This window comes from Mobula birostris, chromosome 15 (assembly GCF_030028105.1).
Source record: "Mobula birostris isolate sMobBir1 chromosome 15, sMobBir1.hap1, whole genome shotgun sequence".
NCBI lineage: Eukaryota > Metazoa > Chordata > Chondrichthyes > Myliobatiformes > Myliobatidae > Mobula > Mobula birostris.
In genome coordinates this window covers 60677821-60749909 of record NC_092384.1, presented here as the reverse complement: position 1 = coordinate 60749909, position 72089 = coordinate 60677821, and the positions used below count along the sequence as shown (strand labels likewise).

General features: G+C 40.6%; 1 protein-coding gene across 2 annotated transcripts; it reads right to left on the bottom strand.

Annotated features, from left to right (window-relative positions):
• Nucleotides 1–14782: 14782 nt before the first annotated feature.
• On the bottom strand, nt 14783–50061 carry klhl36 (kelch-like family member 36). Of its 2 annotated transcripts, XM_072279888.1 has the most exons (5): nt 49961–50049; nt 42473–42552; nt 34522–35595; nt 23633–23790; nt 14783–18457 (listed from the first exon to the last, which is right to left on the bottom strand). In XM_072279888.1, exons 2-5 carry the CDS (start codon nt 42530–42532, stop codon nt 17911–17913), a joined length of 1839 nt encoding a protein of 612 aa, XP_072135989.1. In that variant the 5' UTR covers nt 42533–42552; nt 49961–50049; the 3' UTR covers nt 14783–17910. The 2 variants fall into 2 exon arrangements, with proteins under 2 accessions (XP_072135989.1, XP_072135990.1); XM_072279889.1 differs by lacking the exon at nt 42473–42552 and having other exon boundaries at nt 49961–50061.
• Between the last annotated feature and the right edge of the window lie 22028 nt (nt 50062–72089).

Genomic DNA, 72089 nt, shown 5'->3' with positions numbered 1-72089 from the left:
GCCTATACAGAAGCCGGAAGGCACACACTCTGCGATTCAGGAACAGCTTCTTCCCCTCTGCCATCTGATTTCTAAATGGACACTGAACCCATGAACACTACCTCACTACTTTTTAAAAATATATTTCCGTCGCTTGTGCTACTTACTTTAACTTAGCTGTTTAATATACATATATATTTAATGTAATTCAGATTGTTTGCTATATTTATCATGTATTGCATTGTACTACTGCTGCAAAGTTAACAAACTTCACTACATATGCCGGTGATATTAAACCTAATTCTGATTCAAGATGCTCCAAAGGTCTCTGGAGGTAAGTACATCCCTGAAGTGTTTTCAGTAGTGTAACAGGAAATATGAAGAAAATCCAAAATGAGCTGAAGATGCTGAAATAAAAAAATTTAAAACTGGCAGCATATGTGTAAATTAAAACCGAATTAGCATCTCAGTTCTGAGAACAATTGTCAGAAGTTATTAAAAGAAATCTGGTAATTAATGTACAAACAGAAAATTCCCTCAAATAGAAGAACTGGAGCTGTAGTGAGTTTTCACGTTGCTTTTAAACATAAAAAGTTGAAGAAAAGGTTTTCATTAACGGCCACACTGACCTAAGCTTAGTCAAAGGGTAATCTGTACTTCTGTTGTCTGTTTAAACACATCCATGCCTGCCATTCATTTCATAATCCTGCTCCAGCTCTCAGGATTTCCTACGCCATTCTCTTTATTTAAGCACTCTTCCTCAATAGAAAATTGGCCAGTCAGCTCCTTTTTTTAACTACACTCCTAAAATGTAGAATTTAAGTACCTAACACTGTAAGGGATGCAGACTCAGCTGACACTTTTAATTGCTAGTTCAAAACCTGTTTATTTAACTTTGCTTTCATTTTTGTCGTTTTATTTTTATGTTTGCACATTATCCCATTGTAAAGCACCCTTGGACTACATTATTTATATGAAAAGTGCTCTATAAATAAGTTACTGTTATTATTATTACCATACACTTCAAACTTTGCTCTCATTTAGTTACAAGCAAGAAAATGATCTGGTTCCATTCCGGACTGTGCTTTACCCTGTTATGTTCTCAGACTCCTGTTGCTTCACAGTGCCTGCCAACTTTGAGTACTTTTGTGGCAATGCATGTCTTATCATGGTACCAATCATTTTACTATTCTCAACTATGTGCATTAATTAACATAATTTTGTTAACTTGAACAATGACATTTCTAAAAAAAAGATTAGCTTTATTTGTCATGTACACATCAAAACATACAGAGAAATGTGTTGTTTGCCTCAACGTTTGTTGTCGCACTGCCAGCGCCAACATAGCATGCCCCCAACTTGCTAACCTGTGCACCTTTGGAATATGGGAGGAATCCCGATTACCCAGAGGAAATCCACATGGTCACAAGAAGAATGTGCTAACTCATTAAAGCGGTGGAAATTGAACCCTCGCTTGCTTGTGCTGTAAAGCATTAAGCTGGCCACCACACTACTGTGTAAACTCAGGGAGATATTCACAGAAATGTTTAATTTGTCATATATCACACAATCAAGAAGTTATATAGTTAATACTATAGCTAATATTTTACTCATAATAAAAAAAACTGCTGCCGATTATGGAAATTGGAAATAAAAACAGCAAGTGCTGTAAACATTCTACAGCTCAAGACAAAGAAACAGCATTAATGTTTCAGGTCAGACTCATTAACAGAAGTGGATAAAGAAAAATTGACACTGAACCATGGAAGCAAATGCAAGCCTAAACTTTACAGGCAGTAGCCCAGCATGCTACTCCACTAACTTCGAAGAAAGCTCCCCACAAAAGGTCGAGCAATATATGTAGCTGGAATTTCCTCTTTTCTAATGCCTTGTGCAAGATGCACTCAGTCACATTACTGAACTCCCATAGAAGTTCAATTATAGAACTCTCATGCCAGGAAGAAAATTGCAATTTTTGATGAGTTGTTAGAAGTGCTTAAAGGAGGAGAGTTACTTAGGCAAACAAAAGATGTGAGGTTTATGTAGGCAAGTGGTGTTGAGATAACAGATCCTTCACATTTTTTTTAAAAGACAGAGTCAACACTAAGGTGTGAATGGTTTCTTCTTGCTTGTATTTCTATTTTCTGTACACTCAGTGGCCACTTTATTATATACTTCCTGTGTTTAGTCATCTGTGGACCAGGCTGATTTGAACTGATCAGCAGTCAGCTTCTGAGACAATGATGAAAAGGACTTACACACATTCCCTTGTCCATTCATCCTTTCATACCGATCTCCATTCTGGCACTTAGCCCTCCCTTCAACTGGGACAAGTGCTACCCCTGCCCCACACCACCACTCGGGGCCTCAAACAGTTCTTCCAGGTGAAGCAACACTTCACCTGTTAGTCTGTCAGGGTCGTCGATTGTATGCGGTGCTTCCAGTGTGGCCTCCTTTGCATTGGTGAGAGAAACTCAATGCACACAGGGGAGCCACTTAGCTGAGCAATTTCGCTCTGTTTGTCACAAGGTAGGATCTCCCAGTGGTTGCCCATTTCAATTTGACTTCCATTCCCATTCTTTCATGTCCATCCATGGCCTCCTCCAATGCCATGATGAGACCAGACTCGGGTTCGGTGAGCAACCTGATGGTATAAACATCGATTTCTCTAACTTCTAGCAATTTCTCCCCCCTCCGTTCTTCTCTTTTATTTTCCCATTTCCCATTCTGACTACCCTCTCACCCCTTCTCTGCCCATACCTCCCTCTGATCCCTCTCCTCCTCCTCCTTCAGCCCTTTACCTCTTCCACATATTCCCTTAGATTAAATTCGATTTATTTATTAATGACATGTAAATTGAAACAGAGAAATACATTGTTTGTGTTAACAACCAACACAGTCTGAGGATTGTGCAACCAACAATATAGATGGACCTCTGAATTCCAAACCGTGGCCTCTGAACTCTGAAGTCACTGACCTCTGGGCCCCCATCCCTAGACTCAGCAACGGACCTTTGGCTTCCGACCACTGGATTCGCTGATTGACCTCAGGCTTCCCAACCCCAGTCTTGTTGTTCTCAACAGGGTCAAGGACAGCTGGTATTCCGTTATTATAAGATCGTTGATCAGACCACGTACAATAAAGATGAACTCTATATTTCCCATTAACCTTACACTTAGATAGATAGATAGATATACTTTATTGATCCTGAGGGAAATTGGGTTTCGTAGGCTTTAGTGCCTACCTGCGCTTTCTCTGTAGCAGAGCACAGTGGTTGGTGTAGATATTATTGGCAATTGACAATTGGCGTCTCTTAGGCTATGCCTCAGCTTGAGTGCTGGTCTCCATGTCTTTCAGCATCATTGATGAAAACTGTAAGTACTCAGAACAACCAAGCTGCTGGGTGTTGGTCAGTTTTAATACTCATAATTATGTAGGTCATTGCAAATTGTCCCGTGATTAGGCTCAGATTAAGTCAGGGGATTTCGGGGCGGTGTGATTTGAACGGCCAGGAGGGGCTATTCTGTGCAGTATCTCAATAAAATAAAAAAAATTTAAAAATAATGATCGTAAAGGCTTTGTCTCAGATGCACTGCAAAGCAAGAAGTTTGAGCTTATCTTTTCCAATTTCCCCAAGATATTTTGTCATTAAAGGAAGATATTTACTCAATTCAAGGAAAATATTAAGCCATTCCAGACACAAGTTTTACATGCCTTATTTCATCATTAACTGACAAAAAACTCACAGCTTTCTGTGTTCCCTTTTCAAAAACAGAAGCAGAAAAGGTTTTTTTAAGTATTGGTACTTGTGTTGTTTTATTATTGTCACATGCACCAAGATACTAAGATTGGTCCCGCAGTTCAGTCCCTTCTCACCTACTATACATCTGCAGCACCTCACGTGCTCTCAATCTCCTCAACATCTTTCAATTCCTTCGGCCTGATTGCCTCATTTTCACCATGCATGTCCAGTCCCTAGACACTTCTATCCCCCAGAAAGAAAGGCTTAAAGGTCTCTTCTGCTTTCTCAACAAAAGACCCAACCAGTTCCATCCACCACCATCCTCTTCTGTCTGGCAGAAATCGTTCTCACCCTCAATATTTTCTTCAGCTCCTCCCACTTTCTCCAAACTTAAGGGCAACCACATGGGCCCCAGCTATGCCTGCCTTCATATAATGCTTCCCAACTCTTCCTTTGCTACATTGACACTGGTTCATGTACCCATGCTGAGCTTGTCATTTTCTCTAACTTTTCCTCCAACTTCCAGCCTGCCTTTAAATTCACTTGGTCTATCTCTGACATATCTTTCCCCCTTCTTGATCTCTCTGTCGCTATATCTGGAGACAAATTGTCTGCGACATCTTTTATAAACCTAACAATTCCTATGGCTATCTTGACTATACCTCCTCCCACCCTGTTTCCTGTACAAATAGTATTATTCCCTTTTTTCATTTCCTTCATCTCTGACTCATCTGTTCCCAGGATGATGCTTCCCTTTCCAGGACATGAGTAATGTCCTCCTCCTTCAAAGAACAGAGTTTCCCTTCCTTTACCATTGATGCTGCCCTCACCCATACCTCTTCCATTCTCCAGACATCTGCACTCACCTATTTTCCTGCTGTATAAACAGGAATAGAGTTCCTCTTGTCCTCACATACCACACCACAAGCCTCTGCATCCTACAAATCATTCTCCGCAACTTGTGCCATCTTCAACAGGATCCTACAACTAAACTCATCTTTAACTCCTCCCCCACTCTCCTCTTTTCGTAAGGATTGCTCCCTCCATGACTCCCATGTCCATTTGACCCTCCCCACTAAACTCCCTCCTGGCACATATCCCTGCAAGAGACAGAAATGCTATACCTGCCCATTCACCAAACCCCCCCCCCCCTTACCTCCATTCGGGACCTCAAGCAGTCCTTCCAGGTGAGGCAACACCTGCAACTCTGTTGGGGTTGCCTATTGCATCTGGTGCTCGTGATGCAGCCTCCTTTACACTGCTGAGACACAACATAAACTAGGGCTTGCTTTGTCAAGCACGAGTGCTCCATCCACCAAAAGTGGAATTTTCCAGTGGCCAACCATTTTAATTCCTATCTCCATTCCCATTCGGACATGTCAGTCCACAGCCTGCTCTACGATGATGACGTCACTCTCAGGGTTGAAGAACAGCAGCTCATATTCTATCCCAGTAGCCTCCAACCTGGTGGCATGAACATCGACTTCTCCTTTCAGAAATTGTTTTCCTCCCCTTCCCTCTTCCTCTACTCCCCACACTGATCTCTTACCTCTCTCCTCACTTGCCTATCACCTCCCCCCGGTGCCCCCACTTCCTTTTCACCCACAGTCCACTTTCTTCACTTATCAGATTCTTTTTTCTCCAGCTCTTCACCTGGCTTCATCTATCACCTTCTAACTAATCTTCCTTCCTCCCCCCGCCCCACCTTTTTACTCTGGCGTCATCCCCATTCCTTCCCACTCCTGATGAAGGGCCTTGACCTGAAATGTCGACTGTTTATTCATTTTCATAAATGCTGCATAACTTGCTGACTGTCTCCAGTATTTTGTGTGTGTTGCTCAAGATACTGTCAAAAACCTGTCTTGCATTCTGTTCATACAGATGAAATCACTCCACAGGTAATTGAGGTAGAATAAGGTAAAATAGTAACAATGCAGAATAAATCATAAAAATTACTGAAAAAGTCCAATTCAGGTAAATGATGTTAGGAGAGAGGAGTCAAAGCCAATGTGCTCCACCGAGAGTGGTGTGGCACAGCAGCCAGACTGGAACCAGTGCTGCTCTTCACCCACAGTAGTCATTGGGCAGTTGTATTGAGGTCGACCGCAGACTTCTGTGGCATTCGTGGACTCAGGGCATCAAACTACGGTGTCACCTGTTTACAGCCGCCAGGAGAAGGTGTCAGAGTCGATGCCCTCCAGGAGGCATGGCGTCCAGGCTGGAGTCAGTGCTGCCCCCAGTGTTCACTCGGCAGAAGACACACTATTACAGACAACTGCAGATTTCTGCAGCGTTCATGAACTCCTGATCTGAACTTTTTTTTTTGCATAGATATATTTTACTGATATCTTACATGTGTTTGTTGTCTTGGAAGTGCCATGTGTGCTCTGTGTGACTGTTGTTAATGTGTTTTGTACCTTGGCCCCAGAATAATGCTGTCTCATTTGGCTGTATTCATATATGGTTGAATGATAATTAAGCTTCAGTTGAATTGGAATTGGAATCAGAATCATAATCATAAAACCATAAGACATGGGAGCAGAATTAGGTCATTCGGCCCATCAAGTCTAATGTGCCGTTCCATCATGGGTGATTTATTATCCCTCTCAACCTCATTCTCCTGCTTTCTCCCTGTAACCTTTGATAGCCTTACTAGTCAAGAACCTATCAACCTCTGCCTTAAATATAGCCAATGACAGCCGGTGGAACTTGCAGATGGTGTATGAGCTGTGCTTAGCCACACGGTTATGGAAGAAGAGAGAGTAGAGCAATAGGCTAAGCACACGTACTTGAGATGTTTTGGTGTTGATTGTAGGAGGTATTACTTCCAATCCACTCTGACTGTTGTCTCCTGATGAGGAATTCGAGGAAGTCAGGGAATCAGTGCAGGGGGAGGTACAGATGCCCAGATTTTAAAGCCTGTTGACTAGTACTGAGAGGATGATGGTGTTGAATGCTGAGCTGTAATCAACAAACAGCAGCCTGACGTGGGTTCTGCTGTTGTCCAGGTGGTCCAAGGCCAAGTGGAGAGCCAATGAGATTGCATCCACAGTAGACCTAATGTAGTGGTAGGAAAATTGCAGCGGATCCAGGTCCTTGCTTAGGCAGAGATTAATTCTAACCATGACCAACTCTCAAGGCATTTCGTCACAGTAGATGCATCAACTACTGGGTGATAGTCATTGAGGAAAGATCATAATTAGGTAGATTGCGTATTTATTTCCCTAAAGCTTATTTAAAATGGTTATCCAACACAGGATACAGATTATGATAATTTTAATGGCCATATTTTAAACGACAAATTAAGTAGACATGGAGGTAGTCATAATTACATTTATAGTAAATGTACCAATTATTTCATTAATAGAGTTGCATAAAAATCAAAGATGATCAGCAAAATTTGCACTTTGATTGTGCTTCTCATATCTTTAATACATTGTCCGGTCTTCATAGTCAATTAATTTTTTTCTTAAATGTAGCTACCGTATAGGCAGACACCAATGTGCGGAGATATACATATAAATATGGTCATCCTTAAGAGCACTTGCCAAGACATTCTTCATTCGTTAGCCCTTATTTAAATAATGCTGTACACCCTTGAATAGATTTGGTTTCTGTTTGATCACATTCATTTAGATGGCACCAGTGTGTTGTCCTCATTATCTGCCCAAGCAGACCTGCAGTTCACAATTTTGACAAAGGAAACATTGATGGTAACTCAGTTTGACAATTTTATTGGAAAAATACTTAATAGTCCAAATAAAAGTCCCACATTGCTGTTATTCAGGGCATCCTTCAAAGCACATAGAACAATGCTCCGATACACAGAAGCATCATTGGGTTTTAGATTGTTTCATCATAAAGAGCAGTAAATTTATAAGGTAGATCATGTAACACAAATGTGGCTTAACACGAGAACTCATGTGAACTGCAATAAAAGGGCACTCCAAAAGCAAAATGCTACAAAAGCTGGCAATTGGAATTAAAGCCAGAGGCAGGTTCTGTGGAGAGAAAAACTGAGTTAATATTTAAATACAAAGACAATCCTCTGCTCTGATGAAAAGATCTTCAGTCTGAAACATTGATAATAATGAATAAACTGTGGGAAACACCAATTCAGGGTTTTCGGGGATTTTCATCTTACTTTATCGATAGCCTATGTTGAAGAAATATTTTCCATATTATTTTTCAAAAATATCCACATGTATGGCTCATTTACCCAATTGCTTGGTCACTTTGAATTGAACTAGTCCCAAGATCGATCAAAGATTATCCCTTTATAGCTATACTGAACTTAAATGTTAATGCAATCATGAAAAGAAGGAAAAGATTCTGATACTGACAAAGCTCGAGGAATCATAAATAATTGGAATTACTGAATAATCAGAAGTTTCATGTGGCTAGATTACTCAGTTCCTCAAAATCAATTATCTAAGAATAAAAAGCTTTACTCTTTTTGCAGTTTTATTTACTTCAAATGGTTAGAGAGGCATAGGAAAAAGAACCCAGCTTGCTGGCATGCTGAAAGTGAAATAAATACAAAGATCCTCCAAATTAGTTTTTTCCCATCTTGTACGAAACTTGGTAAATAGGAGATTCTATGGGTTGTTTTGGCAGCAGTACGCATAACTTATCTGGAAGAAAGGAAGAAAGTTATCAGGTGGTGACTCCAGACATTATTTTGGTCAATGCCATAATTAACATATTAAATAGTATTTTGTTTATGAAATGAGCAAGGTACAATACATCCCAAAAAAAACTCCACATTAAAGGGTAAGAACCAGCTACTTCTGATATCCTGGAAGAACTAATCTTCACCTTTCATGAATTTAGCTCATCCAAGACTCCACTATTTGCACCATGTCCCATAGATTTATCACTCATCTTCTGTGATATAAAATAGTTCCAGTGGCAACTCCTTTAAATTAACATTTTTTAAATTTTATTACTTAATGTAGCTATGCCCTTAACTACTTTTGAAAACTTGTTCAGGCACATGATCCTGAAAATACACACTTCTAGTATGCCTCACTCATTTTGTCCCAATTGCTACAAACGTTTTGGTTACGTTTACCCTATCCCTTTCTCCTTTACCATCTAGATCTTCCTCAAAATTATCTTATTAACCTAGTTCTTAAATTCTTTGTACCTCATTGCCAGTTAGTGCCTTAATAAATTTTTGTGCTGGGAGATGTTCTCACCAGTTTTCTTCTGTGCATTCTTTCTAAATGCTGCTTAACAGTTATTTATTTCATTTGTAATTAAGTAGTAACATCAGTTCTCTCCAGTTTGGGAACATTTTACATTTAACTGACCTGGAAATCCCTTTGGCAACATGCTTAATATCTTCAATGAATCATACTGAACAGAAACATGCTTTTCAGCCCAACTTATCCATATCAATTAATTTGCCTACTTGAACTAGTCTATTTGTCTGTGTTTGCCCTATATCTCTCTAAACCAGCGGATCCCAACCTAGGGTCCACAGACCCCTCGGTTATTGGTCGGGGTCATTGGCATAAAAAAGTTGGGAACCCTTGCTCTAAACCTTTTCTGTCCAAATGTCTTTTAAATGTTATAATTATAGCCATTACAACCACTTCCTCTGATCAATCATTCCAAATACACACCACCCTTTGTTGCCCCTCAGGTCCCCTAATCTTTAGGTGAATGCCCATATATATTAATACCTTATCTACCTGTGCAACGCATGGTGGGATGAGTTAGAACTATGTAGATGCTGAAAGATGTTCAGTGTCCCTGAATGCAATTGTCATCACTATCCCACCCCTCCCAGCTTCTGTTCCAGAGATGCACACTTGGTCTTTTAGCTAATAAAGATGAAAAGTGTGAGAAAATAATGACAACTTCCCATCCCCTACAGTCAGGCAACAACTGTTTAAAGCAGATGCTCACATCAACATTTAATAGTTAATGTGATGAAATTGTACTGAATCTGGAGATCACACACGTCTTTGGCACTCAGTTAAATTTCATGAATTACCGGAGATTCAGTGGTAAATCTGAAGAGTTCTCAGATGTGTTTTTTTGCCAACAAGTAAATTTTTTGCTAGTTTAGTTTTACTTTTGACTCCAGCACACATTGTTCTGATTTTAAAAATCTTGTGTAATATTTATAAAATTATGAGTAACTGGAGCAACTCAGGCAGGCAGAAATTGATCAAGTTTGGCTATATTTGCTTTTTTAATTCCAAAGTAATGAAAATGTGCAGCGTCACAGCATTGAAACTAAATTTGATTTGGTTTTGGCATTTCATTTATACACATTTAAGTTACAGAAGCATCTTCTATTTTCAATTCTGATGAAGGGTCTCAGCCCGAAATGTGGACTGTTTACTTTTTTTCCCCATAGATGTTGCTTGACCTACTGAGTTCCTCCAGCATTTTGTGTGTGTTGCTTGGATTTCCAACATTTGCAGATTTTCTCATTTGTGATTGGACAACTACACTGCAAAGTCTCTTCCAGAGGTGCATACCCTTAAGGAGTTTAAATCTTCCCTTTGATGGGAGTTCAGTTAGTCTCACTGCTTTCCCCCTCCAACCATGTGCTCAGTCAGACCTGCTTCCACAGCCATATATCCTTCCTGGGAACATGTCACTACCACCATCTTGTACCACGTCTTCCAAATCGATTTCCAATCTTCTCAATTCGCACCCTCTGAAGACCTCAGGTATTGCTTCTCCCACCGTGTTCCAGTTCTGATGAAGGGACTTGGCTTGAAATGTCCACTGTTTACTCTTTTCCATAGATCCTGAATTCCTCCAGTATTTTGTGTGGGTTGCTTGTATTTCCAGCATCTGTGGATTTTCTCCTGTTTCTATTCATATTCTTTATTTTAGATAAATCCTTGTCCCAAACTCCCATATCATTGTTATTAAAAAAAAACAAATATTCTAGAAATGATTTTTTTTGTAATATATAAACTTGTGAAGAAACTCAGCAGGTTGACCAGAATTGGTGAGGGGAAGGAAATGTTGACACTTCAGGTAAAAGTCCTGTACCAGGACATTTCAAACCTTTTCCTCTTTGTATGCTGCTTAAACTGTTGACTTTCTCCAATAAATTGTGGCTCCAGGAGCCGGTATCAGCAGCCTCGTGTTTCTCCCATTTATTGTAGTTTTCCCTTTGCTGAACATTTTGCCAGCTTGTAGTACTTATGAATCAGCCCCAGTTTTGTATTCAACAAATGAACCAGAATATATACCCTCTTATTATTTCATAACAGGCTACAGGAATTTAACAATACTATGCTAGTGTTTCACTTTGCATCAAGTGGTTGATATTTTCTGACAAGTCATTTTTGAACCCAATGAAACTATGCTGTTGCTTATTAACCCCATTTCCCCCCCCCATCTATTCTCTCATATACCAATCAACTCCACCTTAATTTTCATCTACATCCAGCTACTCCAAGAGCATTTTTAGTAAACTATTGATTTATTCAACCAATACATTCATGGGATGTGTAGGAAATTGGAGTATCCAGGAAACAAGAGGAAAATGTTCATACTTTTCATAAACAGCACCAGAGGTCAGTGTTGATCCAGGTTGCTGGAATTGTGTGGCAATCTTTTTAGATACATAGGGATGGCTTTGAGGACAGAGAGAGGAGTTGGGGGTCAGGTCAGTGTTTAATGATAGGAATGTGCGGAGTTAGAAGTCGGGACAGAGTTTAACACGCTGCTCTGTGCTCCACATTTGAAGGACATTACTTTGTCCAGTCCATGTGGAAACTAATGTGGGTTAGTTGTTGCACACCAAAGAAACCACATGGGCAGCTTCCATTTCACATGAAGCATGAGTGTGTATAATGTTAATGCTGCATATACATCATAAAATTATTCCTCTTCTTTCAATAAAGATCTTCAAAGTTGTTTTAAAGGGAAGGCAGTTGCTGACAACAGCAGCATGATATCAAATTTATGGTAAAAATGAGAAGAATGCTTAATTGAAGCTTTTCTTCAGAACTCATTGGACACTGTTTAGCTGAGGCTGACAAAGGTCACCCAAATCGCAGCTGTTGAGCTACACAATGCAGATGACGATTGCATCTGTACATGTCAGGAGGGTGAACTCAAAATTGTCATTGACATTACAATGGGAAACTAGAGGATAGGCTTTGCACTCAGCAAGAGGGGAGGAGAAATATCAGTAGTGCTCACTTCGTTCACAACTGTCCACGAAGAACAGGTTTGTTGCTGCACAGCATATCCTCTACTTGAAGGGTGATACCGTGTCAATTTATAAATATGTTCAAACCAATTGTATTGCAGAATCTGAAAGACTGCTGTGGATTAGACTAAATTGCTATAATGCAGCAGCATAGTTCCTACCTCTTACATAAATGTTAAGAAGAATTTTGCTAATTTTTAAGGGACTGAAGTCAAATTTTCTAAGGCAGTAAGTGTCCACCACCATTGAAAGACAGCATTGCTTATCTCTGCATTAAACAATACCTTACTTTAGTTGGAAAATAAAGAGCCACCTCTCAAAAGATGGTAAAAAAGTGATTTGTTGGTGACTTAAGTTGGACTGCAAATCCATGGCTTTAGAGGAGTTTTAAGAGCTTAGAGAAAAGTTGTTACATTATTTGTTTAGGGTGGAGTGGTGTAGTTGAGAGTCAAGAACTAGCTAAGGATTTTTTTGCCCAGCAGGACCAAATTAACTGAATCTGAGGAAAGCACCCTTTGCAGCATGAGTGGGCCTTGTTGAGGAACATGCCAAAAATGAAATGAAATAGAGCTGCTTGACACTGGGCAAACAGGAATTGCCACACTTAATAGGCAAAGTGATGAATGGACAAATACTGAATAAATAATCTCTTCACTGTCTGAAGGGTACACAAATCAAATGCCAAGTAGTGGCTGATGAAAGACAGTACAAGATGGATGGAAATGCAGAGGGATAGCCCAATCTGCCAAAGGCATTTGAGTTTGTACTGTATCTACTGGCAATATCAACCTTGCTGAACAAGTTATGTCAGTAATTACAGCCTGGTCATCAAAATGGCATGACTCAGCATTTCAACAGTGATGTCTGTATTTTTTGGATGGGTAAATTTTGACCTTGTCTACAGAGTCTTCTATAATAAACCGTTGAAAGGCAAACAGACATGGCAAAATATCAATTAAAAATACTACCCAGAAAAAGCATTGCACTGCTGCCAACACAGCAACCGGATGGGTTTTCTAAGGTGTTTAATTGAAAGTATTGCTTCACTTCAAGTCTATTTATTGAAATTGTAATAATTATTAGGTTTTCATTGTTGTTTCATTTCTATGTCTTTCTACACTTCACTCAATACGTACAGATAATGGAATGGGGGAGGGGTTATTTGCTGTTGAAAGCCTCTGTGTCTATTATGATGGTCAACCTATCTTTGGTGGATATAAGTAACTCCAGATGCTATTTCAAAAGGCAGAGCACAGTGATTGTCTTGGCTACTGTTTATTCCTGAAGCTGCATCATTATACTGTAACAAGTACCTGGGCGTTGTTATCACGTTGCTGTATGAGGGAGTTTGATATTTCTAAACTGACTTGAGAACACATGACACACTTCAAAAATTGTCTGCAATCACTTTGGGACATCAAAAATTTCATTGGTTGTCAAGTATTCAAGGTTGCCTGGTGAAGCCAATACAAGTTCTTTCACAAATTACCAAAACATTACCATATTTTATTAAAAGCAAAAAATGATAACCTTTTGCCAATTTGTAAAAGGCTCATGACAGATCCCCTTTGTCTAAAATGCATATATTAAAGCAACACAGGAAAAAGTGATAAAACTTGCTGTGTCTTAACAGTATGCGAAAGATTACCGGAAAACACACCAGTTGTTACAAAAATGAATACAAAGTCACCATACTGCTAACATTTTCAGGTACCAGATGTACCATGTCATCAATCTGTAATATAGGACTGCTCAAACAATTTCCAAGCTCAGCATCTTAATACCTGCAACAAGTTACATTCTGAGTTACCAGTGATCAGGCTCCTTTCACTTTACTATTCCAGAGCTTACATTCTTTTGAATAATCATTTTTAGTAATTTGGACACAGTCATTAACATGCACCTATTAGCAACAAAAGTAGGATTGTTTTCTCTAAACTGTTGACTTGATTCATCGTTTTAGCCAAGTTAAATACAAACCTCTCAATTATATTTTTCAGCTATTGAAAATACTAAACTTAAATGGATAACTAGTGCAGAATTGAAGCAAGCTTACAAAAAGTTCAACATTCATGTTAATTAATAAAGTATAAAAGGATTATAAACTCACGTCAATAAGTGATTAACTTTGAGCCCATTTATGTATTCAAAGATGGATTAGATCTTCACCTTGCTGCCAGAGCATAAAATTAGTGTGGTTTAACAGCACAGTCCAGAAATCTTAAGAATTTTATCTCCCCGATCTGAAACCACAGTTCCTTGAATCAATAGTTGAAATGGCCCTTGATAACAATTTTTTCAAATGCTAGGATTTTCATCAGCATAAATACATGGTAGGATATTATATGGCTCAAAATGTTTAGCATAAATGAGACCAGGAAACCCCAAAATTCTGTCAAATATAAGCTTTACAATGTTATAATTTCCTCAAATTTAACAAAAATAGGGTCAATCGGAAACAATGGTTTCTAAAACAAATACACATGGACTGATTTTTATAATTTTCTGTTGCATCTTGAGAACTTGGTAACTAAACCCTGGAAGAAAATCAAGCCTTTGTCATTTCAAAACTCAGTGAAGTTGTGAATGAATTACTAACTATCACTGCAGAACTTCAGATAAACAAGGACTTTTGCTGATAAATTCTTAAATACTGCTGAAATATTTGTGTTCTGTACTGTTCTGAAAAATTAACAAAAGCCCAAGTCCAACAGAAGAATCTATACTCTTACAAACTTGGAGGCCTTGGGGTCTTCCATGAAGTTTAGGCTTCCCATGTCCAGCTGGGCTTCAAGGTAAAACATTCATCTGAACAGTTAGCATAGAAATAAATGGATGACATGTATGGAATACCAAAATACAGATGATGTTTTAATTGTAATTTCATTATACCAATAACTGAAGCAGTCTGCAAAAAGCATTTAATTTCAGAAGCTGTACAATATACAAGTCATCTTTATTAATGTTACAGCAGTGAGAAAATACATCCTGCAATTACAGGATATACCAACATTCACTGTATTAATTTAATTGCAACTGCTGTACACTTTGACTTGCTTAAGATATGAACTGTCTTCCATCACACATACTGTAGTCTGAAAACATTCCTCAAGAAACAAATTCAAACTCATTTAAAAATTACAGCACATGCAAGCATGCTATTTTTTTCTAAATTCAATGAATTTTCTATTAAAATAAATATTTACTGTTATAGTACAAGGAAATACCATATATTTAAGATTAGGTACCAAACATCCATGAGAATGAATGAACATTTTTAATTTGTACATGATTAGATTGTAATTAATTCCAGGAATTCAAGCAATTCAGCTGATGGTACCTACATTGGAGCACAACTGTTCCCCCAATACACCCCCCCTCCTCCACCATAGTAAGTGAAATGATTGACAAGTCCAGTATGTTCAGAATTGTCTGCTAATTTGAAATATACAACCATATACATGTGCCTACACATTGCTTACATAGAGGATTTAAGAGCTACTATACCGACTAAATTCTAACCTGCAGGAACTTTGTCACCAACTATACTACAGATGGAAGAATATTACCACAGAACGAGAGATTAAGAATGACAATAATATTTAATTCCAACTGTAAAACGTACCTAGGTGCACATACTTGGAGCCTACTGGGGCCATTTTGATTCTAGTCAAAAAGAAGAAACTTGCAAAAAGCATTGGGAGTGCCCAATGGCTAGCCAACCATAACCAAGAGGTTAAAAACTCATACATTCTTAGAAAGTAACTAAAATTTGATACTTCGTTAACAATCTCTATGGAATAAATATTTGCCCCTCGTAATCTGCCAGCTACTGTCTCACAAAATTTCCTTTGATGTATTATTACATTTATTTATGCTGAATCTACTTTTTTTTCTTCTGTAACAAGCACTTTAAGTTATCCAACGCTTTCTGACGTTAATATTTTGTTCAGTAAACATCAGTATTTTAGATTACTTTGGACATAATTCATTGCCATCATTTATTCCATCTGGGATTGTCATGGTTGCACCAGACCCAGGTAGTTTGTTTTCCCCCAATAGTTCATAATTGGCTTAACATGTTATTTGAAATATTTTAAAAATCATTCTAAATTTTCTATTTGGAACCCTTTTAAAAATAAGTACAAATTAACAAAGAAATTCTATATTAAAAACGTCATCCCAAAAACGAGGTACAAAACATGTAAAATAAGCAATCTGCCAACAAAACATTGCAGAAAAGAGGGAGCAGCTTGAAAGTCTATCAAAGAGAAGCGTACACTTCAAAGACAGCAAATTTCAACAGGTCAAAGTAGCATTTAGACTTTTGTATTAAAATGGTTGTTTAAAAACAAAGGTAACATTTTCAGCAAGATAACTCTTGTGCCCTCAATAGCAGGATCAGTAATGGTGACGCACAAAGTAGATCTTTAATCACTAACAGTGCAAACATGAAATTATTTCTTGAGGGAAAGAGTTTCCCATGTTCTGTACTATAAAGTTTGAACATGTCTGTTAAAAGGATGCAATGAGGGGGATTACTGCATAACCCATTCTCAGAAAGTGGTGTGTTGCATTTGTATATTTGCCAGAAATATAATGAAATTGTTTGATTTTTTAATTGCTGTATTTCAAGATGATTTTCAGCTTACTTCATTACAAAAGTTAGAAAATGTGCTTCTATATTAAAACAGGAAGGAAAACTCCACCTACATTGTTTTTTCTTGTGCTTGAACTGTTAGAATGCACCGCTCGTGTTCTGAAACTAGCCATTTTCGCATACTTTACAATGTCTCAGAAAATTTCCTAATGGCTCTGTCACGTAGGAATGTACAAATATACGCAATACTGATCAAGATGAATCATACTTTCTAAATATGTACCCACATTATTTTGAAACTCAAACCAAAAGGTCCTTTCAAAACAAGTTAAAACACAATAATACTTTGGAGATGAAACCTCATTCCCACTATTCCTCAAAAATAAGGAGTTTTTGATTTCAGTCTGAAAGGGAAGTAACTGATCTTCTGTGGAACTACAACAAGAGCAGAAGTGAGAAGACATGTTCTTCTCCATGCAAGAAAATAGATGGAGAGATCAGAGGTGCAAAAGGCAAAAACTGGAGAAATGGGAACAGGCAAATAATCTTCAGAGTTTTGAATTTTTCCTTGTATGAACAAAGGGCATCTTGATAAAGAGAAAAAAATAATACTTCAAAAGTGTGAGCTCATTTTATTTTCTACTGACCTCATTGAACTGTTAAATCACCAACTGCTACATTAATATTTCACATTGTATGTTAGATTTAATTTAACATTAGAGCCAAGCTTTATTTACTTTCTCACAATGTGATATGGTATGCACTGTATATACGATTTTTTAAAAATAGTTGATTATTTTGACTGCCAATTATTAGACAATAATACCTCTAAGAAAATCATAATGGGAAACTTTCAGACTATTTAGCATTGTTCGTTATACCAAGAGTACTTCTGGAAGTATTTTTTTAACTAATGCACTAATAATACATTTTGGCAGATCTGGCAGATTTCATCTGTAAAGACTGGGTAAATGAAATTGGACTAGACAATTAGAAAGCTTTTGTGTATAGCGTTCACTTGTTTAAGACTGCTTTAAGAGTACTCTATTTCTCCAAGTAATTTATAATTAGAACAAATGAAAGTAATACTTAGGTTTACACACATTGCTGTCTCCCATTCAAAACACACCATTGCCTTAGGTTTCTTGTTTCTTTAAAAAAATCACATCTTAAGATCACTCACATAACACTTCAGGCTTCTGCATACAAAGATAACACACAGTAGCACAGCATTACAGAGCAGTTACTGAGAATAAATAGCACAAGTCTATTAAATATTATTGCCAAATGGCTGAAATGCAACACCGGTGAGGATTGCTACATGCTTTTTCTATATTACAATGTGCTAAATTAATCTCACAGACATCCTGAGATTGCACCTAATTGGACTGGTTACTATCTACTACAATCCTGGTGTAAAGTCTTTAACTTCTTCTCTGAAGACCTAGGGTTCAGAACACAAATGCAAGCTGATACTCCTGCAATCAACTTTGGGAGATCAGTGCCACGGAACCACTTATTCTCAATTCTGTTATATATCTGTACAGTTTTTGAAAACACCGTGTTCTCCCAGCTGTAACCCCCAAGAATATAGATTTTTCCGCTCATAACTGCCACACCTGACTCACTGTTGGCCTCCAGAAGAGAGGAAACTCGAGTCCACTGGTTACATTGTGGACTGTAACATTCCACACTTAAAATATCAAATCGTTCCATTGATTCAATGTGATCATCACTACCGCCTATAGCATAGATATGATCATGCAGTGTGCACATGCTGTGCCATCCTCGGGCAGTTATCATAGGTCTTTTCTCTTCCCAGACATCAGTTCGATAATCATAGCAAAGAAGATTCTTTCTGTAAGGTCCAATTTGGTAATCGTGACCACCTGAAATGTACACAAATTCCTTGTATATTGAACCAGCATGGCCATAAGTAAACCTGTGAAAGAGAAAGACAGATCATGATAAAACAGTTGTAAATATACTTAAGGTAGAAATGGTTCAACCAGTACAGTAAATCACAGTAATAAAGTGCCAAGTTCAAAGTAAATTCTCAAAATACATATGTCACCATATATAACCTTGAGATTCATTTTCATGCAAGCATACTCAACAAATCCATAATAGAATAATAACCTTATAGAATCAATGAAAGACCACACCAATGAAAAATACAAACTGTGCAAATACAAAAAGGAAAGAAAAAAGAATAATAAATAAATAAGCAATACACCTCGTGGACATGAAGTGAAGAGTCCTTGAAAGTGAGTCCATAGATTGTGGGAACATTCCAATGATGGGGCAGGTGAAGTGAGTGAAGTTATCCCCTTGGGTTCTATTTGCATGAATCATTTAGAATCAGAGAACAACACAGTATTAATATAGGCCCTACAGCCCAACTAGTCCATGCTGACCATGGTGTCCTCCCAGTTAGTCACAAATTTCCTGCATTTGGCTTGTATTCCTCCAAGCTCCTGCCCTTCACAAACCAATCTAAGTGTTGCTTAATTGATACTATAGTGCCTGCTTTAACCACTTCCGCTGGCCTCTCTGGTGGAAAAAGTTGCCCCTTGGGTTCCTTTAAATATTTCCATTCTCACCCTAAATATATGCCCCCTAATTCTGTATGCACCTACTCTGGGGAAAAGACTTACCTAACCTGTGCTTCAATTTTAAGATTTCTATAAGGTTGCCCTTCATTCTACGTGTTTCTTTGTTCCAAGGTATAAACATTTAGCCTGGCCAACCTCTCCCTTTCATTGAAGGCCCTCTAGTCCTGGCAGCCTCCTCATAGATCTATTTTGTACTCTTTCCAGTTTAACCATGTCAGTTAGGAACAAAAATGTACACATTACTCCAAGTGCGGCCTCACCAATGATTTTATAACTGCAACATAATGTTTCAACTCCTACACTCAATGCCATAATTGAAGGCCAGTGTGCTAAATTCTCTTTTCATCATTTTTCATGCTCCTTTCAACAAACTATGAACTTGTATTCCCAAGCAACACACATCAAAGTTGCTGGTGAACGCAGCAGGCTAGGCAGCATCTGTAGGAAGAGGTGCAGTCGACGTTTCAGGCCGAGACCCGAAACGTCAACTGCACCTCTTCCTACAGATGCTGCCTGGCCTGCTGCATTCACCAGCAACTTTGATGTGTGTTGCTTGAATTTCCAGCATCTGCAGAATTCCTGTTGTTTGTATTCCCAAGTCTTTGTTCCATTATATTCTGTAGTGTCCTACCATTTATAGTACAAATCCTACACCAGTTTCTTTCCAAAATGCATCTATTGAAATCCATTGACCTTTCCTTGACCCACTTCCTTAACTGCTCAAGATCCCCTTGTAATCTACAATAACAATATCAACTATCAACAAACTTACTGATCAAACATTGTTCATTCACATCCAAATTACTTATGTAAATAACAGGGGTCCCAATACTGACCCCTGTACACTGGCCTTCATCCTGAGAAAGAACCTTCAACCATCATAGTCTCCTACACTAGATTACTATTCCTCTTTTGCACTATTGTTATTGATAGTAATTAATTAAGCCTGCACTGTATTGCTGCTACAAAACAAATTTCACGACTTACATCAGTAACAATAAACCTGATTCTTACCCTGTTGAAAGCCTTGCTGAAGTCCCAAGGGACAACATCCACAGCCCTATCCTCATCTATGTTTTGGGTACATCTGCAAATCAACTCCCAAAGGTTCATCAAGCACGACTTTCCACACACAAAGTCATGCTGATCCCTTCTTATCAATGTCTATCTTATTTATGTGGTAGTTTTAATCTAATAACACACTTGTTATATAATATATATTTTTAAAAACCGCTTTTAGGTTGCACTATAAAAAACTGGAATGTTTGAAAGATTAGACACATTTTTCATTAGAGAATAGGTGTGGAAGGCCCATTTGAGACTAGAGAAGATAACAAAGGAAAGGAACACAAGATTAATATATTTAAAAAAACTGAAGTACTGCTGTCCAATTTATTAAACTTTTTTTGAAGAATTTAAAAGTAAAAATTTTAATGCTGTATTACAAAACATGGATAAGATTCAAGCTGATATACAGTGAAGAAATGGGTGCATTCTCAAGTTAATAGGTTAATTTGAGAGAAAAGCAGATAAAAACAGCACAAGATGTTTTGTTGGATTTTGTCACATTTGTAGTCATATAAAACAATTCACAAGATGTACAACAAAGACAGTAGATTGTATATATGTTAAATAAATGATGCACAACAAGATTTTTGTTGACTTAACAACATCAAATGGGCCAATATCGATTACACAATGGTATATGTTACTCAGGAAATATTTTATTGAATGCTATGCACCCCAGCAGAAAGATGGTGCAGCAATTAGATCTGATTATTTAAAATTAATAGCATATTTGGATTCTTCTCAAACACTAATCCTCAGTTTAAATCTTGTCAGCAAGCCTAGAACTCACTAATACTTAGATCTATATCTTTGGACTGGGAGAAGAAAGTGGAGCACCTGGAAGAAACCCATGCGATCATTGGGAGAATGTTCAAGCTCCTTAGAAACATTGGTGGAATCAAACCTTGGCCATAACCACAGTAAAACAATAAACCAGCCTCTATGCTACTGTGCTATCTATGAATTACAGAGACATGAGAGAGGAGCTTGCCTAGGTGAATTGGAGGAGGTTACTGGTAGAGATGACAGCAGAGCAAAGATGGCTGAAGTTTCTAGGAATAGTTCACAAGGCGCAGGATAAGTATGTCCCACAGAGGAAGAAGTTCTCAAATGGGATGGGTAGGCAATCGTAGCTGACAAAGGAAGTTAAGGACTGCATAAAAGCCAAGGAGAGGGCATATAAGGTAGCAAAGGTGAGTGGGAAGTTGGATGATTGAGAAGTTCTTAAAATCCAACAAAAGGCAACTAAAAAAGCTATAAGAAGGGAAAAATGAAATATGAGGGCAGACTAGCCAATAATATAAAGCAGGATACCAAAATTTTTTTTTTCCAGTTATATCAAGAGTAAAAAGCAGGTGGGAGTTGACACTGGACCACTTGAAAATGATGCTGGTGAGGTAGTAATGGGGAACAAAGAAATGGCAGATGAAGTCAATGAGTACTTAGCATCTGTCTTCACTGAGGAAGATACTAGCAGTGTGGCAGAGGTTCAGCAGTGAGTGCCATTTCTATCACAAAGCAAAAAGTGCAAGGCAAACTCAAAGGTCTTAAGGTGGATAAGTCACCTGGGCCAGACAGACTACATCCCAGGATCCTGAGACAGGTTGCTGAAGAGATAACGGATGCATTGATCGTGATCTTTCAAGAATCACTTGATTCTGGCACAGTCTCCGAGGACTGGAAGATTGCAAATGTCACTCCACTCTTTAAGAAGGGAGGAAAGCAAAAGAAAGGAAATTATAGGCCAGTTAGCCTAACCTCAGTGGCTGAGAAAGTGGTGGAGTTTATTACTAAGGTTGAGATTTCGAGGTACTTGGAGACTAATGATAAAATAAGTCAAAGGTTTCTGTAAAAGGAAATCTTGCCTGACAAATCTGTTAGAGTTCTTCGAGGAAGTAACAAGCAGGGTGGACAAAGGAGAGGCAGTGGATGTCATTTACTTGGAATTTCAGAAGGCGTTTGATAAGGTGCCACACATGAGACTGCTTAACAAGTTATAATCCTATGATGTTACAGGAAAGATACTGGCACAGATAGCAGAATGGCTGACAGGCAGGAGGCAGCGAGTGGGGATAAAAAAGGGGCCTTTTCTGATTGGCTGCCGGTGACTAGTGGTGTTCCTCAGAGATCAGTATTGGGACCACTGCTTTTCAAATTGTTTGACAATGATTTAGATAATGGAATTGATAGCATTATGGCAAAGTTTGTGGACGACACGAAGATAGGTGGAGAGGTAGATAGTGCTGAGGAAGCAATGTGACTGCAGCAAGACTTAAGACAAATTAGAACAATGGGCAAAAAAGTGGCAGATGGAATAGAGTGTTGGGAAATGTATGAAACTGTATTTTGGTAAAAGGAACAATAGTGCAGACTATTATCTAAATGGGAAGAAGGTTCAAACATTAAAGGTGTTTTTGCAATGCACTTCAGAACATTGCAAAAACAAAAATCACAGATTTAAAGTATTATAAATGATATCTGTTTCAAAATAAATGCTGATGATCAATAGAAATTACATTCAGGTTGAGCACTCCTCATCTGAAATTCTGAAATCCAAAAACCTCCAAAATCCAATATTTAACTGAGCACTGGCATGATGTTACAAACAGAAAATTCTACAAAGCGCTAAGAAGGTTCCTAGGCAATGCACAGGACTCTGTGCACCAGACTATTCTGAGAAATCACCATGCATAGGTAATGAACAGAAGTTAATGAAAAATAGAAAAACCACTACATAAAACAAAAAATGAAGATCTCAATCATGTATTCAAAGAATGTATTCGTCAGCATTGGAATGAACATATGCCACTTAATGGTATGCTGATCATAAAATACAAAAGGATCTATCATGGCAAAATGAAAATTAAAGATAATTGTGAACATTCAGCAGGCTGGTTGCAGAACTTTAAGAAAAGCCACAGATTTAAATTTTTAAAGAATTGTAGTGATAAAGTGTCTGCTGATCACAAAGCAGCAGAGAACTTTGTTGATGAGTTTGCCAAGGTTATCGCTGATGAAAATCTAACAGGCTGAAGAGCTGCATCAGTACATATATGATGAATAAGTGTAAGACAAGGACTGCTTACTGGTAGTACATAAATTCAGAGTTGGGACTGATGGCAATGCCAGACAACCACTGACTATCCACCTGATCGGCCGAGCTAGTGATAAATTATCTTTCTGGTGGTTTAATATACATTTTTGTTGCATGCAAAAAATTTAAAAAATTATATAAAACTACCTTCAGGTTTTCTGTACTATATTGCTGTATGTACAATGTAAATGGAGTTGTGTTTATACTTGTATTCCATTCCCAAGGTATTATAGATGCAAATATTCCAACATCCTAAAAAATCTGAAACCGGAAACACTTCCAAGCATTTTGGATAAGTGGCGCTCAACCTGTATTAAATATACAAATATTAACACAATACCTTGGTAGTCCAGCAACATAGGACCATGAATCTTTAACGGGGTCATAAATTTCAACAGAGGATAAAGCACCATTCTCATTTCTGCCTCCAACAGCTATCAGAAAGTCAGCAAAGGCATCCAAGTAAAAATCTACTCGTCTCTGGTTCATGGGAGCAACCTGAAAGGCAAACCTAGAGCATCTAAGAACCACATGTGAAATAAACTTATTTCTAATAACTTCAAAAGTATATTATTAAAAATTCAAATTCTTTGTTTGCTATAGTTGGAAGCATTCTTGCTTTTGAGTCACCAGGTTTTTTTATATAAGAAGTTCAACTTCAGAAATCTGAGCACAAAGTCCTACTTTGAGATTTTAGAACATTCTTGAGGAAAAAATCCACAGCATTTTTTCCAAAAGAGCAGCCCTTCCTCAGCATGTCAATCATTATCCTTTAATCAGGATCACCAAAAAAAAATCACATTTCCATGCACAGTACCTTGCTGCCATATTTTCCATATTACAATAATCATTACAATTTAGAAATATTGTGTTGGAGATTTGCAAATATTATGATGCCTTTATGAAACTATTCTAATACATTGCTTAATTTTCAAGAGGCCTTTCTTTCTGTTACATTTTTAAATGTCCAAGTTCATGAAATATTCATTCTGCCTACATGACTTTGTAGCCATGCATGGAGTGGCTTGATAGGTGTATAAGATAATAAAAGGCTTTTCCCAGGGGAGCAATGGCTAAGTATAGGAGGATGTCAGAGGTAGTTTTTTTTTTAAATATACAGAGTGGTAAGTGGTAAATCACCTTACAGAGGGTGATGGTAGAGGCAGATATATTAGGGACATTTCAGAGGCTCTTAGAAAGGCTTATGGATAATTGAGAAATGTAGGGCCACATGCCACAGAAGGGTTAGATTGATTTTAGAGAAGGTTAAAATATCAGCACAACATGGTGGGCTGAAGGAGCTGTACTGAACTATCAGCAAAGATGGCAAAGCAACAATGGCTGGAGCTTTTGGGAGCAATTGAAAGGCACAAGATAAGATACACCCTGAAGTAGTAGTACTCTAAAGGCAGGATGATGCAACGGTGGCTGATAACGAGGGTCAGAGCCAACAGAAAAGCAAAAGAGAGGGCATATAATAGCGCAAAAAAATAGTGGGAAGTTGGAGGATTGGGAAGATAAAATATGAAGGCAAGCTTGCTAATAAAGGATAACAAAAGTTGTTTTTTTAAAGATATACAAAAAGTAAAAGAGAGTAGATATTGGATTGCTGCATCCAGAGAGGGAGTAATGGGGGACAAGGAAATAGTGGACAAACTGAATAAGTAGTTTGGATCAGTATTCACTGTGGAAGACACCAGCATATGCTGGAAGTTCCAGGTGTTAGGGGTTATGAAGTATGCCAAGTTACCACTACTAGGGAGAAGGTGGTTGGGAAACTGAAAGGTCTGAAGGTAGATAATCACCTGGATCAGATGGACTATACCCCATGGTTCTGAAAGAGGTAGCTGAAGAGATTGTGGAGGCATTGGTAATGATCTTTCAAGAATCAATAGATTCTGGCATAGTTCCAGAAGACTTGAAAATTACAAATGACACTCCACTCTTCAAAAAGGGAGGGAGGCAGATAAAATGAAGTTATAGTCCACTTAGCCTGATCTCAGTGGCTGGGAAGATGTTGGAGTCAATTGTTTCAGATGTGGTTGGAATTCTTCGAAGAAATAACAAGCAGAATAGACAAAGGAGAATCAGTGGATGTTGTGTACTTGGATTTTCAGTAGGCTTTTGACAAGGTGCCACACATGAGGCTGCTTAACCAGACGAGATCAAGGTATTAGAGGAAAGAATATAGCAAAGATAGAGCATTTGCTGATTGGCAGGAAGCAAAAACTGTAAATAAAGGGAGCCTTTTCTGATTGGTTGTTGGTGACTAGTGGTGTTTTGCAAGGGTTGGTGTTGAGACTGCTTTTTTTTTTACATTGTATGTCAATGCTTTGCAACCAAGTATGCTGACAATATGAAGCTAAGTGGAGGTGCACATAGTATTGAGAAAGCAGGGAGGCTGTAGAAGGACTTTGACAGATTAGAAGAATGGCAAGGAAGTAGTAAATGGAATACAGTGTTGGGAAGTGTAAGGTCATGCACTTTAGTAGAAGAAATGAAAGGGTTGATTGTTTCTAAACAGGAAGAAAATTCAAAAATCCAAGGTGCAAGGGGACTTAGGAGTCCTCATGCAGGATTCCCTAAAGGTTAATTTGCAGGTTGATTCGGCAGTGAGGAAGGCAAATACAATGTTAGCTAGCATTCATTTTAAGAGGACTAAAATATAAAAGCAAGAATGGGATGCTGAGGCTTAATAAGGCACTGGTGAGGCTTCACTTCGAGTACTGAGAGCAGTTTTGGGCCCCTTTTTTAAGAAAGGATGTGCTGACATTAAGGAGGGTTCAGAGGAGGCTCATGAAAATGATTCTGGGAATGAAAGGCTTATTATACAAGGAGTGTTTGCTGGCTCTGGACCTGTACTTGCTGGTATTTAGAAGTGTGGAGGGGAGGATCTCATTGAAACCTATCAAATGTTGAAAGGGCCTGATGGAGTGGATGTGGAGAGGATGTTTCCTATGGTGGCGGAGTCTAGGACCAGAGGGCACAGCCTGAAAACAAAGTGATACCAATTTAGAATGGAGAGGAGGAGGAATTTCTTTAGCCAAAGGGTGATGAATCTCTGGAATTCATTGCCACAGGAGGTTGTGGATGCCAAGTCATTGGGTGTATTTAAGACAAGAGGTTAATAGGTTCTTGATTAGTCAGGGCGCATAAGATTACAGGGAAAAGGTGGGAGAATGGGGTTGAGAGGGAAATGGGAAATGAAATGACATAGCAGACCTGATGGGCCAAATGGCCTAATTTCACTCCATGACTCAGTCTTATAGTCTACCACTGTTCTATATTCTATGCATGCACATGGACATTGTCCATCCTTATCATGTTTACTTTCTTTTTTTAAAAAGATCTTTTAGTATTTTTTGATAGATCTTTCACAATAAGAGAAGTACAGTCAGGATTGAGGATTAGCAGTAAAGTTTAGATAAAATTGCATAAAGTGGGATAATCTCCTTTACATTCATCTATGTAGAAAACAAAATCATATACAAACTAGAGAGACCTGTGAAAATCCACACAGCCTCTCCCTTTGCTATATTACTGGGATAGTTTCTTAGTGCTTCATATTCAATATTTTGCTTTGAAGGGAAACATTACTGCCTAGCTGATGATCAAGATGACAAGGTAACAGGAGTAAGTTCTAAGGAAATAAATAATTCAGCAATAAATGCTTGTGCACCAAATACAAAATCTAAATTCCTTTCACAGTGCCACATATACTCATACCAACCCCCTGAGTTTTCCTTTCCAGCTACAGAAACATCTGTTAGAATTTTTCTGCTAAACTATGACTATACAGTGGCTAATGGGATAAGGCAGTACAATGTTCAAACTGATCAAAGAAAGGAATAACGCAAACACAAGGAAATCTGCAGATGCTGGAATTTCAAGCAACACACATAAAAAATGCCGGTGAACGCAGCAGGCCGGGCAGCACCTATAGGAAGAGGTACTGACGAAGGGTCTCGGCCTGAAACGTTGACTGTATCTCTTCGTAAAGAAGGGAATATATTTCTACCATTATTTTGTAAGGAATGTCATTACATTGATTTGGCCTTAAGAATGTTTATTTTTGAAATGCCATCATTGTTGGCCAGCACAATACTGTGCAACCCCAACTGCCTTGGAGAAGCTGGAGGTGAGCCATGCACCTGGAACGACCGCAACCTATACATTGAAGGAACTCGCAGTGTAGATGAGTAGAGAACCTCAAGATTTAGTCCCACAAATGTTAGAGTGTGGTACATTTTCAAGTAAGTACAATTTGTGATTGTAATGTTTTCTCTTGTTCTTAGGGCTTGTTCTCTTGTTCTTCGATTCCTCATAGTAATTTTCATACAAATGGGATTATGGGCTGGAGAAGATTGTTACATACATACTACAGCAGGTAATAAGAAAACATTTTTTTCTGAAAAGGGCTGTGGGAATATTTCTGTAACCCTGAAGTCTTTATGAATTTATACAGTTTGTAAAACGTAATGTAACAAAATGGAACATGTGTAATCCCAGAGTGCTTTGCTGTTTTGCAAGGATGTGATGTGTGTTTTAGCCACAGAGAAAAACAGGATATAGCTGTTGCGGGGGTGGGGGGGGGGGAGGTGGTAAGAAGCCTCAAGACAAATGGGGCTCATTAAAGACAACTCATTTAAGACAGATGCAGATAAGAAAGGAATGCAATTAAGGGATGGAACAACTTCAAAGATATGCAGTTGATGAATTACCAAACTCTGTAAACATATATGATCTGTTTTGAGCTATAAGATTGAAGCTACCTAACAACAACTTAACGAATGGAGGAAGACTTTCTTTTGCAAGTAATAAATATGATTATAATTTGATCCACTCCAAGCTTGTTATAGTCCATTACCATACATTTGGAAGACCTAGCTGAATGGAAACAGATATTTTATGATGATCCAATGAGCTTCATAATCACATTGATGCTACCTTTTTAAGAGCCAGGGTTGTAAGGCACAGAAACAGGCCCTTCTGCCCCACTGTGTCTATGCTGACTATCAAGTACCTATCTACTGTATACTAATCCAAAATACAACACCAAGAAACCTTGTATGCTTTTCAGATCCAAGTACTTATCCATATAGTTTTATTTATACATGAACATTTTAAGCACCTGCCTCTATCACCTTCTCAGATTGCAACCATTCCGTGAAAATTTATTTCTGCAGATTCCCTCCAACATTCTTACTCCTTGCCTTAAACATGCACCTTTGGATTTTAGATACCTCTGTTATAGAGTAAAGTTTATCAATATCTATGCTCTGTTATCCTCATAATCTACATTCATATTCAAATTATTTATGACAAACAAAAGTGGTTCCAGTACAGATCCCATTGGTTACAGCTTTCAATCACAACATCAACACTTTACCAACACCCTCTGTCTCTTATAACCTCGTCAACTTTAGAACAAATTTACTAATTTGCCTAGAATCCCCAAGGTCTGTTGGATCAGCCTTCTTTACTGCACCTGGTGGTATGGAAAAGACTTACCACTGCCCACACCCCACCCCCCAATCCCACATTGCCAACTGTAACAGCATCTAGCATTGGCATCATTAAGATGGTTGCTCCACTTCAACCTTCCTGTTATGTTTCATGAAGTTGCAATTTCAGTTCATTAACAGACAACTAATCTTACTAATTTAAAACTGGTACTGAATACTGGAGGAATTTAAGATTTTGTATTTCTACAATATCAATTAACTTCTCTGGCCAGAAAGAACATAGAACATAGAATAGTACAGCAGAGTACAGGCCCTTCGGCCCACAATGTTGTGCCGACCCTCAAACCCTGCCTCCCATATAAGCCCCCACCTTAGATTCCTTCATATACCTGTCTAGTAGTCTCTTAAACTTCACTAGTGTATCTGCCTCCACCACTGACTCTGGCAGTGCATTCCTCGCACCAACCACTCTCTGAGTAAAAATCCTTCCTCTAATATCCCCCTTAGACTTCCCACCCCTTACCTTAAAGCCATGTCTTCTGGTATAGAGCAGTGGTGCCCTGGGGAAGAGGCGCTGGCTATCCACTCTATCTATTCCTCTTATTATCTTGTACACCTCTATCATGTCTCCTCTCATCCTCCTTCTCTCCAAAGAGTAAAGCCCTAGCTCCCTTAATCTCTGATCATAATGCATACTCTCTAAACCAGGCAGCATCCTGGTAAATCTCCTCTGTACCCTTTCCAATGCTTCCACATCCTTCCTATAGTGAGGTGACCAGAACTGGACACAATACTCCAAGTGTGGCCTAACCAGAGTTTTATAGAGCTGCATCATTACATCGCAACTCTTAAACTCTATCCCTCGACTTATGAAAGCTAACACCCCATAAGCTTTCTTAACTACCCTATCCACCTGTGAGGCAACTTTCAGGGATCTGTGGACATGTACCCCCAGATCCCTCTGCTCCTCCACACTACCAAGTATCCTGCCATTTACTTTGTACTCTGCCTTGGAGTTTGTCCTTCCAAAGTGTACCGCCTCACACTTCTCCAGGTTGAATTCCATCTGCCACTTCTCAGCCCACTTCTGCATCCTATCAATGTCTCTCTGCAATCTTTGACAATCCTCTACACTATCTACAACACCACCAACCTTTGGGTCGTCTACAAAGTTGCCAACCCACCCTTCTACCCCCACATCCAGGTCGTTAGTAAAAATCACAAAAAGTAGAGGTCCCAGAACAGATCCTTGTGGGACACCACTCGTCACAATCCTCCACTCTGAATGTAATCTCTCCACCACCACCCTCTGCCTTCTGCAAGCAAGCCAATTCTGAATCCACCTGGCCAAACTTCCCTGGATCCCATGCCTTCTAACTTTCTGAATAAGCCTACCGTGTGGAACCTTGTCAAATGCCTTACTAAAATCCATACAGATCACATCCACTGCACTATCCTCATCTATATGCCTGGTCACCTCCTCAAAGAACTCTATCAGGCTTGTTAGATACGATCTGCCCTTCACAAAGCCATGCTGACTATCCCTGATCAGACCATGATTCTCTAAATAACTATAGATCCTATCTCTAAGAATCTTTTCCAACAGCTTTCCCACCACAGATGTAAGGCTCACTGGTCTATAATTACCCGGACTATCCCTACTACCTTTTTTGAACAAGGGAACAACATTCGCCTCCCTCTAATCCTCCGGTACCATTAACGTGGACAACGAGGACATAAAGATCCTAACCAGAGGCTCAGCAATCTCTTCTCTCACCTCGTGGAGCAGCCTGGGGAATATTCCGTCAGGCCCCGGGGACTTATCTGTCCTGATGTATTTTAACAACTCCAACACCTCCTCTCCCTTAATATCAGCATGCTCCAGAACATCAACCTCACTCATATTGTCCTCACCATCATCAAGTTCCCTCTCATTGGTGAATACCGAAAAGAAGTATTCATTGAGGACCTCGCTCACTTCCACAGCCTCCAGGCACATCTTTCCACCTTTATCTCTAATCGGTCCTACCTTCACTCCTGTCATCCTTTTTTTCTTCACATAATTGAAGAATGCCTTGAGGTTTTCCTTTACCCTACTCGCCAAGGCCTTCTCATGCCCCCTTCTTGCTCTTCTCAGCCCCTTAAGCTCCTTTCTTGCTTCCCTATATTCCTCAATAGACCCAGCTGATCCTTGCTTCCTAAACCTCATGTATGCTGCCTTCTTCCTCCTGACTAGATTTTCCACCTCACTTGTCACCCATGGTCCCTTCACGCTACCATTCTTTATCTTCCTCACCGGGACAAATTTATCCCTTACATCCCGCAAGAGATCTCTAAACATCGACCACATGTTCATAGTACATTTCCCTGCAAAAACATCATCCCAATTCACACCCACAAGTTCTAGCCTTATAATTTGCCTTTCCCCAATTAAAAATTTTCCTGTCCTCTTTGATTCTATCCTTTTCCATGATAATTATAAAGGCCAGGGAGCGGTGGTCACTGTCCCCCAGATGCTCACCCACTGAGAGATCTGTGACCTGACCCGGTTCGTTACCTAGTACTAGATCTAGTATGGCATTTCCCTGTCGGCCTGTCCACATACTGTGACAGGAGTCCATCCTGGACACACTTAACAAATTCTGCCCCATCTAAACTGTTGGAACTAATCAGGTGGCAATCAATATTAGGGAAGTTAAAGTCACCCATGATAACAACCCTGTTATTTTTGCACCTTTCCAAAATCTGCCTCCCAATCTGCTCCTCTGTATCTCTGCTGCTACCAGGGGGCCTATAGAATACCCCCAGTAGAGTAACTGCTCCCTTCCTGTTCCTGACTTCCACCCATATTGACTCAAAAGAGGATCCTGCTACATTACCCACCCTTTCTGTAGCTGTAATAGTATCCCTGACCAGTAATGCCACCCCTCCTCCCCTTTTTCCGCCCTCTCTATCCCTTTTAAAGCACTGAAATCCAGGAATATTGAGAATCCATTCCTGCCCTGGTGCCAGCCAAGTCTCTGTAATGGCCACTACATCATAATTCCACGTATGTATCCAAGCTCTCAGTTCATCACCTTTGTTCCTGATGCTTCTTGCATTGAGGTACACACATTTCAGCCCTTCTACCTTACTGTCTTTACACTGTTTATTCTGCTTCTCTTTCCTCAAAGCCTCTCTGTATGTTAGATCTGGCTTTACTCCATGCACTTCTTTCACTGCTCTATCGCTCTGGGCCCCATCCCCCTCGCAAATTAGTTTAAATCCTCCCGAACCATGCTAGCAAACCTACCTGCAAGGATATTGCTCCCCCTCGAGTTCAGGTGCAACCCATCCAATCTGTACAGGTCCCACCTTCCCCAGAAGAGATCCCAGTGATCTAAAAATCTAAAATCCTGCTCCCTGCACCAACTCCTCAGCCACGCATTCAACTGCCATCTCCTCCAATTCTTACCATCTCTGTCACGTAGCACTGGCAGCAATCCTGAGAATATCACCCTTGAGGTCCTGTTCTTCAGCCTTCTGCCTAATTCCCAAAACTCACACTTCAGGACCTCATCCCTCTTCCTGCCTATGTCGTTGGTCCCAACATGTATCATGACTTCTGGTTGCTTTCCCTCTCGTACCAGGATGTCGTGCACCCGGTCAGAGACATCCCGGACCCTGGCACCCGGGAGGCAACAAACCATGCGGCTGTCCTTTTCACATCCACAAAATCTCCTGTCTGCTCCCCTGACTATAGAGTCTCCAATGACAACAGCTCTCCTCTTCTCCGTCCCACCCATCTGCACCACCGGGTCAGACTCAGTGCTGGAGGCCCTGCCACCGTGGCTCACACCTGGTCGGTCGTCCCCGCCAACGGTATCCAGGACGGTAAACTTATTATTCAGGGGAATGCTCATTGTAAGGTAACAAATTGTAAGAGACTTAACTTTTTCATTTTACATCCCTACTTCTCTTAGCTATTCCATTCCCTCACTCTCACATAACATCCAATTTGACTCTAAGGTGCTACTTTTCTGATGTTCTTGGTCCTTACTCAATCCTTTAAATTTTTACTGATTCACGAAATATACTGCTGATTCCATTATTCACAATGATCTTACATACCTCAGTGTTCTTGCTACCATATAGTCACATTATTCTTTCAGCAACTGAGAGAAATATTGGCACGTTGAAAAATGAAACGAAGGACCAAAAAGGAAGGGTATGCACATTCTGGTTTATTAGATAGCCAGGTAGCCCAAAGGGCATTAAGAGTTAATTATAGGAACAGATGGCAATTATGGCAGGCATTAGAGAATAGACAGTTGATATTTCAGGCCAAGACTCAGTACTGGAAAGGAAGGAGCAAAGGTCAGAATACGGTTTGGGGGGGGGGGAGCAGTACAAGCTGGCTGATGTAGCTGAGACCAAGTGAGGGTAATGGTAGGTAGATGGGGGAAAGGGTTGATGTAAGAAACTGGGAGATGATAGGAGGAAGGGGTAAAGGCCTGAAGAAGGAGGAATCTGATAGGAGAGGACAGAATAAAGAGGAGGAGTGGACAGAATAAAGAGGAGGTGCAGAACTGAGGGAGGTGATGGCCAGGACATGGCAACAAGGGAGGGGAATAAAAGGAGAGAGAGGGTCACCAAAGAGTGTGGGGGGAAAAAAAACAAAAAAGGAAGTGGAAGGGGGAAACGAGAATGTTCGTTGGAAGTTAGAGAAATTGATGCTTATGCCATCAGGTTGTAGACTACCCAGATGGGATAAGAGATGTTGTGTCTCCAACTTCCATTTGGCCTCATCATGACAATGGAGGAGGACATGGACAGACATGTTAGTGAGGAAGGAAGTCGAACTGAAATAGGTAGCCACAAGGAGATCCTGCCTTTAGCTACCCAGCCTGTTGAGTTACGTCAGCATTTTGTGTGCACTGTTTATCATCTGGCTGAATCCTGCTATTTCAAATTGGAGATGACAAAATATCAAACAATCTATGTTCATTTGAATCATTGTGGTGTCCTTTTGCTATTGATCATCCACATATTTTACAAACTACAAATATTTTGAAGGAACCGATGAGAACAGAGCAAATGTTCCACTCAGTGTTTGGCTGGTACACTAAGAAACTGAGTTTCTACCAAGTGGTTCCAAATTCTTGTGCTGAGTCCTAGAAAGCTCCTTTACAAAAATCGAGATGCGGCTGAGAAATTGATCTTCCATATTTAACTAATGTCTGTAATGTGGGCAAATAAGGCCAAACGTCCTTACAGTGGAAGAAACGGTAAAATAATTTACAGACTCTTGTCATTTTCAAAAATGTAGGCAATATGTTTGACGTGGAGGATCTGGTATGGCTTTTGTGCTCAAAATAATGAAATAGCCTCACTGATCAGTTTTACTCACAAAAGCACATGTGAGAATGGTATCAAAGGACACCTCATGTCCAATGGATAGTTCCTCAAGGAAAGTTAATGTTCAGGAAGATAAACAGGGGAAGAACATTTTTCATTACACTTACAAACTACTTGTTTTTGTTGATTAATAAACAAAATTTGCCCCTTTTTGCCTACAATTTTAAGTGACACTTACTTGAACTCATTTAAAAAAACATGCTTCGGTAGTTGTCTTTGGCAACATAATTCACAGAACTTAGTGCCCCAACATTGTAAAGGACAACAATAGCAAGAAATTTCACAAGACAATGAGATCTGCATGTATTGGTTCAGTTTTGATGCTCAAAGAGACATGATATCATATTATAGAAGATAAGAGATTTACCTTTAACCATTGGTTACACCTTGGATCATATCTATAAAGGACATTTGAGGCTGCATCACCTCCATTGTCACGAGAGGAGCTTCCGCCAGCCATAAAGATAAATCCCCCAAAGACAGTTACACAATGGTGGCTCCGTCTTGCAGGCAACATTGTTTCAGAAAACCATTGTCCATTTTCTTCATCAAAGTAGCACATATCATCACTTAGCTCTTCTCTTCGTTCAGACACTTCCCCACCAATAAACAGTAGTCTTTCAACATCAGATCGGAGAACAGACCGTCTGTTCTGGAGTACCGGCTGCTTTGTGATGTTATTGTGATAATGTATCGCTTCTTCCAAGAAGACATCACAATTTGCTTCTTTGGGGAGTAGGGAACACACTGCCGGTTTAACTCTGTGCAATAGATCACTCTTAGGTATAAGTGGGAAGTGGATATTTTTAAGGACAAGGTGTGCATCCTGCATTCTGTCAGGATTCTGTGTTAGCCACTGCAGTGCAACCTGCAATAAATCATGTTCACATTCATGTTGGACATTGTTGCTCTCTAAATACAGACAAAGTTTTTGCAGGGAGATGTTTTGCAAGAAGTCTGGTGTGAAGGAAAGAGTACCAAAGTCATGCAGAATAAAACTATCAATGAAACAGTCCAAGCGTTCCAGGTCATAAATTGAGGCTAGTTCTTGAAGATAGAGGTAATTTTCTTCACTAACCTCATTTTCAAGGTACTCACAACAAAAATCCACCACTTTCCAAATTTGTAGAAGATGTGCAGTTTCCAGAACGTAGTCAATATTACCACCATCTAATGGGAGTTCGCTACTATAGAGAAAGTCAATCACTGCTTTCAAACCTATATAGGAGGCTCCAACCAATTCAACTTCTTTTTGATAAGCTTCCCTCATTCCAATTGTAAACATAGAATTAAAATAATCACTGTAGACAGCCAGGAGACTCCTGTGGGCTGACACTTTTTGTTCATCTGCCACAAGCACAATATCGCAGAATAATCCTCTTTGTCTCTGCTCATTTAGTCCCTGGAGAACAACATTAGAATGATCTGCCCATCTGTACACCTGAAAAGAAAATATTCTCCAAGATTACTGCATTTATTTTGTATTTCACACCCGCTTAAAATGCATAAACAAAATTTTGCATCTACATTATGGACAATAAACTTATGATTTAGATGCTTGTGCAATTCATTTCACTATTTTCAATTATTTGTTTGCACATGGGCTACAGTATATGATCAAAAAGGAACAATACTTTCAATGACTTGCAAGAGACTGATTTAAGTTGTATTGACATAATCTATTATCAGCAAGGCAAATTATAGCAATTAGTTTAGATAGTTTCAGTGGAAATATTTCAGTTCATTGCAGTGGTTAGTAATCACTGTCAAATGTTTTAATTTCTTGATCAAATTATTTCCCACATTTCTTTTACAAGTCATAGTGCCAACAGAAATAATTCTTTTGACAAAGTAGTTTGCAAAAGTAGCCTGTGGCCAAAAGTCGTTCTGAACCAAATGATTTAAATCAGCTGTGCTATCCAAGTACTGATAATCAATTTGTTTCAGTTATTCTGCTGGATGCTGGCATCTTTTTAATTAAATGCAGCACCATTTTCAGGATTCATTGCAGTGCTCTAGCTGCAGCAACCAGGGAACTACATATTACGGCAATTATGCAACGGGATTAACAAATCAGCAGTCAAAACAAAATACTAGGTTTCGTTCAGTTACAATTAATTACATTATGACATTAGACAGCCATTTCAAGCTGTGAAGCAGGCATTATATTGTTTTAAAGTAATTAAAACATAACAAATGGTTTAAAAATCATACTTAACTAATCAAAAATTTTATACCAACATGGAAAAAAAAGCAAAACACAAAAATACAAACATGTTCTAACTCTGGTCATCTAATCTATAATTAAAATCCATACATTATCCAAAAAGATAACACTGAAATTAAGAGAAGAATCTAATTAAACCACAGAAACATAGAAAGCCTACAGGACAATACAGGTCCTTTGGCCCACAAAGCTGTGCCGAACATGTCCTTGCCTTAGAAATTACCTAGGGATACCCACAGTCCTCTATTTTGCTAAGCTCCATGTACCTATCCAAGAGTCTCTTAAAAGACCCTATCGTATCTGCCTCCACTACCGTTGACGCTAGCCCATTCCACACACTCACCACTCTCTGTATATAAAACTTATCCCTGCCATCTCCTCTGTACCTACTTCCAAACACAAAATACACCGCAGATGTTGGGGTCAAAGCAACACTCACAACACGCTGGAGGAACTCAGCAGGTCGGGCAGCATCCATCAGGACGAAGGGCTCTGGCCCGAAACGTTGACTGATCGTTTCCATGGATTCTGCCCGACCTGCTGAGTTCCTCCAGTGTATTGCGAGTGTTACCTACTTCCAAGCACCTTAAGACTGTGCCTTCTCATGTTATCCATTTCAACCCTGGGAAAAAGCCTCTGACTATCCACACGATCTATGCCTCTCACCAATTAAGTGGTGGAACATTGTTAAAACCATGACAAAACTCAGGAGTTTAAACACTGGAAATGGATTAATGCCCTATAAATTCCCTTCCACACATTTATTAAGTATTTTTACAAATAGACTTTTTTGTATTATTTGACATGGCAGTTGCTTCCTGCTCTCTCCCCTTTTCCCAAACATGATTCCCCTCTCCCGCCCCTCCTTTCCCACTCTCACTCTACAATAGTGACCCATATCAGATTCAGGTTTATCATACTCACATATGTCATGAAATTTGTGGGTTTTTTTGCGGCAGGACCAGAGGCACATTCTATAATGACCAATAAACCATTTGTCTGGAATCAAATGACATTGCCTAGTGTCTCAGGGCTTGGTGTGTCTGCACCCGTGCCACCTCCCCCGTCCCCCCACCCCTGGCACTGCCCTCATCCCATACTCATCTTGCAGCACTCCACCAACCTGATTCCCAACATCCTCTGTTCCTGCCATGTTTACAAACTCGCTTTCCACTCCACATTGACAAATGCAGTACTGTACAAAAGTCTTGGGCACCCTAACTATATATGTGAGTCTAAAACTTTTGCACTGTACTGTATGTCCAGCTTTGTCTTTCTTTTTGAATACAAGACATATTTTCTTCACTTACTATCAAACCAGGAGGTCGCCTTAGCTTATGTAAATGAAAGCCGGAATTGTAGTAATGCATTGTATGCATTACTAAATGACAATAAAAGAGGACTGCGTGTCCTCATAATCTAATATGAATACCCACCTAGTCATACTATAGTTCTTAAGGTGCTTCATTATCTAACCTGTTTCAGACCCACAAGGCAATGGATGAGAAAAGAAAACTTTCCAAATTAAACCTTGCATAAGATAGTTTTTAAATCACAAACACAAAACATAATTTAGCTTAAAAACACAAACACGAGGAAATCTGCAGATGCTGCAAGTTCAAGCAACACACGCAAAATGCTGGTGGAACGCAGCAGGCCAGGCAGCATCTATTGGAAGAGGTACAGTTGACGTTTCAGGCCACGACACTTTGTTCCACTAGCATTTTGTGTGTTACATAATTTAGTTTGTTTAATTTCATAAATAGTTTAAAAATAAAGTTGGGAAGTTTGAAGTTTCCTTGCATCTTCACTGCCATTTTGATTATTGCATCCTTGAAGCAACCTTTGTTTAAACAGCATTTTATTGTTGCTTACAATCTTTGTTTAGGTCTGTTTATTTGGTTTATGTAGCTGCTAGAAATAACTGATTGCCAGGCCAACAGTTACGGTTATCACGGGTCTTTGCAAAACTGGAAGAATTGAATTTTTATGTAACATAGCTATAGCTCTTTACAAGAGAATTGTTTTTGTACAAGTTGTGGGTAAGGAACACTGTGCCAGGCAGATTGTGCAGGTAATTTGTTCTCTGTAAAGGTGAAAATTATACTTTATTCTAGTTTGGCCTTAAACCAAGAAAAGGAATGCAATTACAATTAGCACTGAAATTAATTGGTTCAGTTCTTTATATAAAGTGTTTAGCCACACATAATTATGAAAATTACTGCAGATAATAATTGCTTCAAAATGCTTGCAGTTATTTTGAAATGGTTATCAATCAGGGAAACACTACTCTAGCAAGCAGCTATTTTTAATTTTTGCTCGTCTCTCATTTCTGAGGTGTAACCCAAGATTTGTGGCCAGAAAGTTTGCTGTCTTTGGTTAGGGACAGCAGGAGTTACTGCATATAAAACAGATATTAAAAGTTTTCAAAAATTTCGATACAATACCGTAACAGGCCCTTCCGGATTATGAGCCTGTGCCAGCGACTTGTACCCATAAGAGCAATAAACCTACTAACCTGTACGTCCTTAGAATGTGGGAGGAAGCTGGAGCACCAGCAGAAATCCATGTGATCATGGGGGGAATATATGAACTCCTTACAGACAGAGAAATACAACCCAAATTGCCAGCACTGTAATAACTTTATATCAACCACACACTACCATGCCACCCCTAAAAGGTTACCAGCCATCAATCTGAAGCAGCTCATTCCAAATTACTTTGCAATAAGTCATGTTCCAGTTCAGGGAGGAGAATGGGCTTTACTGTTAAAGTGAACAAGGAAATACAAATTCAAATATATCCAAACCGTAAGCAGCACTCAACCTAGTTTAGCTGATCATTAGACTCCTACTGATAATAACCATCTTTCATTTTAGTTTCAAAATGAGGCATATTTGATACATGCCAAGCCAAATATACAGAATGTGAAGTTGTGCCAATGCTTTTAGTTACTGCTGACATTTATTAACAATGTAAGTCGCAATGAAGAATTCATGAAAATACAAGATCAGTCCAGCCAGAATAATAAATTACTGACTTGTATCAGTTTACCCCTTTACTCAAACTTGAAAATATGTTTTCCCATTTCTGCAACCACTATTCAATATTCTGGATATTAACATATCACGGCCAGCAAAATTAGTGTTTTTGTTCAGTTTAACTACTACCATGAAGTCTATGAACAGCTATTTTAATAGGATTACTTTGAGGGGAAAATAAATATTTTAATTGCTTTTGTCAAATAACTACTTGAAAAGTGCTACTACATGGCTTGTTATTATACCATAACCCTGGAGTTAATAATTAGCACCCTGTCACCCATGTGAAAAACACCAATTTCTGAGATAGAAGGTGACTATGACCATGAATTAATGTTCCAGTACAAAAACTTCAGTAAGATTAAAATCTTTGTAACTGGACTAGTAATGGTTTGAATATAAATATGGAAGGAATTATTAAAAAATTGGAGAAAATACGAACATCGGTGGCATTGTTGAAAGTGAGGATAATATGAGGGTACTGAACGATCCTGATCAGCTGGCAAATTGGCAAGAGCAACACATTTTGGGAGATCCAATGAGAAAGTATTAAGGAATAGAAGGGCCTTTAAATACATGTCCTGAAGGTGGCAGGACTGGTAGAGAACACAGTAAAGGCAGCCTCCAGCCGCCTTAACAGAACATCAGCGAAGTCCTCCTCCTTCATAGGACAGGGTTTCCCTTCTTCCACTTGATCATTCCCTTCCTCCTTTCTTGATAATGTCCTCTCCCGCATCTCCTCCATTTCCCAGATATCCATCCTCTGCACATCTTCCCACCACCTTAACAGGGATAGAGTTCCTCTTGTCCTCACCTACCACCCCATGAGCCTCTGCACATTATTCTCCACAACTTCCACCATCTTCAACGGGATCCTACTACCAAACACATCCTTACCTTCCCCATCCCCAATTCTCTGCTTTCCACAGTGATCGCTCCCTTGTCCATTCATCCCTCCCTATTAATATCACTCCTGGTACTTACCCTAGTGGAAGTACTACAGCTGCCTAGTCACCTACTCCCTCATCTCCTTTCAGGGCCCCAAACAGTCTTTTCAAGTGAGGCAGCATTTCACCTGCGAATCTATTGGGTTGTCTACTGTTTCTGGTGCTTCCACTGTGGCCTCCTTTACATTGGTGAGACCAGATATAGGTTGGGGGAAATCATTTTGTCAAGCACCTTCACTTGATCTGCAGGATTTCCCATGGCCAACCATTTTAATTCCATTCCAACATGTTGCTCCAAGATAACTACTGCCACAATGAAGCCACTCTCAGGTTGGAGGAGCAATATCTCATATTCTGTTTGAATAGCCTCCAATCTCTTGGCATAAACACAGATTTCTCTAACTTCTGATTTTCCCCCTCCCCCCTTCCCTTTTGGTTCATTCTCCACTCTGGCTCCCCTCTTAACTTTCTTCCCCTCACCTATCTATCAACCCCCCACCCTGGGCCATTCCTCCTCCACTTTCCCTCTTGATCCACTCTATCAGATCCCTTCTTCTCCAGCCCTTTACCTTTTCCACCTATCATCTCCCAGCTTTTTACTTCATCCCATCTCTCCCCATCATCTTTTTGCTTGTACTCCTTCACCTCCATCCCCCCCACCATCTTACTTTGGCTTCTCCCCCTTCCTTTCCAGTCCTGATGTAGGGTGTCGGCCAGAAACATCAACTATTTTCAGAAGTTGCCTGACCTGCTGAGTTCCTCCAGCATTTTGAATACGTTATTATGTAATGCATTAGCCAGGACTGGAATGCAAGAGCACAGAAGTCATAGAACAACTTGGGGGAGGGGGGAAGAATTCAAGTTAGGCCACAGTTGGAGTTTTGAAGATAAGATAAAATTTACCCCAGAGTCATTTAGAGATTGTGGGTATGCTATGCTATGTTGGCCCTAGAATGTGTGGCGACACTTGTGGGCATTAAATTTGCAGCAATTCAGATAGTAGAGACTGACCAGCCAAGAGGCAGGCAGGCAGGGAGGCAGGCCAGAATGAAAGTTGATATTTGTAATGGAGGTGAAATAAGCAATGTATGGTACTATGCAAATTGAATGGAAGCTCATCTCAGGGTTTAATAATGACACCAATGTTTCAGTACAGTTCACCCTTACAATATCAGAAGAAATGGAGTTAGTGCTTGGTACAGACTCTCTGGTGGAGACTGAAGGGAGGGGGGTGGAGGATATCTATGGCCAGCCAGTTTTCCTCATCAGTGGAGACAGTCGAGAAGATGAGAGATTTGGTGGTGATGTAAAGCAGGTCATCATCGACCTAGACGTGGAAACTGATACTACGTTTTTAGATGATGTTGCCATATTCCTGGTACATACTGCTCTAACAGCTGAACAGGATGAACTGCTTCCCCCCCCCCGCCCAAATTAATCTTAAAACACTGCTTGGCTATGATGTCCAACATTTATTTCAATGTTAATAACTACCATATCATTAATCTGTCACGAGTATGAGGAATAATATTTTAATGACCACAAGATAAATCTCTCACTTCTATTATTTCTCTTTCTACTCCCAAACTCCGGATTGAATATGATAATAAATTCATACTGTACATATCAAAGTTAAGTTAGACAAGAGGTAGAAATTTGACGAATAAAGGTTAATCAAACAATGCTATAGTCTTACCAGCGAATATTCAGTATATCCCCAACTGAAATTCAGATGGCATACCTAAGTAAATGATTAATTCTTGGAAAGATTTTCATTTCTCAGTGTTATTATAGTTTACTGAAATTTTAATAAATGTTTAATAATTATTAGAAGTATCTCACAGGAAGGGTAGGTAAACAGATTGTTTTGCATCTTCCAAACTGAACAGTCATCCACTTGTTCAACAAAGGAGCACCTACCACAAGTAAGCCACATTTTCCATTTTCTCCAGAGGTGGGTTCTGTGTGCCCTATCAAGCAGCAAGAGAACCTTAATATTATTCATACTATTGGAGACCACACAGATGAGGATGTTTTACTGTTGTGTCAGGATTCATTTTTCACATTAAATGGTAATGACACTAAGCAATGCACCGGACTAACCTTTGATGATTCACTAATTTTGTGCGGACGAGAGACTCGTGACTGCTTTGCTCCCTCCATTGCAGCTTCCTTAGTTCCACCTATCAAAAGGTATTACATCGTTAAGTTTTGTTATAGGAAAACATCTGCTGTGTCATGGCGTTTTTAAACCACATCCCTACAAGAGGCTTCAAAGCATGCTTTTCAGCTACATTCTGGAAATACCTGCTAAATTTGTCAACTAAAAATTACCCAATGATCTTTTATGGGATCAGCAATTCTAGGAATAGATCGACATACCCATTCTGTTAGTATGGGAAGATAGTTCACACTACAGTAGAAAACCAAATATAAAGAGAATGGGAAGCAAGGAATTAAAGAGACTAGGGTCAGAAAATCTGCTTTTGTGGTGCTGACTCAGGGATTAAAATTGACAACATCAAAAGGAAAATTTCATTCATTTCTTCAAGCAGTGTGATGGCATACTTAAATTCTTCAGAGGAGAAGGAGACTTTGGTTTAATTTAACTTCAAGAACAAAACAGTCTCTCTTCTCTACAGAGCCTAAATATCCAACTGGAACTCCATGGATACAATGAATTTGGGTCAAGTCAGGTATTGTATGTACAAAATTAAGCCTTTGGTTAAGCCAGCTCCGTACTTACGGGGGTACTCTACCACCACTTGAGCGCAGTGTGGCAGATTCCCCTCAGGATGAAGGATCACTTTCAGAGTGGATGTAAGAATCAGGATTTGATTTGGATAGGATGAAAAATAAAACAAACAATAACATAGAAGAAGGGGATTGAGCACCTGGCTCCATTAATATTGATTACAGCTGATTCAGACATCTATTTCCCATTCTTACAAAGAAAATTATCTACCTTTCTTTAATACCTCAGATCCAGCTTCCACAGACTTTGGGGGCAAAGAATTTGAGAGGCTCTCCAAATTCTGCAAGAAGGAATTCCTATGCAGCACAGTTTCAAACGACTACCTCATTTCGTAATTTGTTAGTCCGAGAATCTTCCACTAGTGAAAACATCTATCTTGCCGTGCCCCTTAGGATTTTATGTTTAAGTAAAATCAAACTCATTCTTTTTAAATTCAAAAAGTACAAGTCTAAGCTTTTTAGGACTACACTCTCATCTCAGGAACTATCTTAGCAAATCTTGTCTGGATTGCCTACAATGCTAACATTATTCTTTATAAAACAAAGAATTACAGTTTCTTTCACATCAAGAGGTGTCTTTATGAACAGTTGTCCAAGAGCATTATTCTGCCGGATTCACTATAGTGCCAAACTCTGCTGGCAGACACAAAGTGATTCATAAAAGTTGCTGGTGAACGCAGCAGGCCAGGCAGCATCTGTAGGAAGAGGTGACGAAGGGTCTCGGCCTGAAACGTCGACTGCGCCTCTTCCTACAGATACTGCCTGGCCTGCTGCGTTCACCAGCAACTTTTATGTGTGTTGCTTGAATTTCCAGCATCTGCAGAATTCCTGTTGTTTACAAAGTGATTCAGAAGCATTTGACTAAACTGGTGGTGCTGTCAAATGAACAAATGCACGATGCGCAGAACATGAGAAAATCTGCAGATGCTGGAAATTCAAGCGACTCGCACAAAATGCAGCAGGCCAGGCAGCATCTATAGGAAGTAGTACAGTTGACGGGTTGAGACCCTTCGTCACGATGCCGCAGAAGCTCAGCTGGTAGCACACCCAATTGACTGATTTGTCATTGGTCTGGCCACTAAACCAGTGACATGCTGAGGTAGGACCAGGTTGTACTTCACATCTGGCCTTTAGCTTAATTTCAAGTAAAAGTGGCAAGTTCAAGTTTAATTGTCATCCAACCAAACAGGAATATAGCCAAATGAAACAGTGTTCCTCTGGAGCCAAGGTGCAAAGCACAGTTCCAACAGCACAAGGCACACATAGCACATGTAAGATAGCAGTAAGCACATAAGCCACACCAAAAAGTATATAATGTAGCCCAAGTCCCACGGATGTTGTCAGCACGAACAAGCCCGCAGTAGTCTGCAGACCAATGCGCTCTAGCTTGTCTTCCACAGAGCGAACACTGGAGGGCAACACTAACATCAGCATGGACGCCGCACCACTCTGCCTCAGATGTCACCCCTCCTGGGCAGCTGCAACAGGCAACACCTCACTATGAGGCCACACAGCTCCCCTGCTGTCAGTCCCCCCAATAAACCAGTGAACCAGACTTGCAGGATTTCACATTACCTTGCACTTTCAAGAAAAATAAATGACTAAGACAATCATTCGCGGTTAGACTGCACACCACCTTTACACACCAACTCTAATGCATCTCTACAGCCGGCAGCAACACAGTTCACACCAGGTCCAGTTCCTTCGCCAGCGAGCAACAAGCTGATGGGGTAGAATTACTTGAAGTTCTTAATGTCCAGCAGTGACTTATAAGCATAAAAAAAAGTTTAAGAAGACAATAACACCTTTGGTTGGCCCCATAGAGGCCACTGTGTCTGAGTGTACTGCCATCTTACTGGAAGAGAAGTTAATTGCTTCATTTACTTGGTGAAATATTTTAAGTGTCTAATACAGCTGCAGATTTTGACTGCTTGTCATATTGCCAAAGGATGTCAGGACACCCCAGGCACAAGAATATAACTGAGATCCAGTCAACATATGGGTGAATGGGATCAGTTCACCTGAGTCTTCATATCTGGAAAAAGTGTAGGTGGATAGATACTGCAGGTAGTAATGACCAGGTTACCTCATCATTCATATTGTAAACTATCAAGCAAGCATTTGCACAAAGATATTTTCCCTACTGCTAATGAGAAATCTTTCAGAAAGTCATAAATATTTTACGTCTAGTCATGATCATGATATATGAAATGCTGCATTTTATGACTAGACACTACAAATAGCAGTCTACTGAAGAGATAACAGTTATTATAAATGAGGACAACATGGATAACTCTTCTGTTCTTTGCCAAGTTCTTCCCATGGGATTGCTGCTGATATGTGCTGCAACACAATGTACTTAATACTTTCATTGGGTTTGATAACAGAAAATCAGTTCTGCCTAGCCACAAGTTAAAGAAGATCTAGCCTGATGCAGTTGCCAAATTTTCCCCAGTGGTCCAAATTTACAACAGTGATGGCAGCAAAAGGACATTCAGAGATCTAGTGAAAGGATTTGTCGGTTTCATTAACAGCTGATTGTATGACTCATTCTTTTATAGAAGAAACAATGCACCGTCGAAGGTAGTGGCAAGGAAAGCAAAGCAATTTTGCAATTTACACCATGTAAAGTATAATGTTAAAGCTTCAGAGGTGCTGTTAGTAATTCAGTGCAGACTTTGCTATCTGCAGCCTTTTCTAAAGGAAAATTCATTCGAACTGATGAGAAATTAATGTATTTACAAACAAGTTTTAGCGTAAAAATATCCCTAAAACAACTGAACAAAATCCAAATTAAGTATTCTTTGTAAATGACATAAAAAGCCAATATTACTTCTTAACAGCTTTTTTTTGGATGAAAACATTCTAATTTTATGATATATATTATTATTCCTTACAATGTGAGTGAATTGCAAAGGATTAAACAGGGGATTTTAAATACCAAAATATGCATTTTTAAAATCTATAATTCGTGGTTTGAATGATCTACTTTAAAAGGCATGCATATTTCACTATTTCTCTAGAATTCTGTGTAATGTTTTGCATATTTAACTTAAAAAAGACTTTTTCTGGTTTTACTGTCTAGAAAACGTCTTACATGGTATTATGGCTTGGTGACATCACAGGTTCCTAGTAAATCAATGCATGGGATATAAAAATGGAAAATCTCTTTCTACAGAAATTGCTGGATCTTCAAATAATCTTTGCATTGCTATTAAACGTAAATACTGGGCCTACACAAAGGTACATAGTAATATATAGGACTACATCTGAAGAATAGAAAATAGAAAATCTTGCAATAAATTTATTTTTTCAGAGCAAAATTCATACTTGTTGGGAATATTCAAATATAAAATTTGAATTTCAGCAGATATAAGAAAAGGATCACAGACTTTAGAACCAAGTTTTTACAAATCTTTGTGAATTCTTTTATGGAAATTGTAAATGATTGATTCAGAACTATCCACTGAAGATGTTTATTTGAAGTTTCAAATAAAGACTTTTGATGTACTTTAAATTAATATCTATAAGACTACAAGATATAAAAGCAGAATTAGGCCATTTGGAACTCCAATCTCCCGCCTTCTCCCCATATCCCTGCATGCCCTGATCAATTACAAATATATCAACCTCTGACTTAAATGTACCTAATGATTTGGCCTCCACAGCCACCAATGGCAACAAATTCCACAGATTCACCACTCTCTGGCTAAAGAAATTCCTCCTCATCTCCATTCTAAAACTATGCTCCTCTATTCTGAGTCTGTCCCACCATATCCACTCTCTCCACATCCACTCTATAAAGGCCTTTCAACATTCAATAGGCTTCAATTAGGTCCCCCCCCCTCATTATCCTGAATTTCAGTGAATAAAGGCCCAGAGCCTTCAAACACTATTTGAATGACAAGTTGTTCAAACCTGGAATCATTTTTATGAACCCTCTCCAGTGTCAGCACATCCTTTCCTAGATAAGGGGCCCAAAACAGCTTACAATACCCCAAGTGAGGTCTCACCAGTGATTTATAAAGCCTCAACATTACATTCTCGCTTTTACATTCTAGTCGTCTTGAAATGAATGCTAACATTGCATTTGCCTTCCTCACCAGATTCAACCTGCAAATGAACCTTTATGGAATCCTGCACAAGGACTCTCCAGACCCTTTGTGCCTCAGATCTTTGAATGGCCTCTCCATTTGGTATTTCACCCACCAAAGTGCAAGACCGTATGCTTCCCAACACAGCCACCTCATTGCTCATTCTCCTAACTTAAGTCCTTCTGTAGTCTCCCTGCTTCCTCAAAACTATCTGCCTCTTCACCTACCCTCATATCATCCACATATTTGGCCACGAAGACATCAATACTGTCATCCAAGTCAATGGCATATACCTTAAAAAGAAGCGGTCCTAACGGAGACCCCTGTGGAATACCGCTAGTCATTGGCAGCCAACCAGAAAAGGCTCCCTTTATTCCCACTCTGTGCCTCCTGCCAATCAGCCACTGCTTTATCCGTGCTAGTATCTTTCCCGTAATACCATGGGCTCTTAACTTGTTAAGTGGCCTCATGTGTGGCAACTTGTCAAAGGCCTTCTGAATATCCAAGTACAAAACATCCAGATTCTTTGTCTATCCTATTTATTACTTCTTCAAAGAATTCCAACAGATTTGCCAGGCAATATTTTCTTTTGTGGAAACCATGCTGACTACAACCTATTTTATTATGTGCCTCCAAGTACCCCGAAACCACATCCTTAACAATCAACCCCAACATCTTCCCAACTACTGAGGTCAGACTAACTGGCCTATAATTTCCTTTCTTCTGACTCTCCCTTCTTGAAGGGTGGAGTGATATTTGCAATTTTCCAGTCTTCCAGAGCTATTCCGGAATCTAGTGATTCTTTAAAGATCATTACTTATGCCTCCATAATCTCTCCAGCCACCTCTTTCAGAACGCTGGACTGTACACCATCTGGTTCAAGATTAATATCTATGTACCTGCAAGAAAATAACTGGATCAGTTAAAAACACAAGATCATTACAAGTTTGATTCAGTGCATGGCACACTCACTTACATAAAAAAGGAAGTTTGAAGGCCTATTACTGAACGGGATTACAGTATATCAACTATGCAAAACTGAGCGAATTTTAGTCTGTCAGAGATGGCTGTTTTCAGTTACATCATAACCCTATATATAAGGATGCTAAAAAAAATTCAAAACGTAGGAAGTACAAAATCCTCCAAGTAAGGAACAAACATTCCTTACTTTTCTAACAGGAATCAAATTGCACCTTGTTGCAGCATACAATATTGTCATAGTTTGTCCACTTGTGTATATCAAAGTAATTTATAGATTCATTCCTGATAACTGGCTGAAGTGCATAGCAGTAATATCTCTTATTAACTATTTGCTAGTAATATAGATTGTACTTAGCTAGAGGAACAATTAACATCTCCGTTCAATTTTCTTCTCCAAGATTTCCTTTGATCCCTCTGCTCACAACCAATAACTCCAGCTTAAATTTGTTGATCTTGTTGGTGCCACAATAGCATGATCTATTACAACTCAGGGCATTAGAGTTCAGAGTTCAATTCCAACGTCATTTGTGAAGACTCTGTACACCCTCTCCATGGAATGTGTGGGTTTTCTTCTGGTCCTCCAGTTTCCTCCCACAGTCCAAAGATGTAACGGTTAATAAATTGTCCCGTGATTAGTTTAGAGTTAAATCGAGGTTTGCTGGGTGGTGTGGCTTGAAGAGCCAGAAGGACATATTCCACACTGTATCTCTAAATAAAATAAATAAACTATTAATGGCTGAACTCCTTTAAAAGGTAATGAATTTACAGCATCATTACTTCTTTAATCTTGGCAATGGGTTGGTGTGAAAACTTCAGAGACATTTGAGAAAATCTATTGCTTAGCTAAGTATTTCAAATGTTGTAAAATTTCTCAAGGGCCAATAAAACCAAAACCTGATCATTCAAACTAAGGCAAATCAATACTTTTCTAATTATTCATGCATACATCACTGATAAAGCCAGCATTTACAATCCATTCCCAACTGCCTGCTACACTAAGCAGTTTGCTGTGTCATTTCCATTAACGGCAGGTCTGATTTCTTTCCCTGCAGGTGCAATTATCCAGTATTTTCACAGTCACCATTATCCACTACCAGATTTTTCTTTATTCTAGATTTGGATTTAAATTCCCCAGTTGCTGTACAGGATTCAAACTCACATCCCTTGATCTATAATCTTTGCCTTTGTATACTAATTTAATACTTTAAGTAGAATGCTATACTATCACTGAGTTGGATGATGCGTTGGGAAAGGAGGATTGCTGATATTGGAAGACAGTGTGACAGAAGAGTCTGCCCAGAGGGAAGCAGGTAGGAATGACATCCTTTCAAGAGACAGAGTGGTAGGGAGTGTAGTCTCAGTAGCTTCGAATCAGGAGGTTTATACTAAATAACAGTGGACAGTTCATCTCCTGTAATGGAGACAGAAAGACCTAGAAAAGAGCGAGGCATCAGAAATGATCCAAGTGAATTTGAGAGCAGGCTGGAATTCTAGTTGTCCTTTTTCTTCCCACAGGCACTGAGGTTTTCCAGTAGACTGTTGTTCGGAAGACAGGGTATCCAGGCCAATGGGGAAGGATATGGTGGTAACACCATCAGTGATGGGGAAGGGTATGGGTTTAACACCAAGAGCCGCACATGCGCCTTGCGACCCCCGAGTGAAATGAGCCGTCCTCGATACCAGACCGCTTCGCTCCGCGCTCGCGCCGCCGTCGTCGGGCCACAACGTCCGTCGCAAACAACCGGAAAAAGCCAGCAATTACCCGGGTTAAAAAATTCTGTTCATGTCTCCGGGAGCCCATTCATCCTGTCAGCCACCGGCATTTCCTCACTGGCTTCCTTCGCCATTAAGTCATAGCGGAAGACAGGTGGCGTCATTTGATTGACGTTTCCAGCAATCTAATCCAATCATAGGTCCCAGTTCAGCGCGAGCTTCAATTTACCAATCGCAGGTGAATATTTGCGGAATCCCAGTGTGATTCCGCCCACTGTTGCCACCACAACCTTTAAAGCTGTCACCATGCTCAATTGAAATTTTTTAAGGTCCAAGGAAAGTGATGAGTTAGTTTCACATTCATGATTGAGGCTATAGTTTTAACCGTATAATTATAGTTATATGAGGTTCATAGAATATAGAATAGTACAGCACAGTACAGGCTCTTCAGCCCACAATGTTCTGCCAACCCTCAGACCCTGCCTCCCATTTAACCCCCCACCTTAAATTTCTCCATATACCTGTCGTAGTCTCTTAAACTTCACTAGTGTATCTGCCTCCACCACTGACTCAGGCAGTGCATTCCACGCACCAACCACTCTCTGAGTAAAAAACCTTCCTCTAATATCCCCCTTAGACTTCCCACCCCTTACCTTAAAGCCATGTCCTCTTGTATTGAGCAGTGGTGCCCTGGGGAAGAGACGTTGGCTATCCAGTCTATCTATTCCTCTTATTATCTTGTACACCTCTATCATGTCTCCTCTCATCCTCCTTCTCTCCAAAGAGTAAAGCCCTAGCTTCCTTAATCTCTGATCATAATGCATACTCTCTAAACCAGGCAGCATCCTGGTAAATCTCCTCTGTACCCTTTCCAATGATTCCACATCCTTCCTATAGTGAGGCGACCAGAACTGGACACAGTACTCCAAGTGTGGCCTAACCAGAGTTTTATAGGGCTGCGTCATTACATCGCGACTCTTAAACTCTATCCCTCGACTTATGAAAGCTAATACCCCATAAGCTTTCTTAACTACCCTATTCACCTGTGAGGCAACTTTCAGGCATCTGTGGACATGTACCCCGAGACCCCCCTGCTCCTCCACACTACCAAGTATCCTGCCATTTATTTTGTACTCTGCCTTGGAGTTTGTCCTTCCAAAGTGTACCACCTCACACTTCTCCGGGTTGAACTCCATCTGCCACTTCTCAGCTCTAACTTTTCATAGTTAGAATCAAAGGCATTAGGATAAATAGTGGGGTAAATAAAGCAAGAGCGCAGAGTAAAAATGTCCGTTGTGTCTGCGTACAAGTTGCAGATGCTGGAAACCTGAAATAAAGCAAATACAGAAAACACTCAGCAGGTCAGACAGCAATCTGTGCAAAGAGTGTTAACAGTTCAAGGTGAAGACTTTTGCCATGAAGTATTAACTTTATATTTTTTTGTAATGATATTGCCTCGATTGCTCAAATAAAGTTATTTCAGGGTGAAATCCTTCATCCTGAACTGTTAACACAGTTTTTCCTTCCACAAATGCTATCTGACCAGTCGAGTGTTAACAGCACTTTCTCTTTTTTTCTTGTCAGCCTACCTCCATTGAGTAGCAGTTGTACATGTTGCGGGTCACTCTTGGATAAGTAATCTGGTCATTGATAATACCACACAGAAACAGATCATTCAGTCCACCTGGTCTGTGCTGACCACTGACTATCCAGTTAGTTCAAGATTCCCACACTCAGTTCATAACCACAACCCTCTACCCCCTCCCCCACAGCCCTTCCCTTTCTTGTACCTATCCAAACGCCTCTTAAATGTTGCATTTGTACCCACTTTGACTTCCTGTTCTGGCAGCTCATTCCAGCTGGTCACTAACCTTTGTGTAAGGAAATTACCACTCAGGTCTCTTTTAAATATCTCCCCTTTTGTTTTGGATCTTGCCCTTTAGTTTTGGACTTCCGAACCCCATGACTGTGCACATTAGAATTGTGATCTCTGGACCCAAAGTGCTCACCAACTGCCACTTCAATGTTCAAAGGAAATTTTATTATCTAAGTACATATATGTCACCACATACAACCCTGAGATTCATTTAAAGTTGCTAATCCTCTGCACCTATGATCCTCTGTACTGTACTGGCTCATGGACCTCTGGTTTCCTTCTCCTGAAGTCTATAATCAGTTCCTCGGTCTTGCTGAAGTTGAGTGAAAGGTTGTTGTTATGACACCACTCAGCATGATTTCCAATCTCCTCCTATACGCTGATTTATCACTACCTTTGATTCAAGCAAGTTTGAGTATAGCATTGGAGCTGTGTTTAGCCACAGAGTCATAATTGTACAGTAAGTAGAGCAGGGAAATAAGCACATAGCCTTGTGGTGCACCTATGCTGATGGAGATTGTGGGGGAGATGTTGTTGCCAATCTGGGATCAGCAAGCGAGGAAATCTGAGATCCAGTTGCACAAGAGAGTATTGAAGCCAAAGTCTTGGAGCTATAGATTAGTTCTGAGAGGATGATGGTTTTGAATGCTGAGCTGCAGTCAATAAAGAGCCTGTTGCTGTATGCATCTTTGCTGTCTTATTGTTCCAGGGTTGAATGAAGAGCCAATGAAATGGTATCTGCTGTGGACCTGTTGTTCTGTTAGGCAAATTGGAGTGGATCCAAGTTGCTCCTCAGCCAAGAATTGTAACGTTTCATCACCAAACTCTCAAAACCTCCAAAAGTAGGTCATAATGGTTTTTTTGGGTGCTGGTATAATTGAAGCAGGTGGGTACCAGACACTACTGAAGTAAGAGTTTAAAGATCTCAGTGAACTTACCAGCCAGTTGATCAGCACAGGTCTTTAGTATGTGGCCAGGTACCCCATCTGGGCTGAGTGCTCTTCATGGGTTCACACTCTGGGAAGGCAGCTCACACATTGGATTCAGAGACTGAAATCAGAGGTTCATCAGGGAATGTTAGAGTTTGTAATGGTTCCTCCACGTTTTGATGGTCAACATGAGCACAGAAGACATTGAGCTCATCTGGAAATGAAGCCTTACTGTCTCCTATATAATTTGATTTAACTTTATAAGAGGTGATAGTGATCAAGTACTGCCACAACTGTTGAACATCCTTCATAGATTCAAGTTTGGTTTGGAATTTCGACTTTGTCCATGAAATGGCTTTTGTGACTCACCTCAGTCCCTAAGAGGAGATCCATTATTGTTCCTTCCTAAGTAGATTCCTGTATGTATTGGATGCAGCACGCAAATTCCACCTTATCATGGCCCTTTGCACTCTGGGTGGCCCAGATGCTACCAGGAGAATTGAAATCTCCCATCAGTACAACCCTACTCTTCTCACTCTTTCCTAGGGAAAACCATGGCCTAATTAGGGAGAGCCAGCATGGCTTTGTGCAGGGCAAGTTGTGTCTTACTATCTTGATTGAGTTTTTTTGACGAAGATATGAGGATGATTGATGAAGGCAGAGCTGTGGATATTGTCTATATGGATTTTAGTGAGGTATTTGACAAAGTCCATTGTGGGCGGCTCATCCAGAAGATTAAGATGCATGGGATCAGTGGGGAGCTGATCATTTGTATTGAGAACTGGCTGGCCCATAGAAGACAGAGAGTAGTGGTCAAAGTCATGTCAAAGCAGTTGTGTTTGCAGACATTTTTAATCTCTTCCTCTCACAGTGTAGAGTTCCCTCCTGTTTCAAAACATCCATCACTGTGCCTGTACCTAAAAAGACAAATGTAACATGTTTTAACAACTAGCGTCCTGTCACACTCACATGAATAATAAGCAAATGATTTGAGAGGCTGGTCAAGGACGACATTTGCAGCTTGCTGCCACCCACACTGGACCCCTTACAATTCGCCTACTGACACAAGCGATCGACAGATGACGCAATAGCCACAGTTCTACACATCGTTCTTACACATCTGAAGAAGAAAGATACTTATACAAGAATGCTGTTCTTGGACTACAGTTCAGCATTCAAAACCATAATTCCCTCCAGACTTGATAAGAATCTCAGAGACCTCAGCCTTCATCGTACCATGTGCAACTGGATCCAGGACTTCCTGTCAGATCACCGGCAGGTGGTAAGAGTGGGCTCCCTCACCTTTGCTCCTCTGACCCTCAACACAGGTGCCCCTCAGGGCTGTGTCCTAAGCCCCCTCCATTACTCTCTGCATACTCACGATTGTGTCACCACCCACAGCTCCAATCTGCTAATTAAATTTGCTGACAGTACTACATTGATTGGCCTTATCTCAAATAATAACGAGGCAGCCTACAGAGAAGAAGTCATCACCCTGACACAAAGATGTCAAGAAAACAACCTCTCCCTCAATGTCGCAAAAGTAAAGGAGCTGGTTGTGGACCACAAGAGGAATGGAGGCAGGCTAACCCCTATTGATATCAATGGATTTGGGGTTGAGAGGGTGAACAGCTTTATGTTCCTCTGCATACACATCACTTAGGATCTCACATGATCTGTACATACCAGCTGTGTGGTGAAAATAGCACAACAGCATCTCTTTCACCTCAGAAGGTTGAAGAAGTTTGGTATGGGTCTCCAAATCCCCAGGGCTTTCTTCAGGAGCACGACTGAGAGCATCCTGACTGGCTGCATCACTGCCTGGAACGGGAATGGGAACAGTACTTCCCTCAATCAGCAGACTCTGCAGAGAGTGGTGCGGACAGCCCAGCACATCTGCAAATGTGAACTTCCCACTATTCAGGACACGTACAAAGAAGACAAGTATGTAAAAAGGGACGGAGTCACCCCAACCACAAACTGTTCCAGCTGCTACCTTTCAGGAAACGGTACCGCAGCATCCGGGACCAACAGGCTCCAAGACAGCTTCTTCCACCAGGCCATCAGACTGATTAACTCACACTGACACACTTGTATTTCTACGATATATTGACTGTGCTGTTGTACATACTCTTTATTACAAATTACTATAAATTGCACATTGCACGTTTAGACGGCGACGTAACGTAAAGATTTTTACTTCTCACGTATGTGAAGGATGGAAGTAATAACGTCAATTCATGTCTTTCAAATGATTGAGTTTTTGGATGGGGTGACAAGGGTGACTGATGAAGGTAGAGCTGTGAATGTTGCCCACATGGATTTCAGTAAGGCATTTGACAAGGTTCCTTATGGAGACTCATACAGGATATTAGGATGTAAGGAATCCATGATGACTTGGCCATTTGGATTCAGAACTGGCTTGCACATGGAAGACAGGGGGTAGCGATCAAAGGGTCTTATTCCAACTGGAGGCCTGTGATAGAACATAGTATAGTACAGCACAGTACAGGCCCTTCGGCCCACAATGTTGTGCCGACCCTCAAACCCTGCCTCCCATATAAGCCCCCACCTTAAATTCCTCCATATACCTGTCTAGTAGTCTCTTAAGCTTCACTAGTGTATCTGCCTCCACCACTGACTCAGGCAGTGCATCCCATGCACCAACTACTCTCTGAGTAAAAAACCTTCCTCTAATATCCCCCTTGAACTTCCCACCCCTTACCTTAAAGCCATGTCCCCTTGTATTGAGAAGTGGTGCCCTGGGGAAGAGGTGCTGGCTATCCACTCTATCTATTCCTCTTACTATCTTGTACACCTCTATCATGTCTCCTCTCATCCTCCTTCTCTCCAAAGAGTAAAGCCCTAGCTCCCTTAATCTCTGATCATAATGCATACTCTCTAAACCAGGCAGCATCCTGGTAAATCTCCTCTGTACCCTTTCCAGTGCTTCCACATCCTTCCTATAGTGAGGTGACCAGAACTGGACACAGTACTCCAAGTGTGGCCGAACCAGAGTTTTATAGAGCTGCATCATTACATCGCGACTCTTAAACTCTATCCCTCGACTTATGAAAGCTAACACCCCATAAGCTTTCTTAACTACCCTATCCACCTGTGAGGCAACTTTCAGGGATCTGTGGATATGTACCCCGAGATCCCTCTGCTCCTCCACACTACCAAGTATCCTGCCATTTACTTTGTACTCTGCCTTGGAGTTTGTCCTTCCAAAGTGCACCACCTCATACTTCTCTGGGTTGAACTCCATCTGCCACTTCTCAGCCCACTTCTGCATCCTATCAATGTCTTTCTGCAATCTTTGACAATCCTCTACACTATCTACAACACCACCAACCTTTGTGTCATCTGCAAACTTGCCAACCCACCCTTCTACCCCCACATCCAGGTCGTTAATAAAATTCACGAAAAGTAGAGCTCCCAGAACGGATCCTTGCGCGACACCACTAGTCACAATCCTCCAATCTGAATGTACTCTCTCCACCACCACCCTCTGCCTTCTGCAAGCAAGCCAATTCTGAATCCAGCTGGCCAAACTTCCCTGGATCCCATGCCTTCTGACTTTCTGAATAAGCCTACCATGTGGAACCTTGTCAAATGCCTTACTAAAATCCATATAGATCACATCCACTGCACTACCCTCATCTATATGCCTGGTCACCTCCTCAAAGTACTCTATCAGGCTTGTTAGACACGATCTGCCCTTCACAAAGCCATGCTGACTGTCCCTGATCAGACCATGATTCTCTAAATGCCTATAGATCCTATCTCTAAGAATCTTTTCCAACAGCTTTCCCACCACAGACATAAGGCTCACTGGTCTATAATTACCCGGACTATCCCTACTACCTTTTTTGAACAAGGGAACAACATTCGCCTCCCTCCAATCCTCCAGTACTATTCCCGTGGACAACGAGGACATAAAGATCCTAGCCAGAGGCTCAGCAATCTCTTCTCTTGCCTCGTGGAGCAGCCTGGGGAATATTCCGTCAGGCCCCGGGGACTTATCTGTCCTAATGTATTTTAACAACTCCAACACCTCCTCTCCCTTAATATCAACATGCTCCAGAACATCAACCTCACTCATATTGTCCTCACCATCATCAAGTTCCCTCTCATTGGTGAATACCGAAGAGAAGTATTCATTGAGGGCCTTGCTCACTTCCACAGCCTCCAGGCACATCTTCCCACCCTTATCTCTAATCGGTCCTACCTTCACTCCTGTCATCCTTTTTTTCTTCACATAATTGAAGAATGCCTTGGGGTTTTCCTTTACCCTACTCGCCAAGGCCTTCTCATGCCCCTTCTTGTTCTTCTCAGCCCCTTCTTAAGCTCCTTTCTTGCTTCCCTATATTCCTCAATAGACCCATCTGATCCTTGCTTCCTAAACCTCATGTATGCTGCCTTCTTCCACCTGACTAGATTTTCCACCTCACTTGTCACCCATGGTTCCTTCACGCTACCATTCTTTATCCTCCTCACCGGGACAAATTTATCCCTAACATCCCACAAGAGATCTCTAAACATCGACCACATGTCCATTGTACATTTCCCTGCAAAAACATCATCCCAATTCACACCCGCAAGTTCTAGCCTTATAATTTGCCTTTCCCCAATTAAATTTTTCCTGTCCTCTTTGATTCTATCCTTTTCCATGATAATTAATAAGGCCAGGGATTCATGGTGTTCTGCAGGGATATATGCTGGGACCTCTTCTGTTTGTGATGTATATACAGCAAATTACCTGGATGAAAATTAGATGGATGGGTAAATAAGTTTGCAGATGATATGAAGATTGGTGGTGTTGTGGCTAGGATAGACCCACTGACAAAGAATACCGTAGGATATAGATCAGTTGCATATATGGTTGGAGAAATGGCTGATAGAGTTTAACCTGGCCAAATATCTAGTGTTGCATCTTGGCAGGTCAAATGTAAAGAGAGAGTACACCCTTAAGGGCAAGACCCATAACAGTGGAGATGTGCAGAGGGATCTTGGGTCCAAGTTCACAGTTCCCTGAAAGTGCCTATGCAGGTTGGTAGGGTGGTTGAGAAGGCACATGGCTTGCTTGCCTATATTAGTGGAGGCTTTAAGTTCAAAAGTATGGCAGGTTGTGTTGCAGCTTTATAAAACTATAGTTAGGCTGCATCTGGAGTATTGTACACTGTTCTGGTTGCCCCATTATAGGAATAATGCTGAGGCTTCAGAGAGGGAACAGAAGAGTTCTACCAGGATGTTGCCTAGGTTAGAGGTCATGCACTCTTTAATGAGAGGTTGGTCAAACTTGGGTTGTTTTCTCTGGAGGGGCAGAGGCTGAAGGGAGATCTGAGAGAGGATTTTAAGATAATGAGAGGCATAGATAGAGTAGAAAACAGTATCTTTTTCCCAGGGTTGATATGTCTAAAACCAGAGGGCATGCATTTAAGGTGAGAGGGGGGTAATTTCAAAGAAGATGTGAGGGGCAAGTAGCTTACACTGGGAGTGGTGGGTGCCAGGAATGCGCTGCCTGGGTTGGTGGTTGAGGCAGTACATTAAAGACTTTTAAGAGACTTTTAGATAGGCAAATGAATGAGATGAAAATGGAAGAATATGTACATTGTGTCAAGAGAAAAGATTAGTTGGCCATTTGATTACTAATTTACTTGGTTCAGCACAACATTGTTAGCTGAAGGGCTGGTACTTGAGCTGAACTGTTCTGTGTTCTATATGCCCCTCAATTTCCTGCTGACTATTGGGGGGGGGGGTTCATTAAGGTGGTGGTGATGATGATGATGACGTCGACTCAGAGGCTAGCATCGAGCATTTTCATGCCTTACGAGGTGCAGTTCGAAAGGCTGTGTGGGGAGTCACTCCTCACACAGACATTTCGCAGTATTATTTTACGAGGCCAAGTTGCGAGCTCGACATCAATCCAGCGCGGGGGCGGTCTGTCACTGGATTGAACTTGGGAACCTCCGTTCTCGAGCCCGGCGCTGATCTCACTGTGCCACCAGCCGCCCTAAGGTGACTATCCTCTTTTTATTTCTAAATTCTACCCAAATTCCTTTCGTTACATGATCCCAAACATATATCCTCTCTAAACACTGTTGTTATGTCCCTTCATCAAAAAAGTAATACCTCTTCCACTCATATCTGTTCCCCTGTTTTGCTGAAAGCATCAGTATCCCAGCACATTGAAGTACTAATCCTGTTTTTCTTGTGGCCATGTTTCTGTTATGGCCACAGTATCCCAGTTGCTAGAGGCAACCGTCACCATCAGTTCATCTGCATTTACCTGTTAAGATATGTTGCATGGAAGTTGATTAAATTTAAAGCATTTTTCTCATTGTAAGTCAATGCCGACAGTTTAGAGCTGAGCATATTCAGTGTGGTTTGTTGCTATTAGTTCTGAACAACAGTTGTATATCTGTACACATTACATTTTAAAGAAGTGAAATAATTCAAGGAATTTATTAGAAATTCTCATGGTGTCTCCCTTAAAGGATCTGAACAAAAAAAGCAGATTAATAGGCCTTTCTTCCAATTGCTTCATGTGGGGAGTGATTTTGGCAGTTGTTGATATACTTGCAGATATTGAATATAAAATTAATTGAAAGTACATGCATTAGGAGGTACTAGGAAATATAATAAGCCTTAGGTAATTAAGTTTTTTCTTTATGAAGTTTTGGTTAAGATATATTAAATATGCATTAATATATTTATATTATCTTCTTTCATGTGCTAATTGTATAAATTCCTCTAAGAATGCTTTGTAACACCATTACTGAGGCAAAACATACAGTAAATGTGGCATGTTTGGAAACAGGAGATTTAGAAGTAAAAGCACAAAATGCTGGAAATTGAGTTATGGGGCAATACAGCACAGAATCGGGCCACTAGTCCCAGTGAGTCTATGCCAACCTTGGGGCCAACTCAGCAAGTCCAAATTTCGTGTGTTCAGCCCATTTCACTCTAAGCCCTGCCCCTCCATTTACCTATCCAAGGGCTTCTTGCCTGCCTCAACCACCTCCTCTGGCAGCTTGTTCCATATACTCAACTATGTGAAGAAGTTAGCGCTCAGGTTCCTGTTAGCTGCTGGTGCCACGGTCGCATAGTGGTTAGCACGATACTATCACAGCATGGGGCACTGGACTTCCGAGTTCATTTCCAATGCCATCTGTAAGGAGTTTGTACTCCTCGAATGTGTGAGTTTCCTCCGGGTGCTCTGGTTTCCTCCCACATTCCAAAGACATATTTGTTAGAAGGTTAATTAATCGTTATAAATTGTCCAGTGATCAGGCCAGGGTGACTTACTAGGCGGTGCGGCTTGTTGGGCTGGAAGGGCCCATTCCACACTGAATCTCTAAATCAATCGATCAGTCTTTCCTCTTTCACCATAAATCTATTCCCCCGCTGTTTTGCTCTGCCCTGCCTTGGAGAAAACACGATTACCATCCAGAATTGGACACAAAATCAAATTCATTAACACTGGCATGCAGTACTGTGCTAAAAGTCTTAAACAGATATGCACAGTAGCCTAAGACTTTTGCACAGTACTGTAGCAATTTTATGTATTCCACTGTACTGCTGATGCAAGAATAAAAACAAATTTCATGACATATGTGAGTGATGATAAACCTGATCCTGATTTGGTCTCTACTGTGGACTGAGAATGGGAAAGGGGCAGAGAGAAGGGCATCATGGTTGGGAAAAGGGGAAGGAGTGGGAAGCACTAGAAAGACATTCTGTAATGATCAATTGTTTGAAATCAAACAACCTTGCCTGGTGTCTCAGGACTGGGGGTATCTGCAGCTGCATCACTTCCCGCCCATGGCACTCCTTCTCTGCCACCTGTCCCACACCCCGCCGCAGCGCTCCACTCTTGCCATTCCCAACATCCTTTGCTCCCACCAGATTAACAAACTCACTCTCAAGTCCATGTTGACGTATACAGAACTGTGCAAAGGTCCGAGGCATCCTAGCGCTATATATACTGTACTGTATGACATGAAATTTGTTGTTTTTTGGCAGTACAGTGCAAAGACTTAAAAATCTATCACTTACAGATATAAATAAATTGTGCAAAGTAAAGGAGTAACAGGGAAATGTTGATGTTCAGAAATCTGATGATAGAAAAAGTTGTTACTAAATTGCCAATTATAGTTCTTCGGTCTCACCTACCTCTTCCCTAATGGTAGTACAGAGAAGAGGGCATGTTCCAGATGGTGGGGATGAGGCAGGGGTTCTTCTTCCTGAAGCACCACTCCTTGAAGATGTTGTTGATGGTGGGGAGTGTTGTTGCCATGATAGAGCAATGGTGAGAGGTTGCCATGATCGTTGAAATTATAAACCTCTGCAGTCTCTTGTGATCCTGTGCATTAGAGGCTCTATTCACTTTACCCATATCACTCGTAATTTTAAACTCTTCTATCAGGTCACCACACATTCTCCTAGATCTTAAGAAATAAAGACCTACCATGGCCAATAGCAAGGTGATTCCTATAACAAGGTGACCAAAACTCTACACTGTGACCAATGACTTGTAGAACTGCAATATAATTTGCTGTTTCCTATATTCAGTGCCCTCACTATGTTCCATTACATTCCTTAATGCCCTACTATTAATATACAAGTTCTGTGCTTGTCTGATTTTTGAAAATGCATCAAGTCACACTTACCCGTATTGATATTCCTTGGTCTACTTCCCATATTGATTAAAGTCCCCTTGTACTCTACAATAACTGTTTTGGCTATCAACATCATCTCCTAATTTTGTGTAATCCACAAACTTACTGATCAAGCCTTGTGCTTAAGAGTCAGGTAGTGCTTGTAGGGTAGATAGTGTTACATCTTAAAACAGAAAAAAAATGTAGAAGCCAAAGGTGGTTTAAATTGCTAAGACAAGGGAGGATGGGAGCAACGTTCGCTCTAATTTTGTTTTATATCTGCATGGACCAACCATTGCTCTGAGCAGGAAATTTTTATATGGCCTGAAAACTTTATGGCACTTTAAATGGCATTGGCATTCTGTGAGCTGGCAGTTTATTAGCAATGAGCTAGTAACTTCCATTCCGTGTTTATTGTCACAATTTGTAACAATGTTGTAACTTGAAACACTAAAATGCAAATATGTTGAAGCTCTAAAATGTTTCAAAGTAAAGGTTGTGGTACATTTATTATGTAGAAATATTATGGATTATATTCATGAACACATAATTACTGAGTATTTCACAATTATATTAACAGATTTCAAAATTATATTAACATAATATTAAAAATCCCGTCTACATGGCAACAAAAGCTAGGTGCGTGGAAGCATTTCAGTTACTGCATAGCCGCACACCCATACAACTTAGAGAGAACAGTGGATAGGAGAAAACAAAGTTTCACCTGCAAGAGGATAGATTGTCATCATGGACATCAGAGAAATGGTGGTCAGAGGATTTGCTTTGGTGCTGTGTATTGGTCTATGTTCTTATCATACAGAGTTATTGTGTTATTTGGGTAGAAGTTGAATTGGATAGATGGTGTTATTTTTTGGGCTTTGAATTTAGTTGTGGCTGGAAGTATTTGAAGTTGGTAGGTTGGTAGTTTGAAGTTGGTAGTTGGACGTGACACAGGCTCTTGATGAGACAAGAATACAAGGCCTGGGCTGGGACTTGACTAGGATAGTGGAACAAGGACATGGAACTAGGAACCTGGGCTTGGACTCCGAGCCAGAGACTGGACAAGGACCCGAAACCTGGGTCTTGACTCAGGCTCAGACCCCAGATCTAGGCGAGGACATGACTAGGCTTGAGTTCTACGAGGCTAGGATACTTCGAGGCTTGGGTATGGACTCCAAGCCAGAGACTGGGTAAGGACCCAGAACCTGGAACATGACTCGGGCTCGGACTCCAGAACTAGGCGAGGACAAGACGTAGCTCCAGGACGAGGAGAGGCAACAGGACTGGACGTGAGACTCCTGGATGGGACAAGGGAACCCCAGCACAGGACGAGGGAACCCCAACACTGGGCTGGGTGAGACACATGGACAAGACGAGAACACAAAGCCGTGGCTAGGACTGGATGAGACCCTGAAGCCAAGTCTTGGTCGAACGAGAGACAGGAACGCAGAGCCTTGGTCGAGGGAGAGACAGGAACATGGAACACAGAGCTGGGACCCCTCCTTGGAAACAGGACATAGGGCTGGGATTTGTACACAGAACCGAGATCCCTCCTCAGGTACAGGATGTAGGGCTGGGACTCATTACACAGAATGCTGAACATGACAAGACAGTTCTCAACACAAGGTAGCAGCAGACAGCCAGACCTACCTAGTGAAGGCGTGGCTACAGACAATTCCCAACACTAGGTAGCGGCAAACAGCCAAACTTACTTAGCAAAGGCAAGGACACAAAGACAAATCCCAACACTAGGTAGCAGCAAACAGCCAGGCCTATCTAGTGAAGGCGTGGACAGAGACAGTTCAAAACAATAGACAGCTCCTTATCTTGCTCCAGCAATGGAACTTGACAGCAGTGCAGGCAAGGCTTCAGACAAGGAAACAGAAGGCAGGGGAGGGGTGGAGAGAGGAGGAGGGGTGTGTGGGGGGGGGAGGAAGGGGAGGAAGGGGAGGAAGGGGAGGAAGGGGAGGAAGGGGAGGAAGGGGAGGAAGGGGAGGAAGGGGAGGAAGGGGAGGAAGGGGAGGAAGGGGAGGGAGAGGGACCAGAACAAGACAGAAACAATCCAGCAACCAGAAGCTCACTCCTGAAGGTATTTATGAAGCCAGCCCAAATGCAAATCAGCTGCCTCAACAGAAACTGGGGGAAACCAGAAAACCTGGAATACAGAACATGGATCAGACCATGAACCGGACCATGAACTGGACCATGAACTGGAATACGGAACATGGACCGGACTGTGAACCGGAATACAGATTTCATGGACCGGACCATGACAGATTTTTTTGTCCCATCTACTCATTCCGTGTAGTTATTCTTTGAACGTGAGAACCAAAAATGTGAACTTTAAGAAAAAATACCAATTAGAACGTTTGAAAAGTGAACAACTAACTGTTGACTGTTAAGCATGCAAGAAATGTATATAACAGCTTGGGAAAGCTTTGAAAGTAATCACAGCCTGAAAAAAAAAATGAATAGAACAAACTAATCAGAAAGAGACCACAGGTGTTAATGATGTCATTTTTGAAGAATATCGGAGGGAAAGGGCTCAATAACTAATTGGATATTTTTAACTGCGAAGTAGTCCAGTGCCATTAAGACCTATTATTGAACTGAATTGGCTTTATTTCTTGCATTCTTCACATACATGAGGAGTAAAAACCTTTATGTTATGTATCCATCTAAAAGTGCAATTTGCAATTCATAGTAATTTATAATAAATAGTATGTACAATAGGACAGTCAATATAACATAGAAATACAATTGTATCAGCATTAATTAATCAGTCTGATGGCCTGGTGGAAGAAGCTGTCCCAGAGCCTGTTGGTCCTGACTTTTATGCTGTGGTACCGTTTCCCATATGGTAGCAGCTGGAACAGTTTGTGGTTGGGGTGACTTGGGTTCCCAATGATCCTTTGGGCCCTTTTTGCACACCTGTCTTTGTAAATGTCCTGAATAGTGGGAAGTTCACATCTGCAGATGCGCTGCGCTGTCCACACCACTCTCTGCAGAGTCCTGCAATTGAGGGAAGTACAGTTCCCATACCAGGCAGTGATGCAGCCAGTCAGGATGCTGTCAACTGTGCCCCTATAGAAAGTACTTAGGATTTGGCAGCCTGTACCAAACTTCTTCAACCATTTGAGGTTGTGCCTTTTTCATCTCACAGCTGGTATGTACACACCACGTGAGATCCTCAGTGATGTTTATGCCAATGAACTTAAAGCTCTCAACCTCAGATCCAGTGAAGTCAATAGGGGCTAGCCTGTCTCCATTCCTCCTGTAGTCCACAACCAGCTCCTTTGTTTTTGCGACAATTATATTAATTATATTAATATAATTATATTTCTTCAATATAATTTTTAAGTCAGATATACCTTTAGTAGGATTCAAGCTTCTCATTTCAAATGTGCAAGGAGATTTGGAGAGGTCAAGGATGGCTTCTTTGGCAGTGAATTCTAAGGCCCGGAGCAATTCGCTGGTGCTGGGGCCGGGTCCTAGAGCAAGATTCGGACCATTTATACGCCGGCCCATATAGTCTGGGGGCTCTTCTCTCTGTGATGCTAAGGCTGTGGGACTGCCCCCAGCTGCTATGCTTCGTGTCTATGAACTTTGCTGCGATTTGTTCCACTAAAATGATAAACTGATTGCTGAGGCTTTGGGGCCTTCTCCTGGCTGCTCCAGAGATTAGGATCTAGAGATGCACTTTGGTTCAGAATGCTATTGGTGTTGCTTGCTTCTATTGTTTGCATGATTTGTTTGTGCTTTTTTTTCTCTTTCTCTGTGGGAACTTTTTTTTTCATTGTGTTCTGGGTTCCTTGCTTTGCAATTACTTGTAAGCAAACAAGTCTCAAGGTTGTACATTTATACATTCTAAATACACTTTGAAACTTTGAAAGCTGCTTACTAAAGCAGTGGACACAAATTTAATAGAAATAGAAGTGTCTTTTTTAGAACATAGAATAGTACAGCACAGTACAGGCCCTTCGGCCCACATTGTTGTGCTGACCCTCAAACCCTGCCTCCCATATAAACCCCCACCTTAAATTCCTTCATATACCTGTCTAGTAGTCTCTTAAATTTCACTAGTGTATCTGTCTCCACCACTGCCTCAGGCAGTGTATTCCACGCACCAACCACTCTCTGAGTAAAAAACCTTCCTCTAATATCCCCCTTGAACTTCCCTCCCCTTACCTTAAAGCCATGTCTCCTTGTATTGAACAGTGGTGCCCTGGTGAAGAGGCGCTGGCTGTCCACTCTGTCTATTCCTCCTAATATTTTGTATACTTCGATCATGTCTCTTCTCATCCTCCTTCTCTCCAAAGAGTAAAGCTCTAGCTCCCTTAATCTCTGATCATAATGCATACTCTCTAAACCAGGCAGCATCCTGGTAAATCTCCTCTGTACCCTTTCCAATGCTTCCACATCCTTCCGAAAGTGAGGTGACCAGAACTGGACACAGTACTCCAAGTGTGGCCTAACCAGAGTTTTATAGGGCTGCGTCATTACATCGCGACTCTTAAACTCTATCCCTCGACTTATGAAAGCTAACACCCCATAAGCTTTCTTAACTACCCTATCCACCTGTGAGACAACTTTCAGGGATCTGTGAACATGGACCCCCAGATCCCTCTGCTCCTCCACACTACCAAGTATCCTGCCATTTACTTTGTATTCTGCCTCGGAGTTTGTCCTTCCAAAGTGTACCACCTCACACTTCTCCGGGTTGAACTCCATCTGCCACTTCTCAGCCCACTTCTGCATCCTATCAATGTCTCTCTGCAATCTTCAACAATCCTCTACACTATCTACAACACCACCAACCTTTGTGTCGTCAGCAAACTTCGCAACCCACCCTTCTACCTCCACATCCAGGTCGTTAATAAAAATCACGAAAACTGGAGGTCTCAGAACCGATCCTTGTGGGACACCACTAGTCATAACCCTCCAATCCAAATGTACTCCCTCCACCACGACCCTTTGCCTTCTGCAGGCAAGCCAATTCTGAATCCACCTGGCCAAACTTCCCTGGATCCCATGCCTTCTGACTTTCTGAATAAGCCTACCGTGTGGAACCTTGTCAAATGCCTTACTAAAATCTATATAGATCACATCCACTGCACTACCCTCATCTATATGCCTGGTCACCTCCTCAAAGAACTCTTTCCGGCTTGAACTTTACTTCGTCAGCTGCTTCTTGTTTTGGAGTCTGAAGTTTTGCTTTATTCCTTTGTCTTGATTCCTATAAAGGCACATAAAAAACCTCAAAATCTCCCAGTACATATGGGTATGAGATACTAATCAATCTATCACTAAAGAATGTCAACCAAAGTATTTACTACATGCTGTCTTAAAACTGTTTTTCTTTAACTTTAACATATCTGCTGTGATCCAATTGAAAACAGAACTTAGGGCTGAAATATGATATCCTGCATTCTTTTGTTGATCTCTAAAACCTCTGGAAAAGGTTTGTGAGTAAATCAGACATGCTCATCTGAATCCATTTTGACAATTGTTTACTGGTTCTATACCATGAATGGAGATCTCTTAATTATATTCCTGGTAGATTGAAATAAAAATCTAAAACTGTATAAAACACTGATTAGATTTCAAATGAAGAATCATGTTCAGTATTAGCTACCATGGTTTATGAATCATAGCACGAGCTTAGAGAATGTTCAGAGTTATTAACTGCAGTGATAACCAGGGATATCTATTTTGAGGATAAACTGGAGAAACATCTATATCTATGGTGATGACATGCTTTTGAGAGGTCAGTTATGGCTAGAATTAACTCCTATCTTAGCAAGGATCTGGACTTACTGCAATTTGCCTATCTCCACAAAAGATCTACAACAGGCGCAATCTCATTGGCTCTTCACGCTGCTTTGGATCACCTGGACAATACACACACCTATGTCAGGATGCTATTTATTGACTACAGCTCAGCATTTAACACAATTGTTCCTACAGTTCTGATCGAGAAGCTCCAGAGCCTGGGCCTCTGTACTTCCCTCTGCAACTGGACCCCCGACTTCCTAACTGGTAGACCACAATCTGTGCGGATCAGAAATAACATCTCCACCTCGCTGAATATCGACACTGGCACACTTCAGGGATGCATGATTAGCCCACTGCTCTATTCTCTCTACACCAGCGACTGTGTGACTAGGCACTGCTCAAATGCCATCTATAAATTTGCAGAAGGTACGACCATTGTTAGCAGAATTTCAGACAGTGACAAGAGGGCGTACAGAAGTGAGATATATCAGCTAGTTGAGTGGTCCCGTAGCAACAACGTGCACTCAACATCAGGAAGAGCGAAGAACTGATTGTGGAGTTCAGAAAGGGTAAGATGAGGGAACACACACCAGTCCTCATGGTGGAGCAGGAGAAGATGGCGGCGCGATGGCAGCGCGCGCAGCCACTTCGGTGGTGATGTCTGTTATCTGTCAAGTAGGGGACCGTGCACAATTCTGATTGGATGGAGACGGACGTGAGAGTACAGAGGAACATCTGGAAAACTTCTGAAATGCCTGCTTCGCTGCCACTGCTACTGTGCGGTCACCGGAATCTCCGGAGTACAAGGCCCCGAAATCCCCGGCTTTGCGTGTTTCAGCGGCCGGGGTGAGGTCGAGGGCGCTCGGCAGAGGATGGTGCTCGGGAGGCTGTATCGGAGAGGCTGGTCAGAAGCTTGGAGTTTTTGAATGGATGGACTCAGTGTCGACTGTGGTCAGCTGCTTCCAAGCCATCGGCAAGTTGACGGTGCCTGGAGGTTTATGGCAGGGAGTTTCTCCCTTTTGCCGCCTGCTATCGGGGACTCGGGAGTCGATCGACTCGGGGACTTTTGAGACTTTATTTTGTTCTTCATCAAATTAAGATATTACTTTGCACTGCTGGTACTATATGTTATAATTATGTGGTTCTGTCAGTGTTAGTCTTTGGTTTGTCCTGTTTTCTGTGATAACACTCCGGAGAAACATTGTATCATTTCTTAATGCATGTTTGCATTTCTAAATGACAATAAAAGAGAACTGAGTGTTCTCGTAATCTATCTATCTATCCTCATAAAGGGATAAGATGTGCAAAGCGTGAGCAATTCAAATATATATATATTTACTGTAATTCACAGTTTTTTCCTTTATTGTTATATATTGCATTGTACTGCTGCCGCAAAGACAACAAATTTCATGACATATGCCGATAATAGTATAAAAATAAAAGAGAAGTATAACATAGCAAAGACGAGTGGAGAGCCAGAGGATTGGGAAATTTTTAAAGAGCAACGGAAGGAAACTAAAAAGGCAATACGCGGAGAAAAAAAATGAGGTACGAAGGTAAACTAGCCAAGAATATAAAGGAGGATAGTAAAATCTTCCTTACGTATGCGAAAAGGAAAAAAATAGTTAAGACCAAAATTGGGCCCTTGAAGACAGAAACGGGTGAATTTATTATGGGGAACAAGGAAATGGCAGACGAGTTGAACAGGTACTTTGGATCTGTCTTCACTAGGGAAAACACAAACAATCTCCCAGATATAATAGTGGCCAAAGGACCTCGGGTAATGGATGAACTGAAGGAAATTTATATTAGGCAGGAAATGGTATTGGATAGGCTGTTGGGTCTGAAGGCTGATAAGTCCCCGGGACCTGATGGTCTGCATGTCAGGGTACTTAAGGAGGTGGCTTTAGAAATCGTGGACGCATTGGTAATCATTTTCCAATGTTCTATAGATTCAGGATCAGTTCCTGTGGATTGGAGGGTGGCTAATGTTGTCCCACTTTTCAAGAAAGGAGGGAGAGAGAAAACAGGGAATTATAGACCCGTTAGCCTGACATCAGTGGTGGGAAAGATGCTGGAGTTAATTATAAAAGATGAAATTACGACACATTTGGATAGCAGTAACAGGATAGGTCTGAGTCAGCATGGATTTACAAAGGGGAAGTCGTGCTTGACTAATCGTCTGGAATTTTTTGAGGATGTAACTATGAAAATGGACAAGGGAGAGCCAGTAGATGTAGTATACCTGGACTTTCAGAACGCCTTTGATAAAGTCCCAAATAGGAGATTAGTGGGAAAAATTAGGGCACATGGTATTGGGGGCAGGGTACTGACATGGATTGAAAATTGGCTGGCTGACAGGAAACAAAGAGTAGCGATTAATGGGTCCCTTTCGGAATGGCAAGCGGTGACTAGTGGGGTACCGCAGGGTTCAGTGCTGGGACCACAGCTGTTTACAATATACATTAATGATTTAGATAAAGGGATTAAAAGTAACATTAGCAAATTTGCGGATGACACAAAGCTGTGTGGCACCGTGAAATGTGAGGAGGATGTTATGAGAATGCAGGGTGACTTGGACAGGCTGGGTGAGTGGGTGGATGCATGGCAGATGCAGTTTAATGTGGATAAATGTGAGGTTATCCACTTTGGTGGTAAGAACGGGAAGGCAGATTATTATCTAAGTGGAGTCAAGTTAGGAAAAGGGGAAGCACAACGAGATCTCGGTGTTCTTGTACATCAGTCACTGAAAGCAAGCATGCAGGTACAGCAGGCAGTGAACAAAGCTAATGGCATGCTGGCCTTCATAACAAGGGGAATTGAGTATAGGAGCAAAGAGGTCCTTCTGCAGCTGTACAGGGCCCTGGTGAGACCATACCTGGAGTACTATGTGCAGTTTTGGTCTCCAAATTTGAGGAAGGACTTTTTTGCTATTGAGTGAGTGCAGCATAGGATCACAAGGTTAATTCCCGGGATGGCGGGACTGTCATATGTTGAAAGATTGGAGTGACTGGGCTTGTATACACTGGAGTTTAGAAGGATGAGAGGGGATCTGATTGAAACATATAAGATTATTAAGGGATTGACACGTTGGAGGCAGGAAGCATGTTCCCACTGATGGGTGAGTCCATAACCAGAGGCCACAGTTTAAGAATTAGGGGTAGGCCATTTAGAACGGAGTTGAGGAAAAACTTTTTCACCCAGAGAGTGGTGGATATGTGGAATACTTTGCCCCAGAAGGCAGTGGAGGCCAAGTCTCTGGATGCTTTCAAGAAAGAGATGGATAGAGCTCTTAAAGATAGTGGAATCAAAGGTTATGGGGATAAGGCAGGAACTGGATACTGATAGTGGATGATCAGCCATGATCACAGTGAATGGCGGTGCTGGCTCGAAGGGCCGACTGGCCTACTCCTGCACCTATTGTCTATTGATATTAATCCTGATTCTGATTCTGAAACTGAACATGACAGGAAAGGTTGTAAGAAGATGTTAAAAAAGATTCAAAAATCATGTATAAATCTGATACAAGAAAGCAAAATGAAGCTCTTTTCAGTACCACCTGCATTGCTAAGAGAATCAGAAACATCATGGAGAAATCACTATTACAGTGAAATTTAAAATGTTCTTTAATCTTCTACCTGAACTGGTATCAGAAGCTGATCTGATAGCGAATTATAAAAAGGAAGCAGGTAAATCGCTGAGCAGAAAGAAAAACAGGTTTATGGGAACAGAGCAGAGCAGATCAATTAATTGATTACTTAACCATAGAGACAACAAATGCATGATAAGCTAAGTGTCTTCTTTCTGTAGTCCACCATTCAATGATTATATTATCATTAATTAGTATTGTCATAAACTGCTTCTTATTGAAAATAGTACTTGGATCAATCTTTGAAGATTTCTCATATTTCACTGTTTTGATCATAGAGATTATCTTAAAAAGACCAAATAAGAGAATCTCTTATTTGGTCTTTTTAATGCCTGGAGATTAATTTTATTCATCACTCGGAAATATTTGTTTTTATCCTGTTAACAAGACTGGAACTTCCATCTCAATCATTTTTCTTGAATTATTAAATAGTATGTCTCTGTTTAAAATACATGCTACCTCCATGAATTTTGGAAGCAAATAATCACTTTATATTATTTTAAACATAATGCATTAACTAGGCTATATATAATTGCATTGCATTGGCCATTTTGAACTCTGCTGACATCTTTTATAGTCAATACTTACTTACTTACTGCTGTTACACCACTTGCATTTAGGGCAACAATGAAGATCCTCCATCTCTGTCTGTCCATACACAGATAAGCAAGGATCCTTCATTGTTGTTTCCATAGCAAATTTTTTTGGCCAATCAGTGTTGTTAGTTCTGAACTGAACCCCTGAACCTGGAGGACTGGTGAACTGCTCTTAGTCTGGCCTCTACCCTTTGACCTGTTTGGCATGGGTGACCTTGACAAAAGTCAAAACACAAGGCCCTCTGGGTCATTGATGTATGCAAGCCTCCAAACCCTATGACAAGGTTGTGGTCCTCTAGGAGGTTTTAAAGTCATTACATGCATTATATTCCTGAGCTAGAGATGACACAAAAAAATCAGCCAGGAATCTGTAAAATTGACTGATAAATCTTGCTGCATAATATGCATTGGATTTGGTTGGACTGTTTCCTCATGGCAAGTCAGCCTGCTACCTGCTGGCATCCCTGTGGTTGAGATTGTGAGAGATTGTGGTGCAACCCTATAGAGGTCTGGCAAACTGCAGCCATGGAGATAGAACGGTAGAATCATGGTTATGTTGTTGGACTGGTAGTCCAGACCAAGACACTGATGCGGAGATAAGAATTAGAATTCAGTTTTGAATAGAAACAGAATTAATGTTTAAGATTGAAATACATTTGTTAGAACTCACCGATTCCTTCATAATGACCA

Excerpts from the sequence above, each read along its gene's own strand:
- klhl36 (XM_072279888.1), bottom strand. The coding sequence starts at position 42,532 with ATGGAGGGAGCAAAGCAGTCACGAGTCTCTCGTCCGCACAAAATTAGT. Across the intron at positions 23,791-34,521 it reads GGTGTAACCAATGGTTAAAG|GTTGCTCCCATGAACCAGAG; the intron begins GTAAATCTCTTA and ends TTTGCCTTTCAG. Across the intron at positions 18,458-23,632 it reads TATGTTGCTGGACTACCAAG|GTTTACTTATGGCCATGCTG; the intron begins GTATTGTGTTAA and ends TCTCTTTCACAG.